The following is a 72,089-nucleotide window of genomic DNA, read 5'->3' as shown; positions in this document are numbered from 1 at the left end:
GGCAAAGACCCTTCTGCTTCTATTGCATGCAATACTTTGAGGAGAATTGGTATAAACTGTTCTTTGAATATCTAGTAGATTTCTGCACTGAAGCCATCTGGCCCTGGTCTTTTTTTTGGTTGGGAGACTTTTGATGACTGCTTCTATTTCCTTAGGTGTTATAGGTCTGTTTAAATTGCTTATCTGTTCTTGATTTAATTTTGGCAGGTGTTATCTATCCAGGAAATTGTCCATTTTCTTTAAATTTTTGAATTTTGTGGAGTACAGTTTTTCAAAGTATGACCTGATGATTTTCTGGATTTCCTCAGTGTCTGTTGTTATGTCCCCCTTTTCATTTCTGATTTTGTTAATTTGCATGTTCACATTCTGTCGTTTGATGAGTTTGGAGAAAGGTTTGTCTATCTTGTTGATTTTCTCAAAAAACCAACTCTTTGTTACATTGATTCTTTGTATTGTTTTCCTAGTTTCTGCTTTATTGATTTTAGCCCTCAATTTGATTATTTCCTGGTGTTTACTCCTCCTGGATGAGTTTGCTTCTTTGTGTTCTAGAGCTTTCAGATGTGCTGTTAGTTCTGTAGTGTAACTATCCTCCAGTTTCTTCATGTGGGCACTTACTGCTATGAACTTTCTTCTTAGCACTGCTTTCAAAGTCTCCCATAAGTTTGCGTGTGTTGTGTCTTCATTCTCATTGAATTCTGGGAAATCTTTAATTTCTTTTTGACACAGGCATAGTGTAATAGCGCATTATTCAATTTCCATGAGTTTGTAGGTTTCCTGCAGTTTGTGTTGTTGTTAAACTCTAACTTTGAAGCATGGTGGTCTGATAAGATACTTAGAGTTATTCAAACTTTTTTTGTACCTGTTGAAGTTTGCTATGTTACCAAATATGTGGTCTATTTTGAGATGGTTCCATGTGTCACTAAGAAGAAGGTATATTTTTCGTGTTTGGACGGAATGTTCTATAGATGTCTGTCAAACCCAATTGGGTCATAATCTCTATTAGTTCCTTTGCTTCATTGTTAAGTTTCTGTCTTGTAGTCTGTCCAGTGGTGACAGTGGGGTGTTGAAGTCTCCCACTATTAGTGTGTGAGGTTTTATGTGTGGTTTGAGTTTTAGTAATGTTTCTTTTACGAATGTGGATGCCTTTGTATTTGGGGTATAAGAATCGAGACTTCATCTTGGTGGATTTTTCCTGTGATGAATATGAAATGACCTCCTTCATCTCTTTTGATTGATTTCAGTTTAAAGTCTAGTTTGTTAGATATTAGGATTGCTACCCTGCTTGTTTCTTGGGGCCATTTCATTGGAAAATCTTTTTCCAACCCTTAACTCTGAGGTAATGCCTGTCTTGAGGCTGAGGTGTGTTTCTTGTAAGGATGGGTTCTGTCTTCTAATCCATTCTGTCAGCCTGTGCCTTTTTTGTGGGCGAATTAAGACCATTAACATTGAGGGATGTTAATGATCTTTGATTGCTGGTTTTCGTTTGTTTTGGAATTGTTCTTGCTGGAATTGTATGTGGATTTCCACCCCTTTCTCTTTTGGGTGTTGGTAAAGTGGGATTACCTATTTCCTATGTTTTTCTGGTTGTAGTTAATGTCTTTGGACTGGAGTTTTCCTTCCAGAACTTTCTGTAGGGCTGGGCTAGTGAATACATATTGTGTAAATCTGGTTTTGTTGTGGAATATCTTGTTTTCTCCATCTATAGTCATTGAAAGCTTTGCTGGGTATAGTAGTCTGGGCTGGCATCCATGGTGTCTTAGTGTTGAAAGAATATCTATCCAGGACCTTCTGGCTTTGAGAGTTTTCATGGAGAAGTCAGGTGTAATTCTTATAGGTTTGCCTTTATATGTTATTTGACGTTTTTCCTTAGCTACTCTAAGTATTCTTTATTTTGTATGCTTGGGGTCTTGATTATTATGTGGCGAGGGAACTTTTTTTGTGATCCACTCTATTTGGTGTTTTGTAAGCTTCTTGTACCTTCACTGGCTGTCTTTCTTTAGGTTGGAAAATTTTTCTTCTATGATATTGTTGAATATGTTTTCTGTCCCTTTGAGTTGGGTTTCTTCCCCTTCTTCTATATCTACTATTCTTAGGTTTGGTTTTTTCATGGTGTCCCCTATTTCCTAGATATTTTGTGTTAGGGATTTTTTGGACTTCAGATTTTCTTTGATTGATGTATCTATTTCTCCTAGTGTGTCTTCAACACCTGAGATTCTCTCTTCCATCTCTTATATTCTGTTGGTTATGCTTGCATCTGTAGTACCTGGCCATTTCCCCAGTTTTTTGATTTCCAGAATTCCTTCAGACTGTGGTTTTTTTTATTGTCTCCATGTCAGCTTTCAATCCTTGCATTGTTAGAATTGTTTCTTGTAATTTTTGCTTCGTGTTTTCCTCCATTTCTTCCATTTTTTTTGGAATTTTTGGTTTGTTTTTTCTTCTATTTCTTGCAGTTTTTTGTTTGTTTGTTTTTATTCCATCTCTTTAAGGGATTTTCTCACATCCTCTTTGAGGGCCTCTATCATTTTCATGAAGGTGTTTTTAAGGTCATTCCCTTCTGCTTTGTCTGCATTGGGCTGTTCAAGTCTTACTGGTGTAGAATCTCTAGACTCTGGTGGTGTCATATTTATTTTTCTGTTGCTGAGTCTGTTCTTATGTTGCCTTTTCCCCATCACTTCTTCCAGTGGGTGTAGAAAGAGTCTCTTCCTCTTCTGGTGGGTAGGCGACCAGGGATTCCTTTCGGTGGGTGCAAGCAAATCCAATACTCTCTGGCCTCTTCTCTCTGCCCTGTGACCTGGGTTTGGGTAGGAAGTGGCCTACCTCTCTCTGCAGGCTCCTGGTAGCTTGATCATCCTTCCTGGGGGGAGTCGACCTGGCTACATTACCCAAGCCAGGGAATCTGAGAGAGGGTGAGCAGGAGGAAATCTGGTCTAAAATGGGACCTGGTGCTCACCTCTGACCTCTGCTCTGAGTGTGGGCTGAAGTGGCCCAGCTCTCTCTGCAGGCTCCTGGTGGCTTGGTCATCCTTCTGTGGTGAGTTGACTTGGCTGCATTCCCCAAGCCAGGGGATCCGAGGACTTTGAGTGTTTAAAGAAAGAAATTAAAGAAGATACCTAAAAGCGGAAAGATCTCCCATGCTCTTAGATAGGTAGGATCAACAGAGTTAAAATGGCAATGTTGCCAAAAACAACCTATAGGTTCAATGCAATTCCCATCAAAATATCAGCACAATTCTTCACAGACCTTGAAAGAACACTAATCAAATTTATATGGCAAAACAAAAGACCCCTGATAGCCAAAACATTGCTGTAAAATAAAGGAATGTCCAGAAGCATCACCATCCCTGACTTCAAGCTCTATTATAGAGCTATAGTCCTGAAAATAGTTTGATATTGGCACAAAAATAGACAGATAGACCAATGGAATCAAATTGAAAACCCTGATATTAATCCACACACCATGAACACTTGACTTTTGACAAAGAAGCTAAAATTACACAATGGAAAAAAGAAAGCATCTTCAACAAATGGTGCTGGCATAACTGGATGCTGGCATGTGGAAGACTGCAGATAGATCCATATCTTCTGCCATGCACAAAACTTAAGTCCAAATGGATCAAAGACCTCAACATAAATCCAGCCACACTGAACCTCTTAGAAAAGAAAGTGGCAGGAATGAATTGGTACAGGAGACTGCTTTCTGAACATAACACCAGTAGCATAGACACTGGGATTGAAAATTAACAAATGGGACCTCTTGAAACTGAGAAGATTCTGTAAGGCAAAGGACACAGTCAACAAGACAAAATGGCAGCCCACTGAATTAGTCACTAATCCCACATATGACAGTGGGCTAATCTCCAAAATTTACAAAGAATTCAAGAAGCAAGTCTCCAAAACACCAAAGCATCCAATTAGAAAGTGCGGTACAGAACTAAATAGAGACTTCTCAGTAGAGGAGTCTAAAATGGCTGAGAGACACTTGAGAAAGTGCTCAATATCCTTAGCTATTAGGGAAATGCAAATCAAAACAGCTCTGAGATGCCATCTCACTCCTGTCAGAATGGCTAAAATAAAAGACACCAATGACAGTTTATGCTGGAGAGGTTGTGGAGAGAGGCGAGCACTTCTCTACTGCTGGTGGGAGTGCCAACTCATATAGGCACTTTGGAAATCAGTATGGAGATTCCTCAGGAAAATGGGAATCAGTCTACCACAAGATCCAGCAATTCCACTCTTAGGCATGTACCCAAAGATGAGCATTCATACTACAAGAATGTATGTTCCACCATGTTCATAGCAGCATTATTTGTAATAGCCAGAACCTGGAAGCAACCTAGATGCCCCACAACTGAAGAGTGGATACAGAAAATGTGGTACATTTACACAATACAGTTACTACTCAGTGGAAAAAACAATGGAACTTGAAATTTGCAGGCAAATGGATGTCACTAGAAGAAATCATCCTGAGTGAGGTAACTTAGTCACAAAAAGACAAACATGGTATGTACTAACTCATATATGGATTTTAGGCATGAAGCAGGTGAGTGTCAGCCTACAACCCCACAGCCAGAGAGTCTGGGAAACAGGGAGGACTCTAAGAGAGATATGCATGGTACCCCAGAGTAGGGGAATAGTACAGGATCTCCTGAGCGGACTGGGGAAAGGTAAAATTGGCGGGGAGGCGAGAGGGAGCTGGGGAAAAGTGAGGGGGAGAAGAGAAGAGGAGAGGAGAACATGGGGGAGCAGGAAGGTTGAGTTGGGGGAAGAACAGAGGAGAGAAGTATGAAAGATACCATAATAGAGGGAGTCATTATAGGCTTGAGGAGAGATCTGGCACTAGTGAGATTTCCAGAGATCTACAAGGATGACACTAACTGGTCATCTAAGCATAGTGGAGAGGCTACCTTAAAAGCCCTTCCCAGATAATGAGGTTGATGACTATCTTGCATGCTATCCTACAGCCTTCATCCTTTGAATGAGGGAGGAGTGATGAGTAAAGGTGTCAAGCCTAGGCTGGAGAAACCTACAGAAACAGCTACCTGAGCAAGCACGAGCTCTTGGACCCTAGAATGATGGCTGAGAGGCCAGCGGGGGACTTATCCTGACCCCCTGGACGTGGGTGTCAGTGAGGAGGACTAGACCTTCATTGGGGCCTAGGGTAGTAAATCAGTATTTATCCTTGGCATCTGAATGGACTTTGGGAGTCCATTCCACATGGAGGGATACTCTCTCATCCTAGATACATGGGGAGGGCCTAGGCCCTGCCCCTGATGACATGACAGACTTTGGAGATCCCCCATAAAGTGCCTCTCCCTCCCTATCAAGTGCAATGGGGATTGGGTGGGGGGGTTGGGGAGATGACTGGAAGGGGGGGAGGAGGGGAGGCAGAGGGAGCTGGGATTGATATGTAAAGCGAGCTTGTTTCTAATTTAAATAATAGAAAAAGAAGAAACCCACAGGATTGCTCACAGGCAGTATGGTGGGGGCATTTTCTCAGTTGAGAGTCCCTCTTTCCAAATGACTCTAGTTTTTGTGAAGTCTCCCTTAACATGTCCATTCCCAACAGCTAGTTTCCAATTACCCAGCTTTTACATGAAATCCAAGTTAAAAAACCACCAGGATTACAGAACATGTGGTATTTGTCTTTCTGAGTTTAGGTGGCCTCATTAAGTATAATTTGTACTTTAAAATTCCAACCATTTACCTCCAAAATTTACAGTTTCATTGTTCTTTACAGCTGTACAATATTCTATTGTGTGTAGACATCACACCTGTTGGGCTTGTTTGATTTATGATGTCATTTAACTCCAATGTTTCCTTGTTAGTGTTTTTCTAGATGGGCTGTCTATTGTTTAGAGTTAGGTTTTGAGGTCACCCACTATCACCGTGCTGTGGTTAATCTGTGGTTTTACACCCTGTAGTGTTTTTTTAAAGATGAGATTGGCTATATCTGTGTTTGGTGAGTAAATTCCAGCTGTGGTTGAAATCTGTTTACTCAGATATTGACATGCTTATGCGTGCGTGTTTCCCTGCTCCATTTTCTTGAAATGCCCTTTCCCACCTTTCCACTCTAATGTGGCATCTATTGTTGATCATCTGCTTCTTGGAGGCAAAATATGGATGCTGTTCCTAGACCAATCTGTTAGTTAGTCTCTCTCTCTCTCTCTCTCTCTCTCTCTCTCTCTCTCTCTCTCTCTCTCTCTCTCTGTGTGTGTGTGTGTGTGTGTGTGTGTGTGTGTATTTAATTGGGGAGCCAAGACCATTGTTATTCAGAGTTAATATTGAAAGTTATTTCCTGACTCTTGTCATTTTGCTGGTTTTGTGGTGTTTGCTTGGACTTTTTCAGCTACTGTCTTTGTACTGTTTATTTTTCTTTGCAACCTCTTCAGTGTGTCTACCCTTCTCTTCTGCACTGTCTTCCAGCCCTGACTCTCTGCTTTCCATATGATTCTCCCTGTTGGCGGGCTCCCCACTGGGGTTCTTACTTGTCTCATTGAGTTTTATTTCCAGCATCATTCCCTTTTGGGTTTCCTTCAGTAATTCTATCTTGTTAAAACCTGTTTTCACATTTTGGACAGATTTCCTTGTTTCATTCAGCTCTTTGTTTTTGTTTTCTTGGCATATTTTTATATCTTTGAGTTGCTCAAACACGGCTCTAATCATTCTTTTGAATTATTTGCCTGGAAGTTCTTCCAGGTCATTCTTAAACCAGGGGCCATTATTGCAGTTAGTAATTTGGGGTGGGACACGCTGTTGTGTCTTTCCCTGTTGCTTTTGTGTCTCAGCTGGGACTCAAATATCTGAAGTAATTGTTATTCAGGTCTTTTTGTTCACACAACCTTTCTTCACAATGCAGCATTGTAAGGAGGGGGCTGAGGCGGGAGGAAGTTGCCATGTTGTTTTCCTCTGTGGAACCGGTATAGAGAGTTGCCAGCTCTACTTGCTGGTCTTCTCTCTAGACTCCGCTACTGTCTGCACTAGCCAGGTACCAGCTTCCCTGCTTCTGCCTGCTGGTGTGCTTCTCCCCCGTTCACGGCCTATGCTGAGCCAGCGTAGGTCCACCGGAGGCTGAGGGCATGAGATCCTGGGGAAGCTGAGTATGGAGTCAGGGAATCGTAGGGACTGGAAAGAGCAAGGCTTACCTGGTAGTATAGGGAAGACATAACCCAGAGAACTAGGTGGCCTGTATGATGGGAAGGTCTAGGCCTAGCTTAGGGATGTAAGACCTGAGAGGACGTTACTTACAAAAGGTCTCTGAGCCCTTCTCCTTCTCTCACAGAAAAAGCGGATGGTGGTCCCTGCCACCCTCAAGGTTGTGAGTCTGAAGCCTACCAGAGAGTTTGCCTACCTGAGGTGTCTGGCTCGTCAGGTTGGTGGAAATACCAGGCAGCAACCTCCACTCTGGAAGAGACACGAAGAAAAAGGCAAAGATCCACTACCATAAGAAGAAGCCGCTCTTGAGGCTACGGAAACAGGCGGAAAGAATGTGGTAAGAAAATAAGCAAGTTCACAGAGGTCCTCAAGACTAATGGACTCCTGGTGAGAGCCCAATAAAACTGTTTGTGCTAAAAAAGAGAAAGACCTAAGAGGAACTGGAGCCAGAAGACTGTGCTGTGCAAGGGAGTGAGATTCTGGAGGAGGAGGGGTGAACTGAATAAGCCAGCAGCATGGGCAGCCAGTCCTTGAAGAACCAGGAGGACTGTGGGGTAAGGTGGCACAGGGAAGGGAGGTTCTAGCTGTCTCTGCAATGGGGTGGAGAAGAGAAGCCCAGAGAAGCACAACCCTTGAGGAACCAGTATCCGGTGGTCTAGGGTGGAACACGGAGGTATGGGGTGGTGTAGGGTGGTGTAGGTGCGGCAGGGTGGTATAGGGGAGTGTAGTGTGGTGTAGGTGCAGCAGGGTGGTGTAGGGTGGATGTAGGGTGGAACAGGGGCATGTAGGGTGGAGCAGAGTCATGTAGGGTGGCACAGGAATTCTAGGTACGGACAACCTAAGGGAATGACCAAAGCTTAACATTTCAAATCAAAGCTCAACTCTCCAGATGTCTTTCAATAGATTTCCCAACTTCTTCTGTTTCCTGGCTACAGTGTTGTGAGACAAACTGATATAAGAAATCCTCTCTTTTCAAGGAGCATCACATCCTCCATATCCTGCATACATTGCTTAGTGAACATACTGTCGGGAAGCAGTCTCAACTGTTTTGCTATTAAACAAGTCCCCGTCCAAGCTACTTTTACAATAGACTTCATCTGAGCTGTGACTCTGCAAATCTCTTTTGTTGAGAAGACAGACTTTTCATTTTCACTGCTTGGTGTCTACGACACAGTCCCCGGTGTGTGTGAATTTGGTAGAGCAGAGTGTTTTTGCACACAATGACTTTCCAAGTTCTGGTCTCCAGAAATGAGCACAAGTTCCCTTCCGGGCAAGGGGAGTGCCTCACTCTTTACTTCGGCAGAAAAGTAATCTGTCTGATTTTTGTCCATTAATCTGCCTTCACTCATGATCTTTGTTGTTTTGGGTTCTCTTCCCTTGGAGGTGTCGTAGAACTCATGCCTAGATTAAAAACTAGCAATAGGTCAGGGACTGTGTATTTTTATTATGACAATGAATGGAAAGTTTAGTAGAAGCAAGGCTTGGGTTCTTCTACATCGCAGCTGCTGGTGTGTGAATGTGAAGTGAGTGGTTGACTTTAAAATGTGGGTGACCTGTGAGGTTCAGCCAAGGCGTGGAGGTGCGACTATGCGCCTATCTTCCTAATAATGTTATGTGCCTATTATTTGCAATGATAGGTTTAAAACGTTACTGATAATCTCCGTGTTTCCTTGTCAATATGCACCTATCTTCCTAATAATGTTATGTGCCTTTATTTGCAATGATAGGTCTAAAACGTTACTGATAATCTCCGTGTTTCATTTGTCAATATGCACCTATCTTCCTAATAATGTTATGTGCCTATTATTTGCAATGATAGGTTTAAAACGTTACTGATAATCTCCGTGTTTCACTTGTCAAGGCACGAGAGCACACATAACTTCTGATGGTGTCAGTGGCACTGTCTGCCCTCAGAAGGTAACACACTGGAAGCCACATGTACAGATAATGTGAGAGTACATAATTTCATTTCCAATGACACTGAGATTGTTGTCACCTACGGAGTTTGCAAAACACAGAAAAAAACGAGTCAGAGAAGGTTGATAACTTCAAGGAAACAGTGTTTGGGGACATGGCAGGGTGGTTGCACATGGCAATTGTGACAGTAAGCACAAGACCCGAGTAAACTCAAGCCAGACCAGATGTCGCCATGTAGGGGGAAGGTGGGGATGAGGTCCCACCCTGAATGGAGCAGCTATTGGCATTTGATAGCTTCCAGAAGAGGAAGTCAGCTTTCTCTAATGATGTGACTCCTAGTAGCTCAACCTTGCTCTGGGGCAGGTCTCACTCCCAAGTGTAGTTGGGCAACACAGATCAGACTCGATGAGGGGGAAAAAAGAAGAAAAATCAAAGTTTAGAGGGTAGGGAGTGGAAGGTGGAGAGAGTGCATTTGGGATGAGTTGGTGGAGGCAGAGTGAACATGATCAAAATGTACTGTATGACATTTTCAAAGAATTAATAAAAATGTTATGTAGAAAAGAGAAACAAATAAGGAGTGAGCACCTGTGTTCTGAGGCTGCTCAGGGTTTTCAAGACTGTGACACTGGAGGCCAAGCAGAGAAGTATAAGAAGTGAGGGAGACAAAAAAATGGGAAAGTAAATAATGGATAATTTAGAAATCACAGAAAAATTCTTACAGTGCTTACGTTAATTTATGATGTGTTGGGACGCACTTACAGCTTTCCTGGGCTGCACATAGCCGGCAGGCTGTGGTTGGACTCCCCCATTTTAGACAATCCTCAGGCTCCAGCGAGTCCTTTGTGGATGCTCCACAAGGAGCTTCTGTTTGTGGGGTCATCTGAGAGTCTGCCCATCATGGTGGCACCTTCCGAGTAGATTGTTCAAACTGCCCCTTCCACAGGACAGCTGGAGCTGACAGAGTTTACATATAAAATAACCCCCAAAGCTCATGTGTTGAAATTTCGGTCTCCAGCCAGTGACACTGCAAAAAGGCAATTGGGTCAATGCACTAATCTACTATGGAGTTCCTAGCTGAGCGGGCTGTTGGGAGGTGGGGCCTAGTTGGAGAAAGTAGGTCACTGGAGATGTGGTTTTGAAGGGTTTCAGTTGTTCCTGTCTCTCTATCTCCTCTGCTCCATGTCGGGGCAGCTCACTCAGAAAGATAGGGTCGTCAGAGAGACGAACGGCCTGACTTCTCTCCTAGGTGGATCCCGGCTTCCCGTTTTTAGATTCGTGTGTTTAACTTGGAGTGCCTGGGAAGGACCAGAAGCGAGAAAGGGACCATTGGAGAGGACAGGGGTCTTAAAGGAGAGGCGAGAGTAGAATATGGGTGAAATGAGAGTAGAGGGGTGGCTGCTGGGTGTGGAGGATTCGGAGGGGTGGGAACGAGGAGAGAGTAGGGAGAAGATTAACCCAAAGCAAGGAAGGATATAGGAAAAGTCATATGGAGACTCACTATTTTGTTAAAGAAAATATATAACTAAATTTTATTGGATAACAGTAAGTACTGGAGTAAAACATATGAAGCATGATAGGTGAGTGGGCTATTCTAGGCAAGCAGGGATCCTGCTCATAGAGTGGTTTTATTATTCATTAAAGAGTATCCTGTCAGCCACAGTTGGACTATGAGTCTAATAGAACAAAAGTTTGTAGTATGACTCACTGATAGGCTCTTTGATATAGACTTTCTCAGATCCTTGAGAGAAATAAAAGAGGGAAGTGTTTCCCTTCCTCCTTCCCTCCTTTCCTTCTTTCTTTTGCTTTTTGTTTTTTAAAAAAGAGTTTGATGGAGATGCCTTACTCCCATTGATACTGCTATCGTCAGAAGCAACTGTAGATCTCAGTGACTGCTGAGGCAGCTCTTGGTCAGAGGCTCCTAAAACAATAAAAGCTGTTGGCGTTGCTCTTGGTTGACCATCAGAACTAGATAGTAAGACCCTACCGTTGAAGATACCACATGTGTTGGCTGCAAGACACAGAGAAATCCTCTGGAACTGAGTTGGAAGTGTCCTCCTTGCCAGCTGTCTTTCATAGTGCAGGAGAGTGTTATACAGGCCTCTGGGGGAAGAAAAGCGGTCAATGGTCTTACACAGCTGTGGACCCTGTGAGCTACGACACCTGCTATACAAGATGTGCAATCGGTAGTGTAATTGTTATGGGGGAACCAGTTGTCTTCTGGTTGTTTCTGAGGCTTGCTCCTCAGAGGGGAGTTCATGCCTGTTACTGTTGGCTGTGGAAGGCATAAGCCTAGGGTGGGACCTACCACCCTTGATCAGCTAGAAGACATGGTAGTATTGCTTATACCCACAGATTAGTACTACTCTCAGCCTTGGTCAGAAGAGCTTTTGTTCACAGTGGGCAGTGGTTAATGCAGAGACTCCCCTCTGAGGAGCAAGCCTCAGAAACAACCAGAAGACAACTCTTCTCAGGAAGCTCCTCACAGATACACAAGGGGGACCCTGTACCAGCCACGGACATCTCTTTAACCAATAAGGTTGAAACCAAGACCCACCATCACAGGGACTAAACAGTAACACCGGAATCCACAGGTACCAACTTCTCAGATCTGTGGGATCTTTAAGAGGACATCAGCTAACCATCAAACCACGGTGAACTCATCAAGGTTCACTCTAAGACATCACCCCAAACTAAAAACTCTTGCCAATGTCTTAGAATCACGCTTTAAGTTTTTTATACGAAGAATCATGAGTTTCCTGTGAGATATTACTGGATCTGTTTGTGGAGGATTAGGAGGTGTGGCCTTGCTGGAAGGGATGTGTGACTGGGAGTGAGTAGATCTTGGAAGTTTCAAAGGTCCACATGAGGGCCAACCTCACTGTTTTTCTACCTGAAGCTTGTCATCTCTTGTGAGTTCTTAGTGACTGCTCCAGCCAGCACCATCCTTGCCTGTCTGCTGTCACGCTCCTTATCATGACGGTCATGGGCTCATCCTCCGACACTGTGCAAACCCCCAACTAAATGCTTTATTTATAAGTCATCTCCGTTGCAGTGTCACCCCACAGTGACAGAACAGTATCTAGGACACACCCATGCTTTTCCACAAATGAGGAAAACCACACCGTATTTGTCTGAATGTCTTACTTTGTTTAACAGAATAATTTGCACTCCTATCTCTTTTCCTGCAAATGACTTGATTCTTTTTCTCTTTAGGGCTGAATAAAATCCCTTCGTGTATACGCACCACATTGTCTTTATCCATTTATCTTGTGATGGATGTTTAGGCTGGGTTCCCCTTCCTGGCTATAGTGATAGTGCAGCCACAAACGTGTACATTCAAGTGACCCTGTGGCGTATTGAAACATGTACATTCAAGTGACCCTGTGACGTATTGAAACATGTACATTCAAGTGACCCTGTGGCGTATTGAAACATGTACATTCAAGTGACCCTGTGGCGTATTGAAACATGTACATTCAAGTGACCCTGTGGCGTATTGAAACGTGTACATTCAAGTGACCCTGTGGCGTATTGAAACATGTACATTCAAGTGACCCTGTGGCGTATTGAAACGTGTACATTCAAGTGACCATGTGGCGTATTGAAACGTGTACATTCAAGTGACCCTGTGGCGTATTGAAACGTGTACATTCAAGTGACCCTGTGGCGTATTGAAACGTGTACATTCAAGTGACCCTGTGGCGTATTGAAATGTGTACATTCAAGTGACCATGTGGCGTATTGAAACGTGTACATTCAAGTGACCCTGTGGCGTATTGAAACGTGTACATTCAAGTGACCCTGTGGCGTATTGACTCAGATTCCTTTGCTGTATACTCAGGATTTGGTCATGCGGCCAGTCTCTTTCTTTTCCCCTCTCTCTTTTTCTTGTTTCCATGGTGGCTGCACAAGTTTACTTCCTAGCAGGAGTGTAGTGGATACGTGTTCCTCTTCCCTCACGTTCTAGACAGCACTTGTCGTTTGTTTGCTTGGTGACAGCCATTGTGATGGGCGATGGACTCTTAAAAGAGTTTTAATTTTCATTTCCCTGATAACTAATTATAATGAACTCCTTTCAAGTACGTGTCGGCCATTTGTATTTCCTCTTTTAAGAAATATCTACTCAGCTCTTCAGCTCATGTATTGATTAGGTGATTTAATTTCTGGTGTTTAATTTCTCCAGTTTTAAAATACATCCTAGATGTTAATCGCCTGTCTGAAGTACAGCTGGCTAAGATTCCTCCCATCTCTCTCAGCCACCCCTTCACTCTTGTGATGGTTTTCTTGCCTCTTCAGACTCTTTTTAATTTCATGTAATCCTGTTTATAATCAATTTTTGTTTTTTTTCTCCCCATGGTACTAAAGTCCCCTTCAGAATCTTGCTTCTGCCTGGATCCTGAGGTGTTTATGAACTAGCATTTATGAACTTTCAGATCTTGTGTTAAGGTCTTTGGTCTGCTTTGAACTGCTTTTTGTACAGGGACAGAGCAGCACATCTAATTTCTTCTTTCTACACATAGACATCCAGTTTCCTCACAACCTGTCAAGAAGTCTATCTTTTCTCCAAGGTAATTTCAACTTTTATTGAGACTCAGGTGGCTCAAGCCGTGTGGGTTTATTTTTGGATTCCCTATTGTCCCTTGGCCCATCTGTCCGTCTGTGCCAGCACTGTGCTAGTTTTGATCCTAGGGCTTGCAGTGTGATTTGAGGTCAAGTGTGGTGGTCCCGACAGCACTGCTCTTTCTGCTGGAGGTTCCCTTGGCTAATTTGAGTCTGTTATGCATCCATATGAGTTTTAGGGGTTTTATTTCTGGAATAAACCTAACAAAAGAGGTGGAACAATCTCTCCAGTTGATCCATCAAGATGCTGAAGAATGAGAGGGCAGATGACACTAGAAGATGGCGTGAATCCTCTTGCTCCTGGGTTGGCAGAATTAATATTGTGGAAAAAATGACCTCATTACTAAAAGTGATGAACAGATCCAACACAGTCCTCATTAAAACCCTTGTGACATTGTCTACAATCCTTTACCAGCCCTCACATAGATTTACCGTTTGCTCCAGCAAATTCACATCTAGGTATATATCTTGTAATCAGCCAGTTTCTCATCTCTGTGAAAAATGAGCTAAGGACACAACACGAGAGAGGAAGACTTTACATCGGCTTACTGCTAATGGCCTATGCGTGGTGAGGAGGAGGGTCACAGTGGACACAGAAGATGGAGCTGGTCAGGCCACGGGGCGTAGGAGGCAGAGGGAAACACTCGGTGATCAGGGATAGGACACCCTGGAAGACATACCCCCAGAAACTTACTTCCTGAAGCCACTTCCCAGCGTGGTACCACAGTGTGCACCAAGTTCATAACATATGGGACGTTTTTTTACATTCAGACCATGGCACACCTTCCCAAAACTGAAACCGGACTTTGGAGAGCTCTTCAGACATCCATGTTCTAAACAGGGTACAAAAGTCAAAAGGCATGAAGAACCCAGGTGCTCTCTGAGGAAAGAATGGATAAATAAGTGGTCTGCCCCCACCACAGAATACTGCTCAGTCTAGACAAGGCTGGAAAGCCTGATAAATGCCACTGCCTGGGTGAACCTGGGAACATTGTGCTCTGTGAAATTAGCTAGCCACAAAGGGCAAATACCATCTATTCCCAGTTATGATAGGTCCCTAGAGGAAAGCATTTCAGAGACAGAAAACAGGAGGGTGGTTGAGGGGGAAGGGGAACGAGACTGTTATTATTTAGAGTTTCAGCTATGACACTGAAGGTGTCCTGAGGACGGGCATGGTGACAGTTGTACACTGTGCGTGTTGTTAATACCACTCAACTATACACTTAAAGGTCGACAAAAATGTACATTTTGGATTACATCTTTTTCATAACACTTTTTTCCTAGTTCTGAAGAAAAACAAAACAAAAGAACAAAAATCTTTGGCCAGGCTCCATACTGAATGGCTTGCCTTGAGTGGGTAAAGCCCCAATCCCTGTAAGCATCTGCCTTGCCTTCCCTGTCTGAGCTGGCAAAGGCCCTGTGGTCCTCATAAAGGTGACATAGAGAGCAGAGGTGACGAAACCCTTGGGTTGGCCCACACGAGGAATGGAATGGCAGCTAGTGTTGGAAGAGAGGGTAGCCACATGGGCAGTCCCCTCATCTCACAGAGACTTCTCTGGTTGTTAGCACCGTGCAGGGCAGGTTGCTAAGGCACTGGACTTTGAGAGGAGGCATTGGTGGAGTAGATGGATGCCTCTTTATGAAAAATATTCTTGCATAGTGGAAGGGAGCAAGGAGGGGAAAGGATCACCTAGCAATCAGAGTCAGAGTAAACATTCTCGTAAGCTGACTTGAAGGAAGGAAGGTTTGAAAGCATCAGAGCCTTTGTGGTCCCCTGGAAAGACTTCAAAGAGGCACCTGACTGGCAGCAACGGGGGAGTCACTCCCAGACTTTTGTCTGCTGTAGTTGGCTGCCTGATCCCAGTCAGGAGAGCTGCTGATACCCCTGTGACTTGTGGAAGGAACAGGGGGCTCTGTGAGTCCTCTGGCAGGATGGGTAGGAGCTTCCAGAAGCCTCTTTTGGAGCATCCAGTGTGTGTTTGCCATTAGTGAGGGAGAATCTCAAGAGCTTTGCTCCAGAATTTGTAGAGCTTGAGCTAAAAGCAAAGACTTTCTGTGGAGGGTGGATATAGAGGCAGCCTTGCTTGTTGGGAGAATTTCTCAGTCAGCTGTTGGAACACAGACAAGAGAGCCATTGTGCATAGGGAGCTGGGCTCTGACCACTGGCAGCTTGTGCTCAGACGGCTTGGCCCATATGCAGGATCTGGGGCCAATGTCCCAAGGGGCCGCTGCCCAGGTGGCATAAATGGGGCCCCATTCACAAGCAGGAAGCACCGCCTGCCACTGCTCTGGAAGATATCTGGGGGCTGAAGAGGCTCTGATACCCACTAGAGTAGCACCCCCTGTGTCAGGATGCCCATGTTGGCCATTTGCACTCCTGATAGAGGAGGCTACCCCATGCCACTCACACTCAAATGCCCCATCCCTGAGGGGCTGTCAAGCCACTCCATACTCAGGCCCACCTTTCTGGAAGGAATCTGGAGCGGGGGAAGGCCAATGTGTTTTGGCCTGTGCCATCTTTAAGTAATGGACCCAATCTCCAATGGGCAAGTCTGGATGCCAAGCTTGGACACCAACTAAGCCTCAGGAATTTCTACCTGAGTGCTTCTGTCTTTAGGGAATTGACTGTCCCCCAAAGCCATCATGCCTGGAAATGGGCGGTAAGGAGGGAGCAGCTCCAGCCAGCCAGGCCCAGCTTGTCCGCAAGTCACCTCCAACCCCGAGAGCTGAGAACACCTACTTAAGCAGGCAGCCATGGACTAACAGCACCACCTGTGAGGTTGCTGGTGGCCCATATTGGCTACTTACGGAGGTACATGTATGCACAGAGGTGCCTGGGCACGTGATGCCAAAGGCTGGGTGATGGCTGGTGAAGACAGTGCACACATTTTCAGAACGTGAACTGGCTTAAGATTCCGAAGGCCCGAATTCATCCAGCCCTGAGGGTTCCAAGGAAGATGCCAATCCACTCTATTCTGCAGAGAGTCAGTAGCAGAGCTGGAACCAGAAAGGGGGGCGTGTGTTGGCGTCTGCTCTGGGCCACTTGAAAATTCAGCCGGGCGACCTTAGGACCCTATACCATCAGTGTTTACAGTGAGTGCTGTCAGGCTGAGCCTCACAGGACGAAGAGTAGATACCCATTTGGGAGGGGAGTCAGGACCGCAGGCTTTGCCCACAATCTGCAGCACTTTCCACTCACCCCAGGAGGTACCTGGTAAACAAGACTATTTAGAGTGTCACTAGAGAGCAGAAATGAGATGGACTTGGCCCCTGCTCCCAGGAAGACCATAGTCAAGGGAAGAAGGCAGCAGACAGAGATGGTCTGAGGCAGACCATCTCCAAGCCCTCGTCCTCCCAGGACCTCTGACCTGGATCTGGGGTTGGAGCCGGGGTGCCTCGTGCTGCACCCTCTCTGCTCCCCTGAGCTCTGTAGAAAACTGGCCGGCAAGTCAGAGAGAGAGAGAGAGAAAGCAGTGCCCCCAAGCTGTAAGACCTCCAGGCTTCCAGTGCTCTTACCAGTAGGGGAGGGGCTAGGACTGACTCTTTTGCAAGTGCTAATTTCAGTGCTTGCATTCATGTGGAACCTGGAAATTAATTAGCTTAGACATGAGCCTGGCCTGAGTGTACAGAAAGACGCCTCGTTAGCACTGATGCCCTTCAGCAGCAGGGAGGTTGGAACCGTGAAGGCACAAAGGCTGGGCTCTGGAAGGGCCCTCTCGCGTGTCCTCCCGCTCATGTTCACCTCCCTGAGAGAACTGGGGCCGTCTGCCATCAACTGTCACCCTGTGGGACAGATCTAGGGGCATACAGGGGAGCTTCCATGTTGGCTTGGAAGGGCTCTGGACTGTCCTTTGGCCAGGAGTCACAGAAGGATTATGTTACATGGCTCAGGAATGGGCATTTAAGTAGGAACTCGAAGGAGGGGTCAAAGTTTCCAGGGAAGGGCTAGAGGGGACAACATTCTGGACAAAAGAATAGCCTTTCCAAATGGTCCAAGGCAAGTAAGAAAAGAGCTTGGCTGGATGTCAGAAAGGCTGATGTCAGAATGCAGGGGAGAGAGGGAAGGTAGGAATAATTCAATAACAACCTTCAAGGCCTACTGCGCCAAGCGGTCATGGTTCTAAGAACTCCAGGACTGGGAGTGCCTGGACCCTACCCTGAGTGAAATGACTGACTCTAGATATTCCCTATGTGGAAGGAAGTGGCGATAGGGTGGGAGGCTGGGGGGGGATGGTGGGGGGTGCAGGAGGAGGGGAAGGAGAGGGAACTGGGATTGACATGTAAAACAAGCTATTAAAATTAAAATAATAAAAAAATTTAAAATGATAAAAAAAGCACTCCAGGACTGGAGGTACTGGGCAAGAAGAATAGGTTCGAGAGTCTTCCAGAAAGACCCTGTCTTCCATCCTCTCCAGGGGCAGGATTGCTCCCTCCCCTGCTGCTGCACATCTGGCTGGTTGCCACCGGCATTGTGGGTAATCGCTAGGTGGGCTGGGCGGTGCTTTCTCTTGTGCTGCTGAGCCTGGGACCTAGAGATAATCACAGCTTTTCACTCTCTCCCCCCTCCAAGACCCCAGACTCCCCCTTCATATGCAGAATGCTCAAGAGACAGTACAAAATGGTCCAAGGAAGGGATAGATGTTCGGTCGACCCTTCCCATAAGAACGACACTAATGTCAATAATAATAATGATGAGCCGTCCGGCTTGTACCGAGCCTTTGTTGTGCTCAGGCACAAAGACACACGTTTAATCTTCTGTCATAAAGGAATGGAGGCAGGAAGTGTGGGTTTGGAAAAAGCCAAGCTCACACAGCCTGGCAGCCTGAGGTCTGTATTACTCCATAGCTAGCCCATCAATGTCCATCTCACTCAACAAGAACTGTTGGGTCCAATGTGTGCTGCTGTGTCTCAAGGAAGACCCTGCAACCCGACTCTCCCATAACTCCACCCTTTTTGTTCAGAGTGTCTGTTGTTCCTGAAGGTGACCAATCCACACAGCTCTTTGAGTCCCAAATGCCCAGAAGCTCAAGGCTAGCAGCTGAAGCCAAACCCCAAGGGAGAGGGGAGGAGAGGAAGAGGTTAGGTTTCTGGATCCACCACCTTGCACTCAGGACACCCTGCTCCTGCTGCTCCACAGTTGTGCTGTCCAGATGGTCTCTGGTCCTCTCTGGGTCTTCCACTTACCAAAGATGGATGGGCCCACAAGATCTGAGGCTCCCTGAAAGGACTCACTCGGTGTCAGTGACTGGATAATTCTCTTTCTTATCCTCCTTCTGGAGCAAGGGAGTGACAGTGAGGGCCCTCCTAAAACACGAGACCAGTTTAGAGACAGATATCCCGCCTCAGGGTTTGATGGGAGTCTCTGATCTTGGATTTTAGGTTGTTTCCCAGCAGCATGGTCTCCTGGTCTGCAGGTACCACCTTATGTGGGTGACAGTGACCTTGTCTCTGATCTAGGTGATACCTCCTATGAAGCTCCCCCTAGGTGCTGTGCCTAATGTACCCAATGTCCACCATACTACAGTCCACTCTATACTCGTAGAGTTATGTTTGGATCCTTCTAGTAGCACAGCAAAGAAAGGACTTCGACCCTTGTTTTTCAGCCTGCGTGCAACCTTGGGGATGACAGCCGTAAGTCCCGAGTCCTCCTCAAGAGCCCAGGAACCCAAACAGCATCCTCTCTTGGCTCTTTGGCTTTTTCCTGCCCATCTTGCGTCTAAGTCCAAGGAACACAGACTTCTCTTTGGAGAGCTACATAGACTTTACATTTTTGCCTCCATGTAAACAGGAAAAGTCAAACTGGGACAGCCCCGCTGCTTGGCCAGTTGAGCTCATTATCGCCCACTTTCTGCACTGGCCAGCCACGCTGGGAGGTTGATCCACTGCTGGCATCGGGGTGGGAGGAGTTACGGAGCTGCTCGGTGGGTGGACTGATGGAGGGGTGGCTGGAGCTGCCTGGGGTTGCCAGGGCCTGGGGCTGGGTCCGTGATGCTTTACTGCTGGCTCCATGCGGGGGTGGTGATGGTCAGTGGCAGATCCGGGTGTATCGCTTTTGACCAAAGACTTCCTTAAAAAAATCAGAGGTGCAAGCACTCTCAGGGAGCACAGTTCAGGTCAGGGGAGTGTTTCCAGCTTGTAGGAGGGGCTTCAGGGACACACAGGGTTGATTCACCAATGTGTGGACACAGAGGCCAGGGGAGGACATCAGGTGTCCTGCTCTGTCACTGTCCACCCTAGTCCTTTGAGACAGGGTCCCTCTCTGAACTTTGAACTAGGCTGACTGCCAACAAGCCCCAGAAGCCCTGCTATCTCTGTCCTCCACCCCAGTGCAGGGAGTTATAGGCACAGGGCCATTTCTAGCTTTTTTTATGTGGGTGACTGGCGTCTGAACTCAAGTCCTCATGCTTGCACGGTGAGCATTTTGCTCACTGTGACATCTCTCCAGCCCAGCAGTACAACTTAACTGTGAGTACAAAATGACAAGCCCCAGCTGTAAGAAACAGGGGCTGGCAAGGGAGGTCAAGGGCCGGCCAAGCATGAGTATGTGGGCTGGTCAGAAAGGGTGGGGTCTGGCCAGTAAAGGAAAAGACGTGTGTCTGGTTGGGAGTACGGGTATAGGAGTCAGCCAAGGAGTGTGACCAGGGAAGATGGGGTTGGTAGAGGGGCTTGGGGATACGGTTGACTATTGCACAAGGGTTACTTTTTCATTGAAAACCACATTTAATTTTCATACAATATATTTTGATCATGGTTTCTCCTTCCCCCACTCCTCCCAGATCCTCCCCACCTCTGCATCTACCAAACTTCCTGCCTTCCTTTTCTCTCTCTCTCTTTAGAAAACAAACAGGCAAAATAAAAAGCAAACAAGCCAGTATTAAAAAAAGAAAAGTAATAAAGAGAAAGCGCAAGAAACACACACGAAACTCATAAAAACACAAACTCAGAAACCATGATTTACAACCTCTCTCCCTCTCTCCCCCTTCCGTCCCCGCCTCTCTCTCTCAAGACAAGGTCTAATTATGCCACTGTGAGTTATGGCTGTCCTGGAACTCACTATTCACACCAGGCTGGCCTCAAATTCAAGAGGTCCTTCTGCCTCTGCCTCCTGATGCTGGGATTGAAAATGTGGACACCCAGCTTAGGCCGTTACAGTCTTTCTGCCTTCTCTTCTGTATAGCTCTCTGAGACTTGTGGGGAGGCACTTGATGAAGATATTCATCTAGGATGGGCTGCTACAAAACCTCTCACTCTACACAGTGTCCATGTGTGGGTCTCTGTGTTCCCATTTATTGCAGAAGGAAGCTTCTGTGATCACGGCTGAGCAAGACATTGATCTATGAGTATAGCAGAATGTTTGTTAGGCGTAATCTCATTGCCATATTCCTTTAGGAGAATAGTAGTTTTCCCCTAGGTTCGTGACCTTTCTAGTCTTGCATTCTTGACTACCTGAAAGTCTTGGGCATGGGTTATATCTCATGGAGTGGACCTTATATCCAACCTGATAGTGGTTGGTTACTTCAAAACTTTTGTGCCACTATTGTATGTGTGTGTCTTTCAGGTAGGTCACTGTTATAGATCACAGGGTTTGTAGCTTGGCTAGTATTTATCTTTCTTCTCTGGTAGCATGTGAAGTACCTTCTAGATCCATGAACCCTAGTTAGTAGGGGTAAAGGTTCTAGTTACTCACCAGCTTGACTTCTCTTTGTTCAGTGAGATGTACAAGTGTTGTCTTCAGTAATAGGGTCATACCATCAATTTTAGAGAGCAACCAATAACCTTGGCAATAGGCTGAGTTTTTGAGTTTCTATGGGAACCCTTTAGCCAACAATTCAGCTAGATGCAATCCATTCCTGGGACTGGATGTTTCACTTGGTGGTGAAAGATGTCTAGTTGGAGCATTGTTTTACCCATTATTTAGTGACCCATTTAGATTTCTCATATTTATAAATATTTAAAGAAACTTCTACTGTAGTATGTTTCCATATGACCCCTCAAATTCCTTTTAGTATTCCTTCTTTATCCTCCTCTTTCATCCTTGTTCCCTTGTCATTTAATCTGTCCATTCTAGTCTCCCCGTTTCTCCATAACTATGTATTCTATCTGCCCTTCCTTGGCAGGTCCTTCCCTCCCCACCAGTTCCTTACTCTATACTTAATCTCTTGGTTATACGAATTGTAGCATGTCTGTCAAAGGCTTAAAAGCTAACATTCACATATAAGAGAATGCATACCACCTTTATCTCTTTTTTCTTTGAGTCTATGTTACCTCAGTTAGGATGATTTTTTTAGTTCCACCCATTTACCTGTGAATTTCATAATTTTGTTTTCTTAAGGCTAAATAATATTCCATTATGCACTACATTTTCATTATCTATTTATCTGTTGATGATCATCTAGGCTGTTTTCAATTTCTGGGTAGAGCTTCAATGAACATGGATAAGCAAGTATCTCTGTAGTGGGATTGTGGGGCCCTTTGGGTATATGCCCAAGAATTGTATAGCTGGATCTTGAGATAGATCTACTCTCAGATACCTGAGTAACTGCTACACTTATTTCCTTGGCAGTTGAACAAGTTTATACTCCCACCAGCATGAATGAGTATTCCTCTTACCCCACATCCTTGCCAGCATAAGTTGTCATTTGCTTTATTGATGTTGGCCATTCTTGTGGGTGTAAGATGAACTCTCAGAGTAGTTTTGATTTACATTTCCATGATGACTAAGGATGCTAAACATCTAAGTGTTTCTCAGACATTCGTGCTTCATCTTTTGAAAACTCTTGTTTAGACTATACTCCATTTTAATTGGGTTATTTGTTTTCTTGATGTCCAGGTGTTTTTTAAAGTTATTTCTTTATTTTAGGTATTAGCCCTCTATCAGATATGTAGTTGGTAATACATCTTCTCCCATTTTGTAGGCTGCCATTTTGTCTGAATGATGCTGTCCTTTGCCTTACAGTTGTTTTTCAGTTTCATGAGATCCCATTGGTTAATTGCTGATCTTAGTGCCTTCCAAAAGTCTTTTTCTGTGTCAATGAGGTCAAAGCTATTCTCCATGTTCTCTTCTAACACATTCAGGGTCTCTTGACTTATGTTGAGGTCCTTGATTCATTTGGAGTTGAGTTTTGCACAAAGGTTATTATGGCAGGTGCTATCTAGGGACAAGCTCAGGCCAGAATTCCCTAAGCTACATTTGTGTGTCACCTTAGGTTTCCCAGGGACATTGGAGCTTATACTACATGCCCCAAGTGCTGGGCCAACTCCACAGTTATTGTTTTCTCATTTGGAGTTTCATCTTGCTTTAGTCTCCTCCTTCCTTGTTCTCTTCCTTTCCCTCCCATTTGTAATGAGAATGCTTACTTGGCCATTGTGCTTTGGGAGTATACAACCTTATTTATGATTTTACAGGGGTTCACAGACAAGACTTTGTTTGGGGTCTAAGACGAGACTTTGGCCTTGGACTTTGGAACTGTGTTGAGATTCCTAAGATTTGGGAGTTCTGGGAGATGGAATGCATGCATTTTTTCATCATGAGTTGTCTATGAGTCTCTGAAGACCCAGGGCATAATGTTCTAGATTGAATATGGGATACCCTCCCCAGCTCACATGGTGATCTCTGGTCTCAGATGGGTACTTTGGGAGGTGGATGAGGTAGGTCCTCGCTGATGAAGGCAAGTCACTAAGGGGCATGCTTGTTAATTTTGTTCCTGCTCCTTGGTCCCCCTCTGTCTCTGTATGTTTTCTGCCCACTGTGAGCTAAGTAGCCTATACGTATCTACCTAGCGATTCATCCACCCATCTATCAGCTATCTATTGATTTGTCTAAGTATGTATGTATGAATCTCTCATCTACAGACTAAGCTACATTGCCAGTTCTCAAGTAGAAATGCAGCAAAAGCATAAGCAAACCAGAAAACAAACTGCAGCACAGAACTAATAAATATAATTAATACATCATGCTAACAGAAAGATGAAAAACACATGGTATCTTAGTTAGGGTTTCTATTGCTATGAAGAGACATCATGACCATGACAACTCTTATAAAGGAAAACATTTAATTGTGGTGGCTCACATACAGTTCAGAGGTTCAGCCCATTATCATCATGGTGGGGCAGACATGGTTCTGGAGAGGTAGCTGAGAGGTCTACATCTTGCAAGCAACAGGAAGTGGACTGAGATACTGGGCAGTATCTTGAGCGTATATGAGACCTCAAAGCCCACTTTGTCCAACAAGGTCACACCTTCTAACAGTGCCACTCTCTTTGGGGGCTATTTCAAACCACCACACATGTTTACTTAATCACAGAAAAGTGATTCTGTGACATTCAACATCAGTTTGTGATTTTAAAAAAATCCTTAAATTTGTTTTTTGGAATATACAGGGTGTACTTCAATTCAATAGAAACTAAACTTGCAGATCCCCAACCCATATTTTATCAAAGGGAAGAAGGCTGAAATCATTTGATCTAAGATCAGGACCAAGACAAGGGCATTTACTTTCACCACGTTTAGTCATATATCATTGGAAGTCTTAGTCACAACAATAAAACAAGAGAAAAATGTGGGGCATCCAAACAGGAAAGAGGAGTATAAATTACCCTTGCTTGAAGATAACATGATTGTATATCTAGAAAAGCCTATCATCCTCTGTACAAAATTATAAACCTGATAAATGAAATAAGATTACAGGATCCAAAATCAACACACAAGACTGGAACACAGCTCTGTGGTAGAATGTTTGCCTCTAATGTGCAAGGCTCTGGGTTTAATGCTTAGAACCAGGAAAAAAATCAGTGTGAAAAAGATATGTGCTTAAAAATACACAGGTAACAAAATTACCGAAAAAGGAGTTAAAAGTGATTTTATTGATAGCTATAAAAACAAACAAATAAGCAAGAAACCCAAGGAATTGATTCAACCAAGGAAGAGAATAATATCTACAATGAAAACTATTAAACACTCATGAAAAAAATTTAGGAATGCATTAAAATACAGAAAAACATTTCTTGCTCATGTTTTGGAAGAATTAATACTTTTCAAGTGTTCATTCATCCAAAGTCAGCTAGAGTCAACACAATTCCCGTCAAAACACTAATGGTATTCCTCACAGGAATAGGTGATCCTATTGTTTTTAAACTTCAAAAGACTTTGAAAGATAACCAAAGAAACCAAAGGAAAAAGAACAAAGCTGAGGTGTTATGAGAGCTAACTTCAAAACATTCCTTGAATGTAACATCCAGAATGGCTCTGTGCTGATGTACAGTCAAACGAGGCACCAGTGAAACGAGACAGAGTTCCCAGAAAGATGTCCATGCCTTCACAGCCTGCTGAGTTTTAACTTTTATGTAATAACAATAATAATAGCTACTATTATTACTGTTGTCGTGTATGAGCTATTATTATTATTGTTGTCATGTATGTTGATGTGTGCATGAGCACAGGTGTGTGCAGCCATGGAGCTCAGAGAATATGTTCAGGAGTTACTCTCTTCCTTCCACTATGGATTTCAAGGTTCGAACTCTGGTCATTAGGCTTGGTAGCCAGTGCCTTTCCCACTGAGCCATCTTGCCAGTCTCCACCTGACAGTCAACAGAGGCAGCGAGAACTGCTACCAGGACAGCACTATCAATAGATGGTGATGGAAAGCTAGATATCCATATGCAGAAGAAATCTCAAACATATATAAAAGATAAACTCAGGGCTGGGTGTGATGACCACATCTTTATTCCCAGCACTGGGAAGCTGAGGCCAGCAGATATCTGTGATTTTGGGTCCAGACTGGTCTACATATCACATACAAGATTAGCGTGAGCTATATAGTGAGATCACAGACTTAAATGCGACCTTGGCACTATGAAAGTACTAGAAGGAAAGATAGGAGAAATTCAACAAGACTTTGGTTCAAGACTTTTGGGATATGACCCCAAAGCACAGTAAACCAAAGAAGAGTGAAGACATAGCCTACATGGCAGCAATAAATGCCCACACATAACCATCTGACAAGGAATTCCTTTTTAGAACACAAGGACTTTAAACAACTGAGTAGCAAAAATCAAATAGTTTGATGAAAAAAATGGGCATATGACCCAGTAGACATTTCTTTGAAGAGAAACACAAAAGATCAAGTTTGTGATAAAATTCTCAGCATTTCTACCAATCAAGCAAAGCCAGAACCATCCTAAGCCAGAGAGAATTAAAACAAAATGTTTGTGAGGATATGGAGAAGGGGGACTACTGGTGACAGTGTACCTCAACAATAAAAACAATACAGAAGTCTCTCAAAATTAGAATTAGGACCACTACATGATCTAGGAAAATCCCACCAGTTGATATATTCTAAAGAACTAGAATCAGTTTATGGGTAGACATACATACATACATACATACATACATACATACATACATACGGGTAGACATATACATGTCCATGGAAGCACTATTCTTGATGCTCATGATAAGCAGTTATTCTAGGCCTCCATTTGTGAATGACTGACAGGAAAGTGGTGGTGTATATATACACAGTGGAATACTATTTGACTATAAAAATAATGGAATTCACTCATCAGTAGCAGCGAAGATGGAACAGGGACAGCATTAGTTAGATGGAGTAGATCAGGCACAGAAAGATCCATGAGCATGATCTCACAGGTAGCTGGGAGGTGACACCCTGATCTCAAAAGGAAGAGAGAGGGGCTGGAGAGATGGCTCAGCACTTAAAAGTGTTTACTGTTCTTCCAGGGGACCTGAGTTCAATTCCCAGCATCCATGTTGAGTGGCTCACGGTTGCTTGTAACCCAGTTCCGGGTCTGGCGCCCTCTTCTGACTCCTAAGGGCTCCAGGCACGCATGTGGTGTGCAGACATATACACAGGAAAACACTCACACACATGCATTTTTTAAAAAAAAGAAAATAAAGAATAGAATTATGATTTCCGAAGCTTGGGAAGAGTGTAGGAGTCAGAGTATGGACTTGGTCAGCAGGTAGACAGTGTATTTGTCTGTGGGGTGGGGTAGGGATGGAGGTGAGGATGGGGATAACATCTATTGTTCCATGGCACATAGCAAACCAATAGACAACAATGATATTTTTAGATAATACTTACATTTATTCTTTGATAATTCTATACATGATACAATGTATTTTGATCATATCCATCCCACCCCCCTCCTCCAAATACTCCCTAGGTCCACCAACACATCTCCTTCCCAACTTATCTTTCTTTTGAAAATAACCCACTGATTCCAATTAGTCCTTCCCACATGTGCATGGTTGAAGGTTATCATTGGGGTGTGAACAACTTACTAGTGGTCACACTTGCCCCCCCCCAAAGAAAAATGACTTGTTTCTTCCCCAGAAGCCATCAATTGCCAGCAACTCCTCAGCCAGAGGTGGGACCTCTGGAGCCCCTCCCCACTCCATGCTGGAATTTCGACTGGCTTCTTCTTGTGTGGGTCATGTGTAGGGAGCCACAGCTGCTGTGAGTTCGTTAATTCACTAGCCATGTTCTGTCCAGAAAGAGACAGAATTCCACAGCATCCCTCCCATCTTCTGACTCTTACATTCTTCCTGTCTCCTTTTCCATAACGCTTCCTGAGCCTTGGGGGCAGGAGAAGTTGGCGATAGACACCCCATTTATGGCTGAGCACTTACGGTTATTTATTCTCAGCACTTTGGTTGCTTACGACCCTCTTCATTAACCAGTGCCCACTGCAAAAGGAAGGCATTCTGACCAAGGTTAAGTATAAACCAATGTTGCATATTTATATATAAACATAACTGTTTAGAAGTTTGTGACAGGATCATTTAGCATAATAATAACATTGAGTTCCTCCAGAGGGTCAAAACCTCCTGAGCCATGGGTTATTGACATGGTTATGAATTCCTTCCTGTGGAGGCTCAAATACAATCATAAAGTGGTTGGTTATCCCCACAACACACATGCTACTATTGCACCAGTGGGCATGTCTTGCCTGGTGGGTCAGTAGTATAACACGCAGGATCTAGCATTGGGTAAAGTTACTAATACCTTTTCCCTCCAGCAGCCTACTGTCCAGCACTCTGAAAGCTAGCATTCATTGAAAGAGTTTCCTGGTCAGTTCAAGATTCATTTCTATGTCCTACAATCAAGGTGTGTGATATCTTCAGCAATAGGGTTTTATCATCTAGTTATAGTGGGCAACCAAAAGCAATGGCAGCAGCCTGTGTATTTGGGAAGCTACTAGGGTCTTCCTGACCAGTAACTTCTAGGGAGGCAAACCATGCCTCATGCTGACATTTTCATTTAATAACTCACATTTTCTGGAAGCATCCTCACCCACTCAGGTTCCCACAATGTCAACCCTGTTTGAAACTTTCTGCCTCCAACATTTCCCCTCTACTTCTTCTACTGTCTCCACTCCCTAAATGTATCTCACTCAATGGTCCAGCTTCCTGGCTGTCACATGTACCACCAATTAAACATGCGACGCAAAATGCTTGAAGCTGGGATACACATGGGTGAAAGACCGTGAGGTGTTTATCTTTCTGAGCCAGGGTCACCTCATTTAGCATAATTGTTTCTAGCTCCATCCATTTGCCTGCTCGTTTCGTGATTTTATTTTCCTTTACAACTGAATAATATTCCACTGTGTGTGTGTGCACCACGCTTTTCTCATCCATTCATCATCCGATGAATGTCCAGGCTGATTCCGTCCCTTCCTCATTCTGAATGGAGTGGCAGTGAACAAGGAGGCACGGGGATCTCTGCTCCGAAGTCCGCAGGGTACATGCCCAGGAGCGGCATAGCTGGGTCACAATAAGGCTGAGTGTCATTTTCCTCTGTGGGGCTGGTGACAAAAGCCATAGCTTCTGCCCCAGAGAGTTAGCTACTGTCTGGTGCCTGAAGTCACTTAGACGAGGTACAAGGTTCCCACAGTGTTGTGAACTGAGGCTGCCTGGGTCAGGAGCATGTAACAATTAAAAGAACCAGTAGGAACCATTGTGAATGGTCCTCAGACAAGGAAGTGGGAAATGCCTGGGGTGATCAGTGCCTCAGGAACCCTGCTCTGACTGTATCCCCCGTGTGTATTGAAGTGTCCTGTTGCACCCTCCTAATAAGTGCAATTATTATGTATTGTAGAGAGCTATCCTCTGAGCACGACAGCCGTCATCTATCTTTTTTGTGTTCTTGTATTTATTTAATTTAGAAAAAAATCTTATTTTACATATCAATCCCAGTTCCCTCTCCTTCCCATCCTCCCAAGCCCCCTACCGACCCCCTCATTCCCTGCCCATCCCACCCCCCATCCACTCCCCAGGGAGGGTGCGGGCTTCCATGGGGGAATAATCATCAAAGCCTGTCACATCATTTGGGGGAGGGCCTAGGCCCTCCTCCGTGTGGACTGAGAAAGTATCCCTCCATGGGGAATGGGCTCCCTAAGTCCATTTGTGCACTAGGGATAAATACTGGTTACACCTTCAGAGATCCCACAGACTTCCCAGGCCTCCTAGCTGGCACCCACATTCAGAGGGCTTGGTTTGGTCCAATGCTGGTTCCCCAGCTTTATGACTGGGGTCCATTGCTCTCACTTGGTCAGGTCAGCTGTTTCTGTGGGTTTCTCCCTTTGGTCTTGGCCCCTTTGCTCATGACTCCTCCCTCTCTACAACTGGATTCCAGGAGTATGGACAGTCGTCATCTTCAATGATGCAGCTGTGATTACTTGCAAGAGATCCTGAAGGTCAGGTCTTGTGACTGTTGATGTTCCTTCATCGAAGGGAGGAGTGGGGGTGGGGAATGGACACTCACCTGGGTCTTGGGAAGTGCTAGCATCCTCAGGTTGTGGAAGGTTATAGGAAAGGTTGGCTCCATCTGTGCAGCGGTGGGGAAGCTGTCGTCCATGCTGCGGTGAGACTTTCCAGAGGTTGAGGATGCTTCGGGGTCACTCCGGCTCTATAGGAGAGTCCAACGAGCTCGTGGGTTCCTCAGTCAGACTTTTGTGGAATCACACTTTGGTTTGAGAGCCCTGTATGGAGCAGTAGATGTTTGTTTCTGTCTTTCTAGGGAAAGAGTTCCTATAACGTGTCAAAAATAAAAGTGTAACTAAAGGTTAAAAATGAAAAAAAAATCAAAAGCCAAGGGTAAAAAAAAGTAAAGTTGATAAACACATTTGAGGTGTTTCCAATGAGCCTTTTTCACAGAGGGGTCAACAGAGGGACATGGAAGGGACCCTGAGGTCACCAAGGGAGGACGGGGGAGCCACAGTAGGACCTCAGGCCTCCCCAGGTCTCAGCTTGATGCTCTCTTCCTGTAGCTCACCAGCCCCTGCTCAGCTGTTTTTGTTTCTTGCAGCTGTTTTAAGAAAAAATGTTTATTACTGCTTTATTTACTATAACAAAGAATTGTAATCAACCCACTTGTCTATCAATACGATTCAGCTCAAAAGAAAAATCTAATTACAAAATTTGCAAGAAAATGGATGAGCGTAGAATGTATAATCTTAGGCGAGGTCGTACAATCTTAGAAAGAAAGAAAAAAGCACATGTTCTCTCTTCTATGCAGAATCTAGCCAATAATGTATGAATATATGTGAACACATGTACATGTGGGGTCGTTATAGCACGTAGAAAAGAGAACAAGGAAAGGCTAACTAATAGGGGATAAGCGCCAACTGAATGCAGGTGATGAACACGAGTTATGAATGAGGACATAAAGCTAATTGTTTTTCTAGTTCTGACTGTCATGGATTTTTCATTTTTGGTGTGGACAAGTGCATAAAAATATATTTAAAAATGAAAATGCAAAATCAATGTGAAGCTGCACCATGCAGATGCTCTCCTGCCTTCTGATCCTTCTGATCCTCCCCTACTGCTTCATCCCTTGAGGGAGGGTCGTAAGGCACCCACTAATGGGGGGGCACTCCAGGGACAGTCATGCATCCTGAAAGAGGCAGCCTTCTATTCGTCAGCTGTAGGGAGAGGACTTGTGGTATACTTTGATGGCCTTCATGGTGCTGGTGTGTCCAAAGCAAGGGAAACTTTCTACTATATTGGTCTAAAGTTTTGATTTGCTTTTCAAAAAAAATATATATTAGTGTTTTGCCTGCATGTGTGCATGCATATGCAATACCTGTGTAGAGTGTTCACAGAGGCCAGAAGAAAGCATAAGATCCCCTGGAACTGGAGTTGCAGATGTTTGTGAGAGCCTTGGTGGAGGTTGGGAACCAAACCTGGACCTGTACAAGAGCAGCCAATGCTCTTAATTGGAGAGCCATTGCTCCAGCTCCAATTTGTTTATTTATTACATTCCAATCTCATTTCCTCTCTGTCCTGTCCACACACTGTCCCCTCCTTCCCCCATCCCCCCTCCCATCTGCTCCTCAGAGAGGGTAAGGCCTCCCCTAGGATGTCAACTAAGTCTGTCCCTTCACCTTGTTGAGGCAGGACCAAGGCACACCACACCCCTATGTCTAGGCTAAGCAAGGGGCCTTTCCATGTAGAATGGACTCCTCAAAGTCAGTTTATGCATTAGTGTTAGATCTTGGTCCCACTGCCAGAGGCTTCATATCCTGCCCAAGCCACACCATTGTCACCTGTATTCAGGGTCCTAGTTCAGCCCATGCTGGTACCCCAGTTGACAGTGCGGAGTCAGTGATCTCTTACTAGCTCTGGGCAGCTGATTCTGTGGGTTTCCCCATCATGGTCTCGATTCCTTTCCAACCCCAATTTTGACAATGCAAGACAAACTCTAAATGAAGCTCACAAGAGAATCAAGGAACTTAGGAGACTCCCCCCACTCCTTTATCTATTTAGGATAAGGGGGAGGGGAGTCTTTAGTGGCAGAGCAGCCTGCAAACTGCCGGAGACTCCAGGGGTAGAGCTGCTTTGATCACCACCCATACTGGGGGGTGGGATGTTTGGTGATGTCACTGTTCCTGTCACTCACTTTCTTGTAACCCCAATAAACTCACTGGTTCACCAAGCCGGGCTTGGATGAAATTGTTTCTTTGGTATTTCATTGCCCTTTCTCTCTCTGGGGTGAATAGAAATAGACTCGACTGGAAAGGCGCGCAGCAACACCTCATGTAATTTAATGTTCTCAGCCATCACTGTCCCTGTGTGTGGATGAGGTACCCAGGAGGGGCTGACTGCCTGCTGCAGACTCAGCGAGGATGCATCTGAGCAGCCTGGAGCCTGCCACTTGCTAGCACGGCTTAATCTTCCCCTCTCTGCCCTCCTGCCTCTCGTCCTATGATGGGGAAGGCTGCGGAGGGCCTGAGAGATGCTAGGGGACCAGGAGAGGGAGAAAATGGAGTGGACAGGGTCCTGGTTACATGGATCGGCTTTCTGAGCCCGTGTCCACCTATGGCCGCTTCTCGTTAGTTGGCCAAGCAGCTAGATTCCCTGAGCCGAAGGGTCCCTGTAAGGGTCCACACAGGCAGGGCCAGCTGTGCCCCAAACTGAGGTCTCAGTAACTGGGTGCCTCTCTGAACCTGTCAAAGTCTTCCTGGAAACCAGAACAGAGTCAGACCACAGCGTCAGAGCCAAATGGACTATGAAAAACAGCTAGGGGGCCCCCTTGGTTTTCTTCTATCAGTACACAAGTGATCTGGGGGACAGGGCTGTCTCTGCTCTCTGGGAACACCTTGAAGTTTGCCTACAGTGGCCAAGAGCTGAGGCCAGAGAGCAATTCTCCATCTTTTCCTTATGAATTAAGACTAAACTTCAGTCCTTCCAGGTTCTCAGCCTAATGGTCCAGTCTATCTGGCAGGAATGAGGTTGCTGAATGTCAATGTGTCCCTTCTCCTCTGATGACTTGGTTCAGCTAAGGGCAGACAACTCCAAACCTAGTGAGGTTATGCACACATCCGAAGTGCCTGTGGCCTGGGTTCCAGTGTTCTGGTTTGAGTTGTCAGGGGACAGTGTGTGAAGGTCTGGACTTTAGTGGGCAGATGGCCTCATTCAGAGGCAGCAACACTGGTGGCCTGAACCTCATCACACTTGGGGTCATAGAAACGCACATTTTCTTTGGATCACTACAGGGCTTGGGGGGGGGAGGATTGCATGAGTGAACATTTGCAAGTCCAAAAGACCTTTTGATCTCAGGACAGGGCCAGTGGATGCATGAGGCCCAGGAGGACAGGCACCAGCTGTTGGGAAGCGTGAAGGTGCCACCAGGACCAGGTGCAGGCCGGACTACACAGCTGGCCTCCTATACTGGATGCTGTAATCACTCTCCCCTTTGTGAGGTGGTGTGCCTGGTTGCTGGCCCTGCCCCATTTCACAGCCCCCAGAGGAGGTACAGAGGTGTGTGTCACAGGAACCCTCCCTTATCACCCTCTTTGTCTTGTGCCTATGGGAATCTGGTGTAGGTTATCTGGGGGAGAGTCAGGAGCCCAGAGCCAGGGACTGCCAAAGGGGCTCTGTTGTTCCACTGGTGTGTGAGTGACCTGGGCTGTATTTTGCAGATCACAATGGTGAAAGGCTGTAATTGGCCTCTGGGCACCAGCAGGGTGATGATTCAGTGGGCCATGAGCATTCCAGGTTCACCCCCTGGAATGGTCCTCCCACTTTGCCTCTCCACCTCAGGGTCCTGCTAATGGCTCAGAGCTAAGACTTTGTCCTCAGCCAGCCTTGTAGTCAGAAGATAAGCCATATCCCATAGTGGGGAAACTGAGGCTGGAGAGAAGTGACCACCCAAGGCTGGATCAGAAGGAGCCCCACACAAGTCCCTCAGCATCTTCTGCAGGCATAGGAGTTGGAGGTCTAGCCTGCTGTCTTTAAATCAGGCTGTGGGTCTGAGAAGGGGTACTGACCTCGCTTAAGGAACATGAAGGCCCCTTCTAAACTTGGGGATACAGGGACGGAATGCTCTTCCTAGGGTTCTTGGCTTTGCTGTCCCCATCTTCCTGAGTACTCTGTAGGAATGAGTGAATGACCAAAATAGGAATGAGTGAATGACCAAAATGAAAATGATATGGGTGGGGGAAATAGCTTAGTTGGTAAAATGCTTGCTAGACCAGCATGGGAATCTGAGTTTCATCTAGACCATAAAACAGCCAGGCACAGTGGTTTGTGCCTGAAAGGCCAGTGCTGGGGAGGTAGAGACAGACAGATCCCGGGGCTTGCTGGCCGGCTAGCCTAGACAAACCAGTGAGCCCCAGGTCAATGAGAGATTGTCTCAAGCAACAGAGGACAGCATCCAAGGCTGACCTCAGGCTTCCCCTCTCCCTGGTGCCAGCGCACGAGAACAAAGCTAATTAGTTCAGCTTGCTTGAATCCATCCTGCAAGGGTACAGTCCTTGACCGCTCCCATCCACACGAGGGCAGGAAGATCCTCCCATGTCTTCAGGAACACTGTCAGAACATTCTACAGAATGGATGTGTCCGCATGGCTGGTGAGCCCTGTCAAGGTAGCCAGCATGGCCCAGGACCTGACCGTTCTGATCCATTCATTGTAATCGACCTGAACTGAAATTGCTGCCTGGGACCAGTGGCTCCCTCCTGGACAACACCAGTCAGATTATATTCAGAGGCCACCTGCCCGTCTGACCCCCGCTGTGTCTGCCCATCTCACAGTCCGCCTCGGTGGCCGCCTTTTTGGGGCTTCTTGACTCTACCATTGACCCCATGGGCCCTTCAAAAGAAGCCTTGTGGTGAAGTAGTTGCCTGTCATTTTTCATGGGGCCGGGTGGCCCTGCTGCTCCTCTGACTCACAGACATTGGCCCTTCCTGTTCTCTCCTCTGTCTTTTCATTACTCTTGTTCATTCACAGCCATCCTCCTGCCTCAGAACCTTGGCCTCTGGCTGCCTCCTCAGCTTTCCTCAGCCACACGGCTCACTCCTTCCCTTCAGCGTCATACTCACGTTCCTGCTGACATCGAGCAAGATGCTGTTCACTGCCCGCTCTCTGCCTCTCCACTCTCCTCCTAACAGATGTGTTTTCCCCCAAAGCGTTTCCTGCCACCTGGCACCGTACTGCATTTTAATTGATTGTTTATTTTCTGTCCCCCATCAGAATGTAACCAGAGAAACCCCAAGCACAGGGTTTTCCCTCTGGTTTTGTTTAGTGGGCTAGCACCTAGCACCCAGGAAGTGCTCGATAAATACTGGAAAGGAAGGCTTGTCTCATCCACCCTTTCTGTGGCCCTATGGGGAGGTACCCTTCCCCCAGGCTCCAGCAAATAGTTGAGGCTATGGGGAGCCTTAGACCCTGCTGTGTCTAGTTGGGGGAAACACACTAGATTCAGCATCGGGTGTCCCAGTGTGAGGCCACCAAAGTCTGTTTCCTCACCCTCAGGATGGGCTCAAATGCAGGGAGACCATCGAGATCTGTCTTCCCTACTTTTCCCCTTTGGAACTGATATCTGCTGTTACTGGGCCTTTGTGCAACATGGCAGGGTCTCCAAAGGCTCTGGGTTCAGAGAGGACCAGTCACAGCCTGGACTGGGGAGAGACTGGCCAGGCAGAACAGAACACGGCTACTCTGCCTGTGACAGATGATTGGGGTGTGGCCACAGACCTTCCTGCAGGGAGAATTTTCCTGGGCAGGTTTCCTCCCAATCCCAAAGATGCCCTGCCCACAGTGGTTCCCCACGATGCCCTAACAAGATCCTCCAGGCTCTAAAAAGAGGCAGAATAGCTCTCTCTCTCTCCGTGTGTGTGTGTGTGTGTGTAGCTATGTATCTCTCTGTGTGTCTAAGTGTATCTGTTCCCTCTGTGTATCTCCATGTATGTATGTGTGTGTATCAATGTCTCTTTGTATGTGTGTGTAGCCATGTGTCTATGTGTATCTGTTTTCTCTGTGTGTGTCTCCATGTGTGTATGTCCATCAATGTTTCTCTATCTCTCTCTGTGTAACAATGTCTTTCTTTGTGTGTGTAACAATGTGTTTCTCTCTCTGTCTCTCTGTCTCTCTCTCTCTCTGTATGTGTGTGTAGCCATGTGTCTCTCTATATGTGTTTGTGTATGTTTTCTGGGTGTGTCTCCTTTCTGTGGCTGTGTGTGTCTGTTGCCTTTGTATGTGTTTCCCTATGTATCAATCTGTGTGTGTGTGTGTGTGTATAGCTGTATGTCTGTTTTCTGCCTGTATGTCTCTCTTTCTCTGTGTCTATGTGTATCTGTTGCCTCTGTGTGTGTTTCCATGTGTATATGTGCAAATCTTTCTCTCTCTCTCTGTCTCTCTCTCTGTCTCTCTCTGTCTCTCTCTGTCTCTCTCTCTCTCTGTGTTTGTGTTTGTGTGTGTGAAGGCACAGTCTCTGAACTCAGAATGGGATTACACTCACAGATCCCACTCTGGGCCAGAACCTAGTGCACACCAGTGCTCAGTGCATGGTGTGTGACTTGCAGACTGTTAGGGTGAATATCCAGGAGGGCACTGTTAGGTCACAGCAGACACTGAAGGCCTGATGGTGCTGTCACTGTCTGCTACAGAGGCTGGGTGGTTCCGCTCTGGTACCTCTCTGTCCTTAGTCACCCTCTGGCCAGGTGGCCCTGCCTCTGGCAGCTTCTGCTTCTATCCCACTGGAAAGGCCCAGCCACGGCTTCCTACCCACCCAGTGTCTGCTCTTACTATCATTGTGCACTATGAACTAGCAAATAGAGTATCAACACAAAACACCACTCTCATCTCTTTATTCTAGAGCCAAATACGAGTGTCTATGGCCTCGGAACAGATTTGGGTTGCCCCAAATACAGTGTTCTAAACTGGTAACCATTTCAGGAGGTTTTTTATAGTAACAGAACAAAGAAAGTCATAAATCAAGGCATTTTAAAAATACATTGATGGGGGCATCAGGTAGGCGGGTTACAAAGCGGTGAGTCTCTGCTATCTGATGACATTATTAGCACTGGGTTTGGGGAAAGCTAGCAGTCTGTTAATACATCACAAAGGTTTAGTCTGATGGTTAAAAGGATGTCAGGGCAGACCCAGAGGTGGGCAAGAAAGGGACTAACAACATCCCAAGGTGATTCGACTCTGGACCTGTGACATTGTGACATTCCAACTCTCCACAACCCTGAAGTTCCGGCTGATGATCTGTCTACCTTGCCGACTCTTTAGCACCATGTGGTCCCTTTAATAGGAACGAATTTCGCCAGGAACGTGATGATCCCATATTTCTATCTTACAGGCACAGATTCGCTTTGTCTGCTTCCGGGTCCTTGGTGTCTGTGGTGATACCCAAGTCTTTTAGTGAACAAGGGAGTAGGTGTTGAGCAAAGGTACAGAAAACATGATGGTTCGGGCCAGCACGTGACCGGTGTTCGTGATCAGCCCCGCTCAGATGGCTTGTGGCTCTCTTAAGGGGCAACAGTAGCCTCAGTAGGTCCCAAGCATCCATGGCGGCTTCCTGTGGAAGTAGGAATTAAGGAAATACAGTCCTCCTGGTGCTGTCATGGAGGTGGTTGACCAGTGTGAGCCCCAGAGAATGGTGGCTCCCATGGTATGGTTGCTGCATAGCATGAGTCACCATTGCAAGAAGACATGACCAGATTCTGGAAAAGGGGAGGGGCACTAAGGGACCATGAGCCCGAGGTTCAGATATAAAGAGTGTGACTGTGAGTCCCATGATTTGGGTCAGAAGATGACCTTGCATTGCTGGTATGGGCTACCAGCACTTTCCTCTTTGTCCCACACTGGCGCCTAGGCAGAAAGATGCAGCCTTGTGTCTAGGGTCTAGGAAATGCCAGGACAGGGGCCATTAGCTTTCCTCCGCAAGTCAGTTTCCTCATTGGTAAAATGAGGATAATAGTGGCCTGTCTCATAGGTATTTGGGAGGACTCATTCAGGTGCTTTCTAACAGAAAAGTAATGGAGAGTTGCTGGCTCTTATCCATGATAGATGTAGATTAAGGCTGGACTGAAAAACAGGCTCCATTATTCTGCTGCCTCTAAGAACCACACATAATCACCAAAGATAGTGATTACTTTAGAGTGAAAAGAGAGGCAAAGACATCCCAGGCAAACGGAATCAGGAAACAAGCAGGGGTTGCAATCCTAATATCTGACAAAATAGACTTCAGATCAAAACTAACCAGGGGAGATAAAGACAGCCACTTCATACCTATTAAGGGAGCAGCCCAACCTTAAACATATGCACCAAATTCAAGTGCCACCAACTTCATAAAGCAAATATCACCACACATAAAACATCAGATTAACATCATAATAGGTGCCATTAATGCTCCACTTTCCCCAAGAGACAAATCCTCCAAACCAAAATATTAGCACACAGAGTGCACCAGCTGGGAGTCAGGTAGGTGATTCCCACTCTCCCTTCTGTCTGCTGTCACGATTCTTGTGGTCTCGTTCCCAGCCCAACAGCAGACCACGAGCAAGGGTCTTCCCACCTTATCCCCATCCCTGGGAGCACTACCAAACCTTGCACCGGATCCAGTGTTCTTCCCTGCCCCCACCATACCTTTGTGTCAGCCACAGATGCACAGAAACACTACCTGGGATCCCACTGGCCACACTGGGCTGGGACCCGGGTAGGCAATTCTCATTCTTATTCTCACCCGCAGTAGAATGGATCGGCCTCATCCTTGTAGCAGTCTGCTTGCCGGGCCTGTCCTGTCATCCTGCCTCTACTCCCAGGGAACTCTGATACTATGATAAACCTTGGAGTGGGCCCAGGATTCCTCCTTCTTGTGGACCCTCTCAGCCCTCCGACTACAGTCTATCCCCATTGTTAGCATTCAGGCATTATGTCTGCCTGCCCTTGGGGTCTTTAACTGCAGCCACTAAGAACAATCCTGTGCATATGCGCTAGTTAGAATTCAGGCACCTACACTGGCCAGCCCTAAGGGTACAGACAAGATATATTTTGAAGCCAAGTGCACGTGTGATGAGGGAGGTCAATGTAATATGGAAAACAATATATTTACTTATCAGAGAAAGAACTTACACACAAGCTGGAAGATCAGGAGCGTCGTAGGTTTCCAAAGAGAGAATACATTTACTTTCCCTTTCCTTAAATATCCCACCTGTGTCCATCCCCCTGTCCCCGCCCTTTTGGGCATGGACAGCATTGTGGGCTCACCCCTCGAAAAGATGAGTCCTTATAAAATATATATTGACGATTATGGGTCAATAATTAAGTCAGAGCTAAACAATGAGAAACAATAACAAATGGCCAACAGCTTATAATTAATATAGTGTCCTGTGTGTTATTTGGGGGTTAAGACAGCTCGGCAGGGCCCAGGCGGCTGACGGGAAAGACTACATGTTACACACACGTGTCATACCCCTTATGAAAAAGCGTGCCTCCCTCTCTCTTCCACTGCTCCCGTCTCCAGAGGCTGCTCTTCCCTCCACTTTCTATTCCCCTTCCCCAGTAAACCTCCCACATGAGTTCTGTTGTATGGTGTAACCTTTTCTTGCCACTGTTCTGTGTCACAAAACAAAAACAAAAAACCAACAGCAACATTGGTGCCATGAGACTTGGACCCCTCCTCACCCACAGCCTACCTGAAAGCAGGTTCACTTTTTACCTGACTGATCACTGGGCCCTCCACCCACCATGAGAAGAATTGGTGAGTTTCCACTCTCCCGTTTGGCATGAATGCTTCTCTGGATCTGTGGGAGTTGAGTACCCAGCATCCCCCTGGGACCCCCCAAGCCCAGTCTTCAAGGCTACAGTTGACTCTCTTTGCCAACACTCACCTACTACTCTCTCCTGTTTTATTTCTTGACTTTTGGCCCTGCCAAGTCCTGGTACCAGTCAGCCACCATCTCTCTTGGTCTCCCAGTCCTTGTCCCCTGTTCCTTGCACGATGACGCTTGGGGACAGCCCGTGCCTACTTAATTCGATCCTCCTTGAATTCCTGGGATGCTAGGGATTGCAGGCTATTGGGTCTTACCTGTCTGCCTCACTCATGAGAACTGTGTCTTTGTCTATACCTCCAAGCTCCCCACTGGGATGCCTCTTGGGAAACCTCAAACCTTTACACTCAGCACTAGACTTAAGGGCTTCTAAACTTTCATGCCTTTGCAGTGAAGTATTACCCAAATATCCCTTAGATAATCAATCAAAATGGCCATCTACTGGCACCCTGGGTCCCAGTATGATACTGGATTTTGTTTTTTTGGTTTTTACGAGACAGGGTTTCTCTGTATTGTTTTGGAGGCTGTTGGTCCAGCGTAGCCTCGAACTCACAGAGATCCGCCTGCCTCTGCCTCCCGAGTGCTGGGATTAAAGGCATGCGCCACCACCGTCCGGCTTGATGCTGGAGTTTTGCTCCTTTTGCCAGCAATCAAGCAGGTGGAAGAGAAAAACCTTATGGACAAGCCCTTTCCTACCTCAGCTCCAAGCCTCCCTCTGTTCTTCCTGTTCCCCCACTCAGCTCCTCCTAGCTATGAAGTCTGAGCTAAAGGAGCCACCCACTCCCCTGGATCCTGCTAATGACAGCCTCCACTCTATCGGCCTCAACACACAACTGCTCCTTCAGCTCATCCGGCCCCTTCTCTCCAGTAACAGGCTGTTCCCACCGTCCGACTCTGGCACCCACTTTCACCCCCCCCCCGACTCACTCCCACTCCACTATGGGTGTTCTTTTGCTGCAGCTTCGGGAGATGAAACATGAAACACGATCCAAACTCAACAAACACACACGGAGCTTATTGGGAAAGGGAGCAAAGAGAGGGGAGCAGAAATGGAAAGAAAAAGAGACCAGGCCAGAGGCGCTTGATTATGTAGGGAATGGGAATGGTTTAGAGTGAGGCTCAGCAGCTGGGGCCATTTAAACTGGAGTCATGGAGCTGCCTTTGGCCCAGCTCTGCGAGGCCTCAGTTCCACGTGGTTTCTGCATGTGGAGCCCTTATTTAGCGACCTAACGCATGCATGACACAGCCATACTGGTTTATGCATGCAGAATCCTTATGCAGCCAACTAACGCATGCATGACATAACACAGCCAGGCAACCTTTGACAACTGTCAGTGAGGAACAATCACCTGTCAAAGATGGATTTAGGGGCGAGGGAAGGTAGCCTGGTGAAGAGCAATCCCAGGGCGGGGAGAGAGCCCCAGGATTAGAGAGACCCCGTGACCAGGAAAGGTTCCCTAAGGAGAAGGCCCAGGCCCAGGAGAGGACAGGCATAGAGTGACAGGTGGGTCCTGAGGAGAAACCACTGGGGCAGAAGAAGGAGAGGAGTCGGGAGCAGGAACAGGGCCAGGTTGCCCAGGACCCAGGGAGTGGGAGAAGTCAGGATATCAGCAATGGAACCACCTTTATCTCTCTATCCAGCCCAACTGGGCCACTCTTCTCCCTTTGCAAGAGGCTGAGGGAGTGAATGGACTGGTTAAACTACGTGCCCCCTTTTCATTAAGTGAGCTCTCTCAAATGGAAAAAACAAATAAACAAACAAAAAAAAACCCTGGGGTCTTATATGTCTAACTCTACCTCTTTCATGAAAGAATTTCAGTATATAACTTAATTGTATAGCCCCACTAGCTAACACACACACACACACACACACACACACACACACACACACACACACACGATTCTAGCTAACAATGCAGGTGAGTTTGGGAGCAGGCTAGAGCACATGCAGATGAAATCCACCAAAGCAACAACCCCCTTCCATAGGGATTCTCGATGGGACTGGAATACCTTCAGGGGGCATTCTAGTTAGAGATCAGTTTATAACCTGCATCTTGGCAGTTCTCCATAAGGCTGTGCTCAAACCAGTTAACTATGAAAAACTCCATGAAATCATCCAGAACAAACAGGAAAACTCATCTCAGGTCCTAGGATGCCTCACAAAGGCCTTCTTACAGCATATCATTCTAGACCCTGAAAGCCCAGAGGGCAGACAACTCCTTATGACCTATTTCTTTTCCCAGAGCTTCCCCGACATTAGGGCAAAGCTTAAGCATTTGGAGAGAGGACCCCTAACCTCACAGGCAGAAGTCTTAGCACTGGTCTTTAAGGTGTACCATGGGAGAGGTGAGAAAGATTATAAACAGAAATATCAAATGCTAGCCAAGGCCATTCAACCAACCCAAGTGACTGCCTGGGCTCCCCTGCCTCCTAGGGCTTGACGACCACTGGGTCCCTGCTTCAGATGTGGTCAGGGTGGGGGGTCACTGGACCTGGGCCTGCCCTAATTCCTGCAGGCTACCTGGGCCATGCTCAAGGTGCCACCAAGAGGGACTTTAGGCTGTTGACTGTCCCCATGCCCCTCAGATGCAGACCATCCTCCAGCCAAGATTTTAGGCCTGGCCATGAATGACTGACGGGGCCGGGGCTCCCTTGGTCCAGCCACTGTTAGTCTGATGGGAACTCGGGATAGTTATTGCAGTATCAGGGTGATCAATTTCTTTCCTCCTGGACACTGGGACCACTTACTCCGTACTGATGGAGTTTTGGGGACCCACCTCTCCTCATTTCCCTATCGTTGGGGAACGGGCACAGTCTTATCTGCCTCGCTAGACTCCACCACTCAATTGCATTTTCAGGGGTGTTTCCCTCACCCATTCCTTCCTAGTCGCACCAACTTGTCCTGTCCCTTAACCGGGAAGAAATCTTTTAGCCAAAGGGGAGACTATTTCTTTTGTTCCCCCAATTCTCCTGGCTCACCAGCAGCCTCTCTTCTTCTCCTACTAGTCACCCAACCTGCTGGTTTTCCAACATATCCCTTCCTCTGCCAGCCTCCCAGGTAGACCCTCAAGTCTGGGATTCCAAAACCCCTCTTCTGCAAAACACCGTTTCCCCATCATTACCGAGTTACAGGGTCCTACCCAGTACATCACCCAAGCCCAGTACCCACTCTCACTCCAGAGCCTCAGCGGTCTTAAACCTATCATCTCTGACCTCCAAGGAAAAAAACACTACTTCACCCCACAACTTCTCCCTTTAACACCCAACACTTGCAGTTACAAAGCCCAGTGGGATCTACCAGCTTGAGACCTCCAGCTCATTAATCCTGCAGTGTTCCTGGTCTACCCTGTGGTATCTAATCCCCACGTACTTCTCTCCACTATCCCCTCAGGGACCTCTCATTTCTCAGCCCTGGATCTCAAGGATGTCTTTCTCTCAATCCCTTTCAGCACCCAGTCACAGAACACTTTTTTTGCTTTCGCCTGGATTGACCCTGACACCTGCCTCTCTATCCAGCTCACCTGGACCGTCCTACCCCAGGGCTTCTTGGACAGCCCCCATCTATTTGGCCAGGCCTTAGCTTCTGTCCCACATTCTTTGCCTCTCCCCAAGTCTAAACTCACAGAGTATGTAGATGACCTTCTCCTCTGCAGTCCATCCCTACAAATTAGCCACACTAACACCTCTGCTCTCCTAAATTTCTTGTCTAGCTGGGGTCATAGAGTCTCACCTTCTAAGGTCCAACTGTCCACTCCTCAGGTCACCTGCTTGGGAATAACCATTACCCCAATGCATAAAGTCATTACTTTAGATAGAAAACACTTAATGCAGTCTCTTTCAGTCCCCTCTTCTAAAGAAGAAACTTTATTGTTCCTAGGAATAGCTGGCTTCTTATATTCCTGGACCCCCTCTTTTTCCTTCTTGCTCACCCCTTACATTGTTTTTGTTTTTCTTTTTTCCAGACAGGGTTTCTCTGTATTGTTTTGGAGGCTGTCCTGGAACTCGCTCTGTAGACCAGGCTGGTCTCGAATTCACGCCTGCCTCTGCCTCCCAAATGCTGGGATTAAAGGCGTGCACCACCAACGCCAGGTGCTCATAAGGCAGTCCTTGGCCTCTCACATGAATCACCTCTCATTCCCATTACTAAGCCCTTCTAAAAGCTCCAGCAGGCCCTCCTCCAGGCCCCAGCACTACATCTCACAGACCCAACCCACCCCTTCTCTCTCTATGCAGCAAAAAAGAGGGACGTGCCCTTGGGGTTCTAGGCCACCAGATGGGACCTTCCTTAACCCTAACCCTAACCCTAACCTTTCAAAAATTAGACCTTACCACCCAGGGACGGACACCCTGCACATGTGCTTTAGCGGCTGCTGAGCTTCTCATTCGTGAATCAAAAAAAAAAAAAAACACTAAATTTTGGGTCGCCCATCACTATCTTCTCCTCTCACAACCTGTCCCATCCCTTAACTAATAAAGACAAACTCTGCCTCGTTCCTGGGTTCTTTCTCCCCAGGTAGTGCTGGTAGAAGATGCCACACTTACTTTTCAATCTTGCCCATTCTTCAATGTCTCAAACCTTTCCTGACCCAACACCAACCCTTCTCCACCTCACTCTTGCTGAAACCCTAGAGGAACTACTGCCCCATCCCTCATACATGCAGGAGGCTGCATTGCCTCGGGCCAGCCATACCTGTTATACAGATGGCAGCTCCTTTATACACGAGGGGGTCTGAAAGCAGGCTCTGCCATTGTATCAGACACGGAGGCGATCGAGGCAAAGGCCTTGCTTGTCCACACCACAGGCTGAATTAATAGCTCTCACCAGTGCCTGCCAGTTAGCCCAAGGGCAATCCTTAAATGTTTACACAGACTCCAAATATGCTTTTCATGTTGTCATGTCCCACTCTGTCCTCTGGAAGGAACACAGAATTCTTACAGCAAAAGGGGGGGGGTGGTCCATAACCAACTCAGGTCAAATTATGGTCATCTAAAAGCCACCCATCTCCTCACAACCATAGGGATTGTCCACTGCTGGTCCCACCAGACTGACAACTCCACCATCTCTAGGGGAAACAGTCGAGCTAAAGAGGCAGCTAGAGGCGCAGCCTTCCAAGGCCCAGATTTAGCTAACCCACTGCAGGGAATCCTTTTCTATAACCCACAGCCCCTGACACTCGACACATTCTGTCCTGTCTACATCAGCTCTTTCATCCTCATAGCCAAGCTCTGTCTCACTTTGTCAAGGCCCGTCTGAAGCCTGCCCCTGAGGACTTGCATTTCCTAAGGACTATTACTGCCTTTTGTAAAATCTGCCAAATGTCAGATCCCAACTCTAGATTATCACAGCCCTCCTTTTCCTCCTGGGGACTGACTGGAAACTTGACTTCACCCACATGCCTACAGTCAGGTAAGTTAGGTACCTCCTGGTCTAAGTGGACACATTCCCAGACTAGGTGGAGGCATTTCCAACCACTAACAAAGGGGTTCAGATGGTCTGTGACCTCCTCCACTGAGAGATCATTCCTGGATTTGGAATCCCCACCTCCCTCCAGTCAGACAATGGTCCTGAATTCACCTTCCAGGTTTCCCAAAATCTATCTAAAGTCCTCAGCATTCCTTGGCATTTCCATATTCCATATCATTCCCAGTCCTCAGGAAAGAAAGAATGAGCTAATCACTCCTTACAAAACACCCTTGTCCAAATGTCATAGGAACTTCACCTTGATTGGGTGAAGCTCCTGCCTCTGGCTCTTCTCAGGCTCCGGTCTCTCCCCAAACAACCCATAACCATCTCACCATTTGAACTCATGGTTCTAACCCCCATTCTCAGTCAAACCCTCATCCTTCCCTGACCACCTACTCACTTCCTTACTCTACATCTCCGCTCCAGCCTACGAAACTTCCATGACCCCTCCCTGCCCCAACCATGCTCTAACCCTGTCCATCTCCAATCAACAATGGGAGCAGGTTCTTCTCTCTCCTCCAGACCAACATCCCTCACCCTTCACCCCTAAATGGCAGGGCTCCTTCAAGGTAAAAACCCCCATAGCTGCTAAGCTTGAGGGCCCCACTGGATTCATTCATCCCACCTCAAGCCCTATACTCCCCCACCTCAAGACAACCTTCCTTCATACACATCAACTCCAACAGGACCCTGCTCCCTTAAGCCTCAGAGGGCACCGAGATCAACTGCCTTGTGCCCAATACCGGAAGAACAAGGCTCCACCCCACAGCGGTGCTCAGCTCTACTGGGCTGAGAACCCCATGGAAGCAGGCACTTTCCTTCCTGACCGCTTCCCTCACTCCCCTGTCTATACCAATCACACCCTGCCTCGCCCATTTCCTCACCATGTGCCTCCAATCAAACACCGAATCAGCTGCTGCTACAGGACTGATGACTGTTAGCCACGGAGTCGCAGATGCAAGGCTACCAAACACCCCCAACAGCACCCAAGAGGTGTCCATGCCCCCTCCAGACCCCCCAAAAAGGAGACTCATGGAACAGATATCAATGTAACTCTTTACTATCCCTTTATTTAAAAGGCACTCACTCTGCAGTGACTGTCCTCGGTAACCAACCACCTGTGACAGAAAGAGGGCATCAGGTTGATGCTGTGGTGACAGGAAGGGGCCGGGTGCTTTAAGGTTTGTTTGTGTAAAGACAGGAAAACTTAAGTGGTGATAAGGAGAAAGTGGCCTGAGATGTATAAAAGAGTGAATCATGACCCAGATTTCCCTCTCCCTGTGATACTGCTGTACCCAGACTCCAAAGGTCCATAGTCTTAACCGTAGGCGACGGAATTCTGACAAGCTAATAATCTGGCAGAATACTGCCACTATGTGAGTATACTACCCTTTCTGCAATGTGGATTTCAGTACAGATTACAGACACTGGGAAATGTTAAATGTGTCTATAACTTATATCTTTTTGGAAACTCAAAAACATCTTGTGAGCTTCAGGGAGTCAACTCGGATCCATCCCACACAGGTCCACCAGCACCGGATGATCCCACAGAGCCTGGACAATGAAGTGAAACAGCCAGCTACCTCAGGACTTGACCAGCACCTGAGTCTTTCTCAGGTCTCCGCAAAACGTGACACCCCAAGGTCAACAGGAAGCAGTCTCAAAAACACAACACCCTCATGCCTGCCTCCTCTGCCACCCTTCCTATTTTTTTTTTACCTTGGCAGGATTCAGGCATTACACTGACCCGTCTTTATGGTCTTCAACCACAGCACCTAAGAATACTGTGTGCATGCACCCGTCAGTACTCAGGCATTACACTGGCCAGCCCTAAGGGTCCTGACAGAATATGTTATCAAGCCATGCATGCAAGTGTCATACCCCCTAATAAAAAGCAGGCCCCTTCTGGGCCTCCCTTCCTCTTCTTCAGCTCCCGTCTCCAGAGGCTGCTCTCCCTTCCACTTTCCATTCCCCTCCCCCAAAACCTCCCTCATGAGTTCTGTTGTGTGGTGTAGCCTTTATTTCTCATGGCTGGACCACACCACTAAAACAAAACCAACACCACCCATTCCTTCATGTCAGTCCCTGATTCCTAGAAACACCCACTACGAGACCGCCAGTGGCCACACCTGGCAGGGACTCAGGTCGGTGAATTATGCTATTATTCCTAGCTTTTATTATGATCTTTCCATTCTCACTCTTAGCCCCCAAACAATCTTCTGCTTACAGGTCCCCCTCCTCCTACTTCAGTTTCATCCACTGGAGAATCCAACTCTTGGTTTATATCAGATTCCTCTAACAATTTCACCCTTGTCATGTAAGGTAATTCTTACTATAACCTACTAGCAGGATCTCCTCCTTCCAGCATATCCCCACCCCATGGACCCCATACTTACATGCCAACAGGGTCCTGTTATCTCTTTCCTGAAGTCCCTCTCAGACTACTTTTCTCCTAGCCCACCTCTATCCATCTCTGCTATCTACTTACCTACTCAAGCACTCAGTAGCAGGCAACCCTCAGCCTCCACACTTGCCTAAGATCTAGAGAGAGCAGCAGAAACCAAGACACAGAACACCCATCTAGCTAAGACCGAGATCTACACCACGAATCACCTTACCTAAACCAACCACAGTTGCCTAGACGCCAGTGAAAAAAACACGAGCGTTAACAACCACTAGGACCCAGTAACCTTACTACAGTAGAACATGAGAAACACTATATAGCTGAAGTATAAGACAAGGCCTTCAAAACGGCTGTTATGTGATGCTGCAACGATAAACGGCACACTCATTGAAAGTATAAGTTAGTATTTGTTGTAGAAAGTACTCACAAGAGAAAAACAAGCAACCCAGATGAGCCGAGTATTTTTCCACCACTGACCTGGAAGCCGAAGAGAGGGCGAGAGGTTCTGCTGCTCAGTCTTTTATTCCTTCCTCCGTACACGCCCCTAGCCATGCCCAAAAGTGGGCCTGGCTAGTGACGTAGTTCACTGCCTACATCCATATATGTCTTTAGTCATGCTTAAAGTGGGTGTGGTTAATGGTGTGGTAAACTGCCCTTTTACTACCTCATCTGTATGTGCCTCTAATATGCCACATGGTTAATGGTGGAGTACTAAATTTCACCCTACAATTCCCCTTTTAGTCTAAAAAGGATATTTAAACTTAAAACAAAAGTAACTTGTGTCAATGAACAAAATGTATCAAACATCTATCCCATCTAAACCTAAGCTTATCTGAAAGAAACACCCAAGTCTGAACACCTCCTTCCAGTCCCAACTCTAAAATAATTGAAAACTAACACTAACAGGTGTAAACTATCCTATAATATTAATAGTAGGGAGAGGGAGCATGGAATTCTCAAAACTAACTCCTGCTGAGATGGGACGATGACAATCTCATAGGGACCTGTAAGAAGAAAAATGTTAGTGTAACAAAATCTTCAGTAGATTAGACAATTTCTGTTTGGCAGGAGATGCTTGATTGTAGTTCCTGACTGGAGTTCTAGTGTTGATTGAAGCTCTTGTCTGAAGCTCTGGCCAGATTGTAGAAGGTGTGCTATATCAGTTCCTTGGTCTGGAGTTGTGTCCAGTGATGTTGTTCCAAACCGGTTTCAGAATGGTGCTTGTCAGGTGGAGTCGATGATATGGGGCAGTTCAGGTGCATCTAGTCGAATCAGGTGGAGTCAAGGAAGTGGATCCTCATTCTCTTTATGAAGCAGTTGAAGATTGCTGTCAGGAAATCCCTTGTTCTCTGGAAAACTCAAACATTAATGTTAACAAATAAATTTTTTAAAAACTTTTTATGTATGCATGCTGGAAAAGGTGACAATAGGGAAGATGGTAAACATGAAGGAGATTAGACTTGTCAGAAAAAGAAATCCACAGATAATAGTCCCTAATTTTATTTTCTTCTGTTTTATATCAATGGCTCTTTGATTCACCCATTACACTGAAATTCAGGCATTATACAGAAATTCTGAATTTTATTTAAATAATACACTTGAATTTAGAGTAGGAGAGCCAATCCAACTCTAGAGCCAGCTTCAGTTAAATGAATGGGGACTAAAGCATATTAAGGAACAGAAAGAAATGGGTATTATAAAAAACAATACAGAGAGATTTAGACTTTGATACCACACAGTGAGTTATTGTTTGTTTGATGGTCCTCTGGGTAGCTATTAATTCTTCTTCAGGAATACATATGTCCAGTATTCTTTGCTGAGTTTACCTGTGAAGACAAAAAACAAAACACTTCTCTTTCCTTTTATGAGGTCACTTTACCCATGGTGGAATATGAGTTTGTAGATGAACTGTTATCTTTCCTCCTCCTGAGGTTTCTTCTGTTCTGATTGAATCTTAATTAATTTTGATGGAACCCAAAGCTTTTCTTCTCTCTGCATTAAAATTACTGAGGGGTATTCTCTAGATGGTAAAATAACCAGAATACAGTCCAGTTTTGGATTCACACAGTCCACATGTGCCTCTAATATTCTCTGCTCTACCCATTCTAATTCCTTTTCAGCATCAGCTGATAGTACTCGTGGGCTGTTTAGGTCTTTATCTCCTTATAAAGCCATTTTCGGGTGTTTTAAATCATGCCCTTCTACACCGATAATTGTCTGTAATTGAGAGATTTCTCCTAATTGTTTTTGAAGATCATTAAGAGTCTGGTAACGATCTCTTCTGATTTGTACTTTCTGCAGTCTGATTTTCTGAGAGTCTATTTTATAACCTAGATAATTAATCTCCTCTTAGTATTTTTTCTGGGGCAATTTGTAATCCCCAGCGAGGCAAAGTTTCCTTTACTGCTTCAAATACCTTTTCCAAAATATCCTTATTTGAATCAGACAGTACTATGTCATCCATATAATGATATATTAATGAATGTGGAAATTGGTTATGAACTATTTCTAGAGGTTTATGCACAAAATATTGACACAAAGTTGGGCTATTTAACATACCTTGAGTTAGCACCTTCCACTGGAATCTTTGTGCCAGTCAGGAATTATTATAGGTAGGTACTGTGAAATTTTCTCTGTCATTTTGTTGTAAAGGTATAGTGAAGAAGAATCTTTTAAATCCATAACTATAATTGGCTAATCCTTAGGTATTAGAGAAGGTAGTGGCAACCCAGGTTGTAGAGACCCCATAGGCTGAAATGCCTTGTTGATAGCTCTAAGATCAGGAACCATTCTCCCTTTCCCAGACTTCTTCTTGATAACAAAAACAGGTGAATTCCATGCACCAGTTGATTCCTCAATATGTCCAGCATTTAACTGTTCCTGAACTAACTTCTCCAAAGCCTCTAACTTTTCAGATGTCATAGGCCATTGACCCACCCAGACAGGTTCACCTGTTAGCTATTTTAAGGGTAGAGCTTTTGGTTGCTCTGTAGGTTTGGCACTAGCATCCTGTTTCTGTAAAGCCTGTATGTTTGGCATCTGTTTTCTGTACTGCCTTACTATATTCTTTCTACCACCAAGAGCTTGTCTATAATTCCTATCTGATACAGGAGGAATGTTAATCTGCGTATTCCATTGCTGTAATAGATCACGACCCCAGAGATTTATAGCAATATCTGCAACATATGGCTTCAACCTTCCTCTCTGTCCTTATGGCCCAATAAAGTCAATCCATCTAATGCTCTGTTTAACTTGAGATAGGGTTCCAATCCCTAAGAATTGAATGTTTACTTATTTTAAAGGCAAAATCGAGGGGACAAGACTTCTGATTTATGATGGTGATGTCAGTTCAATTGTCTAAAATGCCATTAATCACTGTATTATTTACTTTAATTGGTAACTTGGGTCTATGATATTGTATAGAAGATTGCCAAAATATACGTTTTGTATTTCCTCCTGATATAATTGATTCATCCTCTGTAGTTAATGTATTATCCAGCGCCATATTATTTACAATGGAAAGTGGATCTTCTCATTGTCCTGGGAGAGGCTGTCCTCCACTATCACTGGGAATGACCGGACTACCCTGAGTTTTGGGGCCTTTGTGAGGCCCCTGGACCAGTTTCCCGGCTGTAAAGGTCTACCTTGTCTGTCTGTAGTCGACCAGCATTCCTTGGTCCAATGTTTGCCCTTTCCACACCTCCTACAGAGACCAGAAGGCCTTCTGTCTGAAGCATTCCTGGTAGAAGCATTATTTCTAGGAATGCTTCATCTACAGTTCCTACTCAGATGTCCAATTTTACTACAGTGAAAGCACGTGGCATCTTTATTTCTGTTGAAAATTTTGGAGATTGCCTCCCCTACCCAGGCCTCTATATCATCATGGGTAGGGTTTTTGGCATCCTGGTGACTCCTCAAACCTGTAGAAATCGCTTCACCTACCCAAGCTCCCTTATGACTTTAACATTCAAGGTTAGCTGTATATAGGACCCGTTTCTCCAATGGCGCTGATCTTATTTTTAATGGCCAAAGTACCTGCTTACATTGTGGATTTGCATTCTCATATGCCAAAGATTCTATAAGGAGTTACCAAATTCTGGATTTGTTACTTGTATTTCTATCGCTCTGGACAATCTTTCTAAAAATGCAGTGAACTTTTCCTTTGGACCCTGTACTACTTTGGTATAGGGTTGTATTATCTCTCCTGTTTCACAAACCTTATCCAAAGCATTCAAAGAAGCTGTATGGCATAAAGACAACATGTACTGTCATATGCGGACTGAACCTGTGGGTCAGCATAAGCACCCTTCCCAAAGCGCTTCATAACTGTTCTTTAATCCCTGAATCTCTAGGGCTTTCACCTCTCGCCTCCATAAAGTTCTCCATTGAATTTGACATGAATCTTTGAGCACTGCCAAGGCTACTTGGGCCCAGTCTCTTGGGTTACTCTATTTGAAGTGGCCCATGAAGTTAGGAGCTCTCTGACATAGGGAGAATGAAGACCATATGAAACAATGGCCTCCTTGATTCCCTTTAGGTCCTTCATCTATATAGGTTCCCATTGATAAGCAACGAAACCATTTAGGTGCTTTTTTGTTGCTGTTTTTTTTGGGTACAGATATTGGGAAAACTATAGGTGAGGGCATAACAACCTTAGAAAGATCTTTCTGGCATTTGAGAGGTGTAGGGAAACCTCTGTCCTGACCTGTTGCCTGTATGTCTGATTCTGAAGTATCAGATTGGATGTCTTCTGAGACCTGCAATCTATTTATCATTGTTGTTCTGAGCTCTTGAAGTTCTTGGGTTAAATAATTTTCCAAGGACATCATGGAATCGTTCATTATCTTGCATTCATCACTTATACATGATTCCAAATATTTAATATTCTCATCCTTGGAAAGTATCTCAATAGCATGTAAACTGCCTTCCAGAAATAACATTCTATCAGCTAGTTTTTCATTGGCTCAGACATGGAACAAATCTTTTCTGTAAGCATTTCAAACTTATATTCCAGTCTTTGTAGTTTGCTATTGAAATCATCAAACACGAACAGTTTTGGTGGTTAAATGTTTCAACATTATGTTCCACTTTTTCTATACTGTCTGTTGAACGATAGATATAGAACACATGTTTCCTGAAAGTAATTCAATTTTATGTTCCGTCTCTTTAAATCTGTTTGTCAGATATACATTATCATTTTTAATATCCTGAATATATATATTTTATATATATTTTTATTTTTAAGTTTAAATTTAAATTAGAAACAAGGTTACTTCACATATCAATTCCAGGTCCTGGTACCTTTCCCTTCCCTCCTCCCACACCCTCATACCAAACCCTCCAATATTGCCTCATTTCCCCAGGGAGGGTGAGGCCCTCCATGGGGAGTGTCTATAGTCTGTCATTTCATCCAGGGTAGGGCTTAGAGCCTCCCCTGGGAGTCCAGGGTGAGAGTGCATCTCTCATTGTTAGATGGGTCCCCAAAGTCCATTTGTATACCTGGGATAAATAGATTACCTAGGCCTCCTCACTGACACCCACGTTCAGGGTGTCTTGACAGTCTGGGACTCAAGAGCTAACCCTTGTCAGGTCAGCTGTTTCTGGGGGTTAAACCAGGCCAGTCTTAACCCCTTTGCTCATCAGTCCTCCCGCTCTGTCACTAGATTCCTGGAGTTCAGCTAAGTGTTCAGCTGTGGGAGTCGGCCTCTGCTTCCATCAGCCATTTACTGAAGGTTCTATTTCCCAGACTCTCTGGTCATGGCATTATATATAGGCTGGCACTCCTCAGATCTATGTCTAAAATCCATATATGAGAGAGTACATGTCATGTTTCTCTTTTGGTGACTGGGTTACCCTACTCAGGATGGTTTCTTCTAGTGCCATCCATTTGCCTGCAAATTTCAGGATTCCATTTTTTTTTCTTCTGAATAGTACTCCATTGTGTAAATGTACCACATTTTCTCTATCCACTCTTCGGTTGAGGGGCATCTAGGTTTCTTCCAAGTTCTGGCTATTACAAATAATGCTACTGTGAACATATGGAACAGATGTCTTTGTTGTATGAATGTGAATCTTTTGGATATATGCCTAAGAGTGGAGTTGCTGGGTCTTGTGGTAGGTTTATTCCCATTTTCCTGAGGAATCTCCATACTGATTTCCAAAGTGGCTGTACGAGTTGGCACTCCCACCAGCAGTGGAGGATTATTCCCCTCTCTCCACATCCTCTCCGCATAAATTGTCGTGGGTGTTTTTGATTTTAGCCATTCTGAGATTGTATCTCAGAGTTGTTTTGATTTGCATTTCCCGGATGGCTAAGGATGTTGAGCACTTTCTCAAGTGCCTCTCAGCCATTTTAGACTCCTCTGTTGAGAATTCTCTAGTTAGTTCTGTAGCCACTTTTTAATTGGATCCTTTGGTATTTTGGAGACCTACTTCTTGAGTTCTTTGTAAATTTTGGACATCAGCCCTCTATCAGATGTGGGGTTAGTGAATATCTTTTCCCATTCTGTGGGGTGCCTTTTTGTCTTGCTGACTGTGTCCTTTGCCTTACAGAAGCTTCTCAGTTTCAGGAGGTCCCATTTATTAATAGTTGATCTCAGGGTCTGTGCTACTGGTGTTATGTTCAGGAAGCTCTCTCCTGTACCAATTTGTTCAAGGGTACCACCTACTTTCTCTTCTAAGAGGTTCAGTTTGGCTGGATTTATGCTGAGGTCTTTTGATCCATTTGGACTTAAGTATTGTTCATGTTGATACACATGGATCTATCCGCATTCTTCTACATGCCAACATCCAGTTATGCCAGCACCATTTGTTAAAGATGCTTTCTTTTTTCCATTGTATATTTTTAGCTTTTTTGTTACAGATCAGATGTTCATACATGTATGAGTTAATATCAAGGTGTTCAATTCGATTCCATTGGTCTACCTGTCTATTTTTTGTGCCAATACCAAACTGGTTTCAGGACTACAGCTCTATAATAGAGCTTAAGGTCAGGGATAGTCATGCCTCCAGATGTTGCTTTGTTGAGTAAGGTTGTTTTGCCTATCCTAGGTCTTTTCTTTTTCCATACAAAATTATTGTTCTTTCAAGGTCTGTGAAGAATTGTGCTGGTATTAATGGGGATTGCATTAAATTTGTAGATTGCTTTTGGCATGATTGCCATTTTTACTATATTGATCCTACCTATCCAAGAGCATGGGAGATCTTTCCATTTTTTCTGAGGGCTTCTTTAATTTCTTTCTTTAAAGACTAAAAGTTCTTGCAATACCGGTCTTTCACTTGTTTGGCTAGCATTACCCAAAGGTATTTTATGTTGTTTGTGGCATTTGTAAAGAGCAATGTTTCTCTGATTTCTTTCTCAGGCCTTTTATCATCTGTATATAGTAGGGCTACTGATTTTCTTGAGTTGATCTTGTAGCCTGCCACTTTGCTGAAGGTGTTAATCAGTTGTAGTAGTTCTCTGGAAGAGTTCTTTGGTTCATTTATGTAAACTATCATATCATCTTCAAATAGTGAAAGTTTGACCTCTTCCTTTCCAATTTGTATCCCCTTGATCTCCTTTTGTTGTCGTATGACTCTAGATAGAACTTCAAGTACAATGTTGAAAATGTATGGAGAGAGTGGACAGCCTTGTCTTGTTCCTGATTTTAGAGGAATTGCATTGAGTTTCTGTCCATTTAGTTTGATGCTGGCTGTTGGCTTGCTGTATATAGCTTTTATTATGTTTAGGTATGTTCCTGTTATCCCAGATCTCACCAAGACCTTTATCATGAAGTGGTGTTGGATTTTGTCAAAGGCTTTTTCTGCATCTAGTGAGATGATCATGTGATTTTTGTTTTTCAGCTTGTTTATATGGTGGATTACATTGATGGATTTTCATATGTTGAACCATCCCTGCATCCCTGGGATGACGCCTACTTGATCGTGGTGAGTGATTGTTTTGATGTGTTCTTGGATCTTATTTTTGCATCGATGTTCATGAGGGATATTGGTCTGAAGTTCTCTTTCTTAATTGTGTCTTTGTATGGCTTGGGGATCAAGATTATTGAAGCCTTGTAGAAAGAGTTTGGCAAAGACCCTTCTGCTTCTATTGCATGGAATACTTTGAGAATAATTGGTATAAGCTGTTCTTTGAATTTCTGGTAGAATTCTGCACTGAGGCCATCTGGACCTGGGCTTTTTTTGGTTGGGAGACTTTTGATGACTGCTTCTATTTCCATAGGGGTTATAGGTCTATTTAAATTGCTTATCTGTTCTTGAATTAATTTTGGCAAGTGATAGTTATCCAGAAAATTTTCCATTTCCTTTAAATTTTCAAATTTCGTGGAGTACAGGTTTTCAAATTATGACCTGATGAATCTCTGAATTTCCTCAGAGTCTGTTGTTATGTCCCCATTTTCCTTTCTGATTTTGTTAATTTGCATGTTCACAGTCTCGACTGTTTGGTAAGTTTGTACAAAGGTTTGTCTATCTTATTGATTTTCTCAAAGAACCAACTCTTTGTTGCATCGATTCTTTGTATTGTTTTCCTAGTTTCTACTTTATTGATGTCACCCCTCAGTTTGATTATTTCCTGGCATCTACTCCTCCTGGGGGAGTTTGCTTCTTTGTGTTCTAGAGCTTTCAGACGTGCTGTTAGTTCTCTTGTATAACTATTCTCCAGTTTCTTCATGTGGGCACTTAGTGCTATGAACTTCCCTCATAGCACTGCTTTCAAAGTGTCTCATAGATTTGGGTATGTTGTGTCTTCATTCTCATTGAATTCTGGGAAGTCTTTAATTTCTTTTTTATTTCTTCTTTGATCCAGGAATTGTGCAATTGTGTATTATTCAATTTCCATGAGTTTGTAGGGTTTCTGCAATTTGTGTTGTTGTTGAATTCAAATTTTAACGCATGGTGGTTTGATAAGATGCATGGATTTATTCCATTTTTTGTACCTGCTGAGGTTTGATATGTTGTCAGGTATGTGGTAGATTTTTGAGAAGGTTCCATGTGGTGGTGAGAAGAAGGTAAATTCTTTTTTATGTGGATGGAATGTTCTACAGATGTCTGTTAATTCCAGTTGGGTCATAACTTCTATTAGACCCTTTGCTTCTTTGTTAAGTTTCTGTCTGGTATTCCTGTCTAGTGGTAAGAGTGGGGTGTTGAAGTCTCCCACTATAAGTGTGTGTGGCTTTATATGTGATTTAAGTTTTAGTAATGTTTCTTTTACGAATGTGGATGCCTTTGTATTTGGGGCATAGATGTTCAGAATTAAAACTTCATCTTGGTGGAGTTCACCTGTGATAAGTATGTAATGACGTCCTTCATCTCTTTTGACTGATTTTAGTTTAAAATCTAATTTGTTAGATATTAGGATTGCTACCCCCGCTCGTTTCTTGGGTCCATTTGATTGTAAAATCTTCTCCCCACCTTTAACTCTGAGGTAATGTCTGTCTTTGAGGGTGAGGTGTGTTTCTTGTATGCAACAGAAGGATGTGTTCTGTCTTCATATCCATTCTGTTAGCTTGTGTCTTTTTATGGGTGAGTTAAGGCCATTAATATTGATTGCTCATTCTTCTTTGATTTGGAATGGTTGTTGTTCTTGTTGGAATTATGTGTGGAATTCCACCCCTTTTTTCTTTTGGCTGTTAGTAAAGTGTGATTATCTAATGCCTATGTTTTTCTGGTTTTAGTTAACTTCCTTGGGTTGGAGTTTTCCTTCCAGAACTTTTTGTAGGGCTGGGTTAGTGGATATGTATTGCTTGAACCTAGTTTTGTCATGGAATATCTTGTTTTCTCCATATATAGTTATTTAGAGCTTTGCTGGGTATAGTAGTCTGGGCTGGCATCAATGGTCTCTTAACATTGGTAGAATATCTATCCAGAACTTTCTGGCTTTCAGAATTTCCATGGCGACATCAGGTGTAATTCTGATAATTTTGCCTTTATATGTTACTTGGCCTTTTTCCTTAGCTGCTCTTAATATTCTTTCTTTATCCTGTATATTTGGGGTCCTGATTATTATGTGGCGAGGGAACTTTTTTTTGTGGTCCACTCTATTTGGTGTTCTGTAAGCTTCTTGTACCTTCATTGGCATGTTTTTCTTTAGGTTGGGAAAGTTTTCTTCTATGATTTTGTTGAATATGTTTTCTGCCCCTTTGAGTTGGTTTTCTTCACTTTCTTCTATACCTATTATTCTTAGGTTTGGTCTTTTCATGGTGTCCATATTTCCTGGATGTTTTTTGTTAGGGATTTGTTGGACTTAAGACTTTCTTTGGTTGATGAATCAATTTCTCTTAGTATATCTTCAACACCTGTATTCTGCTGGTTATGCTTGTATCTGTAGGACCTGACAATTTACCCAGCGTTTCTATTTCCAGCCTTCCTTCAGATTGTGTTTTTTTATTGTCTTTATTTCAGTTTTCAACCCTTACACTGTTTGAATTTTTCTTGCAATTTTTGCTTTGTCTTTTCATCCATTTTTTGCATTTTATGAATTTTTTGGTTTGCTTTTTCTTCCATTTCTTGCATTTTTTGGTTTGCTTTTTTCCATGTCTTACATTTTTTGGTTTGTTTTTTCTTCCTTTTCTTTGAGTGATTTTCCTATATCCTCTTTTAGAGCCTCTATCATTTTCATGAAGTTGTTTTTAAGGTCATTCTCTTCTGCTTCATTTGCATTGGAATGTTGGAGTCTTGCTGGTGTGGAGTCTCTAGAATCTGGTGGTGTCATATTTGATTTTCTGTTGCTGAGTGTGTTTTTGCTTTATCTCTTTCATATCTCTTCTTCTAGTGGGTGCAGAAAGAGCTCCTTACTGGTCTGGTGATTACGGGACCAGAGTTCCCTTTTGGTGGGTGCAAGCAAGTCCAATACTCTGGCAGTTCTTCTATTCCTGTTCCTAGTCCTGTTCCCTTGGGTGGAGAATCAGTCCAGGAATTTGGGGTGCATAGTCTCCCTCTGGTCCCCTGGTCCCATTGGTGGGGGATCTGGGGTGCCTGGCTCCCGCTGGGATGGGAAGCAGTGTGGCATTCCCCAGGCAATCCTCAAGCACTGGAGTCAATATCCTGAATAGTTTTTACCAAACCTTCATTACTATCCTGCAAGGAATTTTCCATTTTCTGAATTCTTTGTATGACGATTTCATAACCATCCTGTGATGACTGTATGATCTGTGTAAGTTTGTCATTTTTTACCCTATTCTCAAACCATTTCTTAAGTAAAATTATATGGAGTATGAAACTTATAATCACCATCGTGTGTAGAAAGTACCTTCTAGGTAGGTCCTCAATCCTTTCTAATATCCCATCCATACAAAAAACAAGGAAATTCTTAACATCCTGCATTGCAATGTTAGTTGACATTGTATAAAGCAGTTAAGTTTGCTACCAGTGGAGTTTTATTCAGGCAAAATTCAGCAGGCTGCCAGTGAAAGAGCACGTGGCCTCAAGAAAAATCTCAGAAGACCACTTAACCTTACAAGCAGGTAGAAGGTGCTGGTTCCCGGTGGCGGGAATCATGCCTTGCTGAGCTAAGTGGTGGGGAACTTAATGAAAGGAGAATCATGCGTGCCTGGGGCCGGCGGTGGTCAGGCAGAGGAACAGCTGCTTTCAGGGCTCCTAGATCTGGGTTCCAGAACTTCTGACACCAAAATGATGCTGCAATGATAAATGGCACACTTATTGAAAGTATAAGTTAGTATTTATTGTAGAAATTACTCACAAGAGAAAAACAAGCAACCCAGATGAGCCGAGTATTTTTCCACCGCCGACCTGGAAGCCGAAAAGAGGGCGAGAGGTTCTGCTGCTCAGTCTTTTATTCCTTCCTCCATACACGCCCCTAGCTATGCCAAAAGTGGGCCTGGCTAGTGATGTAGTTCACTGCCTATGTCAGTATAAAGTCATGCCTAAAGTGGGTGTGGTTAGTGGTGTGGTAAACTGCCCTTTTATTACCTCATCTGTATGCGCCTCTAATATGCCACATGGTTAATGGCGGAGTACTAAATTTCACCCTACAGTTATGAATATGATCAAGTGCCTTAGAGAGGACATGAATAAGCCCCTCAATGAAGTCTGCAAAAACACAAAGAAACAGTAGAATAAAACAATGAAAAAAATTTACAACATGAAAGAATTTAACAAAGAATCACCAAAAATCACAAAATAAGACAAACTGGATATTAAAATTTTAAGAAGTCAAACAGAAACCTCACAGGTAATCCCCACAAAGAGCACAAGATATGAGAGAGAATCCACCCTCTGCCCTCTGCTTGAAGTGAATGTGGGCTCTTCTTAGGGCCCCAACTCCCTACATCCCCATCCTTGGATCTTCTTGAGCCTGCCCATGGCCTAGAGTGTCTCAGACCCACATGCACACATCGTGAGACCCATCGGAGTAGCAGACCTGCTTGAACCCACCACAAGAGAACCTTAGACCGGTACCCACCAGGAGAGGAAGAGACCGCACCTGCACCCACTGGAAGAAGGCATGGGAAGACGACAATATACAAATATGTTCAACAACAGAAAAACCAATATGATGCCACCAGAGTCTAGGGACTCTACACCAGCATGACCTGAACATCCCAACGCAGATGAAGCAAAGAGAATCACCTTAAAACAATTTCATGAAAATGATAGAAGCCCTCAAAGAGGATATGAGAAAATCCCTTAAAGAAATGGAAGAAAAAACAAATAAAAATGCAAGAAATAAACAAATCTCTTAAAGAAAGCAGAGAAAGCCAAGGAAAAACAATCAAACAAATGAAGCAAACGATTTAAACAATTCAAGACCTGAAAATTGAAATAGAGACAATAAAGAAAACCCAAACTGTGGGAATTCTAGAAATAAAAAAGCTGGGTAAATGATCAGTAATTACAGATATAAGCATAACCAACAGAATATAAGAGATGGAAGAGAGAATCTCAGTTGTTGAACATTCACTGGAGGAAATACAGACATCGATAAAAGAAAATCTGAAGTCCAACAAATCTCTGACACAAAATATACAGGAAATATGGGACACTGTGAAAAGGCCAAACCTAAAAATAATAGGTATAGAAGAAGGTGAAGAAATCCAACTCAAGGGTACAGAAAACATATTCAGTCAACATCAAAATATATGGAGAGAAACTCAATGCAATTTCTCTAAAATCAGGAGCAAGACGAGGCTGTCCACTCTATTCGTATCTCTTCAATATTGTACTTGAAGTTCTAGCTAGAGAAATAAGACAACAAAAGGAGTTCAAGGGGATACAAACCAGAAAGGAAGAAGGCAAACATTCACTATTTGCAGATGACATGATAGTTTACATAAGTCACCTGAAAAACTCTACTGGGGAACTCCTACAGTTGATAAACACCAGCAGCAAAGTGGCAGGATATATGATTAACTCAAAAAAATCAGTAGCCCTACTATATACAGATGGTAAATTGGATGAGAAAGAAATCAGAGAAGCATCACGTTTTACAATAGCCACAAACAACACAAAGTATCTTGGGGTAACACTAACCAAACAAGTGAAAGACCTGTATAACAAGAACTTTGAATTTTTAAAGAAAGGAATTAAAGAAGATACCAGAAAATGCAAAGATCTTCCATGCTCTTGGATACATAGGATCAACATAGGAAAAATGGCAATTGTACCAAAAGCAATCTACAGATTCAATGCAAGCTCTATTATAGAGCTATAGTCCTGAAAACCACTTGATTTTGACACAAAAATAGACAGGTAGACCAATGGAATCAATTGAAACACACACCTATGAACTCAAGATTTTTGACAAAGAAGCTAAAATTATACAATGGAAAACAGAAAGCATCTTCAACAAAAGATGCTGGTATAACTGGATGCTGACATGTAGAAGATTGCAGATAGATCTATCTTTATATCTATGCACAAAACTTAAGTCCAATTGGATCAAAGACCTCAACATAAATCCAGCCACACTGAACCTCTTAGAAGAGAAAGTGGGATGTACCCTTGAACGAATTGGTACAGGAGACTGCTTCCTGAGCATAACACCAGTACCACAGACACTGATATCAACAATTAATAAATGGGATTTCCTGAAACGGAGAAGCTTCTGTAAGGCAAAGGACAGAGTCAACAATAAAAATGGCAGCCCACAGAATGGAAAAAGATATTCACCAACCCTACATCTGAGTGAGGACTGATCTCCAAAATTTACAAGAACTCAAGAAACTAGTCTCCAAAACACCAAATAATCCAATTAAAAAGTGGGGTTGCAGACCTAAATAGAAAGTTCTCAATAGAGAAATGACTAAAAATAAAATGACTAAAAAACACTTAAGAAAGTTCTCAAAATCCTTAGCCATCAGAGAAATGCAAATAAAAACAACTCTGAGATACCATCTTACTCTTGTCAGAATGGCTAAAATAAAAAACACCAATGACAGTTTATGTTGTAGAGGATATGGAGAAAGGGGAGCACTCCTTCACTGCTGGTGGGAGCACAAACTCGTACAGCCACTTTGGAAATCAGTATGGAAATTTCTCAGGAAAATGGGAATCGTTCTACCACAAGGTTCAGCAATTCCACTCTTAGGCATATACCTACCTATAAGATGCTCATTCATACAACAAGGACATCTGTTCAACCATGTTCATAGCAGCATTATTTGTAATAGCCAGAATCTGGAAGCAATCTAGATGCCCCTCAACTGAAGAATGGATGGAGAAGATGTGTCACATTTACACAATGGAGTGCTAGTTGGTGGAAAAACCAATGAAATGTTGAAATTTGCAGGCAAATGGATGGCACTAGAAGGAGCCATCCTGAGTGAAGTAACCCAGTCACTAAAAGACAAAAGACTCACTCATATATGGATAGACATAGAGCAAAGGATTATCAGCCCACAATCCACACCACCAGAGAAACTAGGAAACAAGGCAAACCCTAAGAGAGACATGCATGGCACTCTAGAGGGGAAAGGGACAAGATCTGCTGAGCAAATTGTGAGCATGGGGAGCAAATTGGGAGTTAGGAGAAAGAGGGGAGAAAAGGAGAGGAGAGGAGGACATGAACGAGCAAGAAGGTTGAGTTGGGGGAAGAATAGAAGAGAGCAAGATAAGAGATACCATAATAGATGGAGTCATTATAGGTTTAAAGAGAAATCTGGCACTTGGGAAATGTCCAGAGATCTACAAGGATGACACCAACTAATAATCTAAGCAATAGTCGAGAGGTTATCGTAAATGACCTTCTGTGATAATGAGATTGATGACTATCTTATATGCCATCCTAGAACCTTCATCCTGTAGCTGATGGAAGGAGAAGCAGAAACCCACAGCTAAACATTGAACTGAAATACTGGAATCCAGTTGCAGAGAGAGAGGAGTGATGAGCAAAGGTGTTAAGACAGGGGGGAGAAATCCACAGAAACAGCTGACCTGAACTCGGCAGAGCTCATGGACCTCAGACTGAGAGTTGGGAAACCAGCATAGGACTGATCCAGACCCCCTAATCATGGGTGTCAGTGAGTAGGCCTCAGCAATCTGTGGGGCATCTGTTAGTGGATCAGTATTTATCCCTAGTACAGGAATGTACTTTGGGAGCTCATTCCACATAGAGGCATACTCTCTCAGCCTAGACAGACACACAGGGGAGGGCCTTGGCTCTGACCCAAATGATATGACAGACTTTGAAGATCCCTCATGGAAGGCTTCACCCTCCCTGGTGAGCAGATTGGGGATGGGATAGGGGGTTAATGGGGAGCAGGGAAGGAGTGGAGGCAGAGAGAACTGGGATTGACATGTAAAACCAGCTTGTTTCTAATATAAATAATAAAGAAGGTAACTACACCCAAGAAAACACACGTAATATATATTTAATTTTTTTTACTTATTCATAATTTTGGGGTCCCTTGTATACCTAATCTATCCAGGACTTTTATCATAAAGGAATGTTGGATTTTGCCAAAGGCATTTTCTATATCTAATCAGATGATCATGTGAATTTTGTCTTCCAGTCTGTTCATGTAGTGAATTACATTCATTGATTGGCATATGTTGAGCCATCCTTGCATCTCTGTGAGTTCAAGGCTACCCAGGGCTACACAATAGTGAATCAGCCAAAAAGAGTAACAGAGCTCACACCTTTAATCCCAGCTCTAGGGAGGAATGAAATGAAGAAGCAAAGGATCTCATGAGAGATTTAGTTTCCAGACAGGGAAGTCCTCTGAGGATTTGTGGAGAGCATTGTCTCTGAGGATTCATGGAGACAGGGTTGCCATTTCAGCTTGGTAGAGGTAAGAACTACTGGCTTGGCTGCTTTGCTTTTCTGATCTTCAGCTTTAACCCCAACATCTGTCTCTGTGTTTTTATTATTCATGTTCAAGAGGAACAGGCAGATCTGGCTGGGAAGGGGAAATGGGAGTAATTTTGTGAGTAGACTGCAGGTGGGTGGGTAGGGATGGGACCATTAATGATCAAGTTGGGAGGGCAGAGGGAGAAAGTACTGAAAGGGACTACTGGAAAGGAAGGGCTAATATCTAAAACATACAAAGAGCCAAACACAATCTGGACATTGAAAAAACAAACAAACAAACAACCCAATTTAAAAATGAGGTACAGAGAGTTTGCAGAGGATGAAAACCAAATCACTGAGAGACACTTAAAGAAATGTTCATCCTTAATCATCAGAAAAATGCAAATCAAACTGATTTGAGATTTCATTTTACACCAGTAAAAATGGCCAAGATTAATTTTAAAAAATGACAGCTTATGCTGGCAAGGATGTGGAGTAATGGAACCACTCATTCAGTGATGATGAGAGTACAAACTTGCACTGCCGGTATGGAAATCAATGTGACAATTACTCAGGAAGCTGGGAATAGATATACCTCTAGATCCAGCTATATCACTCTTGGGTGTGTACCTAAAGGATGCTATATCCTACTACAGAAACATTTGCCCATCTGTGTTCATTGCTGCTATACACATAATACTCAGAAATTGGAGACAACCTAGATGCCCATCAATAGATAAATGGATAATGAAAATGTGATACATTTATACAATAGAACATTAGTCAGCAGTTAAAAAGAAATAAAATTATGAAATTCACAGGTAAATGGATGGAGCTAGAAAAAAATCCTGAGTAGGGTAACCTAGACCCCCAAAACAAAGATGATATGTATTATTTTATATGTGGATGCTATCTTTTAAGCCTTTGGTAAAAACCCATATAATCACAGAGATTAGGTGTAGATTAAGGGAATGAGGGTGGGGAGAAGGAACTCCTAACATAGGGAAGACAGAAGATATAGATATGGAGAAACTGAAGGAGACTGTAAGAAGAGTATTAAATGGAGTGATGGAGTAGAGAGAGGGTGAGGGGAGAATATCGGGAGGTATAGTTAACACTTAGGGCCTCTTGATGGGTCATATGGAAACCTACTGTGGTAGAATCTTCTTAAAATATATACATATATGAAAGAAACCTAAATAAAATTCCCAAATAACAGAGCAAACAGCCCCAACTAGATCTCTATCAATATCAAGTGAAAACTCCAGTGGTAGGAATGGGTTGCATCTTGATGAACTACTGGATAGAGGAGCCCCACAGGAACCCCTCCGACAACTATGACTATTTACAAGGCTTGTTGCGGGATATTTGATGGCACTGTGAAACCCTGAGATAGTATTAATAAAAATCAACCTTGGATCAGGATGCAGAGCCAGCAGCTAGTTGATAGGAATTAGCCATAGAGAACGTGGAGGAGACAGGAATTTGGATAGAGAGACGCACAGCAAACTGTAGAGAAGGACTTAGAGATTTCTGGTAATTTTGGTTTGGGACAATGGAGAGATGCTGTCTTCCCAGGTCTCTGGAAGAAAAGAAAGGCCATCTGGTTGCTTCACGACTTCTCTAGCAGGTTTTCATGCCAACCATCTGACTCCTGAGTCTTTATTGGTAAATAGAACAACTTAGAAAAAAACAAACTTTGGTGTCCTCTGTGTTACCTGAGATCACGTGGTAGCTTCTAAAGCCACCACTACTCCCTGCTGCACAGCCACTCCCCATGGTGATGCTGCAGGACACCCACTCACACATGACAGCACCCACCTGGGCTTCGCTGCTGCTGCACACTGTACCTGGAGTGCCTCACAGCCCACTAATACAGCCATTGCAGCAGATTTGGTAAGAAACCTGGGAAGTCCAAAGAAAAATCTTTCCCATGTTAAGAATGGGAACTATCAGAGGGCTGGAGAGATTGTCCAGTGGTTAAGGGCAGTGGCTGCTCTTCCAGAAATCCTGGGTTCAATTCCCAGCAACCACATGGTGGCTCACAATCATCTTTAATGAGATGTGGTACCCTCTTCTTATCTGCTAGCATAAATGCAGGCAGCACACTGTATATATAATAAATAAATAAATCTTTAAACAAAACAGAAGAATGGGAAATGTCACAATGCAGTGAGTTAGGACTTGGTATAGTAACACAATGGATGGCTTAAAAATACAAAAAATAAATGAAGGGATAACTGACTTAGTTGGGATTGGCATAATGTTGATTATAATTACTATCAGTTTGGTAATTCATATCTTATCTTTAGAAAAGTTTAGTAACTGTGCCAAATATGAAAATTTGACTAATAGGATAAAAGCCTTATAAAACACTTAGCACTGATAAGATACAAGTCTTAGAAAGGCCTGCTAATGAAAACAAGAAAAATACTCAGATGTAGAGAATTTAGACAAGAACCTACCATACTACTGCATGATGAAACTGAAGAGAAATTGCCCGAGGTTATTGGAAAACTAACCTCAGTTTATCCAGTTACTATACAAGAATGATCAGCAAATGATAGGCACCCATGAGGTTATGTAGAAATTAAATAAAGTCCTATAGAAATATTAGACTTGAGGAGATTTAAAGAAGTGGTTGTTTCATGCGGTATGCATTCACCCTCTGTGAAGCAGGTGTTCAATTCATGCACAACACATAACAGGATTATGCCTCAAGACTAGAACGATTTAGCTGCAGCAATATTGGAAGCCGGTCCTCAGTTACAATGGTGAACATGGTAGAGATACGAAGCTAGGGTCATAGAACAACAGAATAGGGTTAAAGGAATTAATATTTCCCAAGATCAGCTTCTAGGTGAAGTCCAATATGCTGAGTTGCAAAGACAGTGTAAATTGGATGATTATACCTTGGCCTATGTTGTTTAGCAACTTTAAATGCATAAGGCAAAAGGGTGATCAAGACTATAAAGGCAAGAATAGCACCAATAGATGAATGCATTAGAAATACAGGTGATACTGACTCTCATGCTTATGATACTACTTTGAAAGGAGAAGTGATTTCTAAAAATTTTAAGGAAAATCAAAATGCCAGATGTTTTAATGGTAGTAAGCAAGGCCGTCTGAAAAGGGATTGTAGGCAAGGTGTTCCTACAATGTTTTTCCTAGAGATAATCCAAATAGAATGTCCCAGTTTTCTGGAGTACACAGAAAGTGTGGCAAAGGCTGGCATTGGATTAATGAATGCAGATCAACAAGGGACAGACAAGGTAAACTTTTGCCATTGGGAAACATCTTAGGGGGCTTCCCATAGGCCCCAATATCAAATTTGGTTCATTCCCTGTCAGCATTGGAAAAACTCATCCACCAATTAAAAGACTAATGCTTGCTATTAAAAACCACATTGCTCTGGATGTGATCAAGGACACAACAGCTTCAGTAGACAAGTCACAAATTGCAGAAACACAAGACAAGTATTTTGGCAAAATTCTATAAATAATGAAAGACTAAAGCTAAAAATGAATAAATGGAATTGTAATTGAAGGATTACTGGGCGCAGGTGTAGATGTAACCATGATTTCTCCAAAATCTTGGCACCAAGATTGGTCTTTTCAGGAGTTCAATATTCAACTTTTAGGGATTGTAACTTTATCTCAGGTAAAACAAAGAACAATGTGGGTCAAGTGTATAGGGCCAGAAAGACAGGTAGGAAAATTAAAGCCATGTGTGCCCGACATAGAAATGAATTTATGGGGACGTGATTTGTTATAGCAATGGAAAACACAGATTAACATTGTTCCAATCTCAGAAACAAACCACAGAATTAAGACTGCTTCTGAGAGAAATATTAGGTATTATCAAGAATAGTCAGACTGGTCAGATTGTACATAAGACAGATGTTGGTCTTTCAAAGGTATAAACAGCTCTACCTTTAAAATGGTTAACTGACAAACCTGTATGGGTGGAACAATGCCTTTGACATCCAGAAAATCGACAGGCATGAGAACAGTTGTTACAGGAGCAGCTAAATGTACAATGTACTGAAGAAACTACCAGTCCTTTGAATTGCCCTATATTTGTCACTAAAAAGAAATCTGGTAAGTTAGTGAATTGTAACAGGTCTGAGTACCATTAATAAGGTGATCCAGCCAATGGGCTCTTTACAACCTGGAATTATGTTGTCTTCCTTTATAACCTAAGGGATAGTATAATATAATATAATATAATATAATATAATGTAATGATTGATCTAAAGACTGTTTTTTAACTATACCTTTACAAGAATGGGATAAAGAAACATTTGTCTTCAGAGTACCCACTTATAATTCTCAACCTGTTAGAAGATACCAGTGGAGTGTTTTGTCACAAGGAATTTTTAAATTTAACTTAGAAACAAACTTGTTTCACATGTCAGTCCCAGCTCTTTCTCCCTCCCCTCCTACCCTGTTCCCTCCGATTCCCCCAGTCCCCCAACCAATCCTTACTTCCCTCCCCAGGGAGGGTGAGGCCCTCTATGGGGGATTTCCAAAGTCTATAATTTCATCCAGGGAAGGACCTAGACCCTCCTCCATGTGTCTAGGATGAGAGAGCATCCCTCCAGGAAGAATGGGCTCCCAAAAAGTCCATTCCTATGGCAGGGATAAATACTGATCTACTACCTGAGGCCCTATAGATTGCCAAGGCCTCCTCACTGACACCCAAATTTAGGGGGTCTGGATAAGTCCCATTCTGGCCTCTCAGCCATCAGTCTGGGGTCCATGAACTCCCCCTTGTTCAGGTCAGCTGTTTCTGTGGGTTTAACCAGGTTTGTCTTGACCCCTTTGCACATCAATCCTCCTTCTCTGTAACTGGATTCCAGGAGTTCAGTTCAGTGTTTAGCTGTTGGTGTCTGCCTCTTGCTTCCATCAGCCCTTGGATGAAGGCTCTAGGATGGCATATAAGGTAGCCCTCAATCTCATTATGGAGGAAGGGCTTTTAAGGTAGCCTTTCCACTATGACTTAGTTTGCCAGTTAGTGTTATCCATGTAGATCTCTGGAAATCACACTAGCACCAGATCTATCCTCAAACCTATAATGACTCCCTCTATAATGGTATCACTCATCCTGTTCTCCTTTGTTCTTCCCCCAACTCAACCTGCTGCCCCATGTCCTCCTCTCCCTTCTTTTTCTCCCCCTCTTTTTTCCAGCTCCCTCTTCCTCCCCCATGCTCCCAGTCTGCTCGGGAGATCCTGTCTCATTCCCCTTCTCTGGGGGTACCATGCACATCTCTCTTAGGGTCCTCCCTGTTTCCCAGACTCTCTGGCAGTGGGATTATAGGCTAGCACTCTACTGATCCATGTCTGAAATCCATAGATGAGTGAGTCCATACCACATTTGTCTTTTTTTGTGAATGGGTTACCTCACTCAGGATGGTTTCTTCTAATGCCATCCATTTGCCTGCAAATGTCAAGATTCCATTGTTTTTTCCACTGAATAGTAATCTATTGTATTAATGTACTACATTTTCTCTACCCACTCTTCAGTTGAGGTGCATCTAGGTTGCTTCCAGGTTCTGGCTATAACAAATAATGCTAGTACGAACATAATGGAACAGACCTCCTTGTTGTATGAATGCGCATCTTTTGGGTATATGCCTAAGAGAGGAATTGCTGGATCTTGTGGTAGACTGATTCCCATTTTCCTGAGGAGTCTTCATACTGCTTTCCAAAGTGGCTGTACGAGTTTTCACTCCCACCAGCAGTGGAGGAGTGTTCTCTTTTCTCCACATTCTTTCCACTATAAACTGTCATTGGTGTTTTTGATTTTAGCCTACTGATAGGAGTAAGATGGTATTTCAGAGTTGTTTTTATTTGCATTTCCCTGATGGTTAAGGATGTTGAGCACTTTCTTAAGTATCTCTCAGCCATTTTAGACTCCTCTATTGAGAACTTTCTATTTAGTTCTGTACCCCATGTTTTAATTGGATTCGTTGGTGTTTTGGAGACTTGCTTCTTGAGTTCTTTGTAAATTTTGGAGATCAGCCCTCTGTCAGATGCAGGGTTGGTGAATATCTTTTCCCATTCTGTGGACTGCCATTTTGTCTTATTGACTATGTCCTTTGCCTTACAGAAGCTTCTCAGTTTCAGGAGGTTCCATTTAATAATAGTTGATCTCACTGTCTGTGCTACTGGAGTTATGTTCAGGAAGCAGTCTCCTGTACCAATTTGTTTAAGGATACCTCCCACTTTCTCTTCTAAGAAGTTCAGTGTGGCTGAATTTATGTTGAGGTCTTTGATCCATTTGGACTTAAGTTTTGTGCATCATGGTAGACATTGATCTATCTGCAATCTTCTACATTCCTGTATCCAGTTAGGCCAGCATCATTTGTTGAAGATGCTTTCTGTTTTCCATTGAATAATTTTTGCTTCTTTGTTAAAAATCAGGTGTTCGTGGGTGTGTAGGTTAATATCAGGGTTTTCAATTCAATTTCATTGGTCTATTTTTGTGCCAATACCAAGCTGTTTTCAGGACTATAGCACTATAATAGAGCTTGAAGTTAGGGATGGTGATGCCTTTGTAGGTTGCTTTGTTGAACAGGGTTGTTTTGGCTATCCTGGCTCTTTTGTTTTTCCATATAAAGTTGAGAATTGTTCTTTCAAAGTCTGTGAAGAATTGTGCTGGGATTTTGGTGGGGATTGCATTGAATCTGTAGATTGCTTTTGGCAAGACTGCCATTTTTATTATGTTGTTCTTACCTATCCAAGAGCATGGGAGATCTTTCCATTTTCTGTTATTTTCTTTAATTTTTTTCTTTAAAGTTTCAAAGTTCTTGCTATACAGGTCTTTCACTTGTTTGGTTAGTGTTACCCCAAGATATTTTATGTTGTTTGTGGCAATTGTAAAGGGTGATGATTCTCTGATTTCTTTCTCATCCCTTAGCAGCAGATTGTTAACATGCAAATTAACAAAATCAGAAATGAAAATGGGGACACAACATTGGACCCTGAGGAAATCCAGAGAATCATCAGGTCATACTTTGAAAATGTGTACTCCACAAAATTCTAAAATTTAAAGGAAATGAACAATTCCCTGCATAGATATCACCTACCAAAATTAAATCAAGAACAGAGAAGCAATTTAAATAGACCCATAACCCCTAATGAAATAGAAGCAGTCATCAAAATTATCCCAACTAAAAAAAACTCAGGGCCAGATGGCCTCAGTGCAGAATTCTACCAGAAATTCAAACAACACCTAATACCAATTCTCCTTCAAGTATTCCACACAATGGATGCAGAAGGGACCTTGTCAAACTCTTTTTATGAGGCTTCAATAACCTTGGTACCCAAGTCATACAAAGATACAACTAAGAAAGAGAACTACAGACCAATATCCCTCATGAACATCGATGCAACAATACTCAATAAAATGCTGGCAAATGGAATCCAATGCCACATTAGAAATATCATCCACCATGATCAAGTAGGCTTCATTCCAGGGATGCAGAGAAGGTTCAACATATGAAAATCCATCAATGTATTCCACCATATAAACAAGATGAGAAACAAAAATCACATGATCATTTCACTAGATGCTGAAGAGATAAGGGATAACAGGAACATACCTAAACATAATATACCCCTCTCTCCATACTTTTTCAATTTTGTACCTGAAGCTCTAATTAGAGTAATAAGACTACAAAAGGAGATCAAGAGGATACAAATTGGAAAAGAAGAAGTCAAACTTTTACTATTTGCAGATGATATGATACGTAAGTGACCCAAAAAACTCTACCAGGCAACTCCTACAGCTGATCAACACCTTCAGCAAAGTGGCAGGATATAAGATCAACTCAAAATAATCAGTAGGCCAAAGGAATGTTAAATAATTCATAAACAGTTTCCTAAATCTATAATTTACCATTATATAGATGATGAATTACTAGCTGATTCAGATGCAGATACCTTAGGAAAAATGTTTGATGAAGTAAAGAGAATTTTCCTTGTTGGGGATTACAAATTGCTCCTGAAAAAATGCAATGAGGAGATTCTATTAATTACCTAGGATAAAAGACAGGCTTCTAGAAAATTCAACCACAGAAAGTACAAATCAGAAGAGATCAATTACAAATGCTTAACGGTTTTCAACAATTTCTGAGAGATATTAACTGGCTAAGGCCTACAATTGGATTAACTACTCAAGGACTAAGCAATTTATCTCAAACCTTACAAGATGATAAAGACTTAAATTGTCCCAGAAAATTATCATCTGAAGCTGAGTGAGAATTGGCTCTTGTTGAAAAGAAATTGCAGGCTGTACATATGGATCACTTGGATTCAGAAACTGATTGTATCCTAGTCATACTTACTCTCCTACAGCAATTCTTAAGCAGAGAGAAGATAATATCTTAGGATGGATACTTTTACAAATAGAGTAAAGAATTAAAGACAAATGTAGAAAAAGTTTCTGAAGTGAATCTGAAAAGGAAATTCAGACTTTATCAATTAGCAGGAGTCGACTCAGCAGAAATTGGGGTACCTTTTACTAATGTTGAAATTGCCTCATTGTGAGTAGAAAATGAACAATGGCAAAGTGCTTGCACTAATTTTAGGAGAGATATTAGCATAAATATTCCAAAACAAGACTCCATTTATAAAAAGAACTAATTAGATTCTCCCTCATAAAATAAAAGGAACACCAACTTCTAGAGCCCCAACATTCTATACTGA

General features: G+C 43.9%; 1 long non-coding RNA gene across 1 annotated transcript; it reads right to left on the bottom strand.

The window, feature by feature from the left end:
- Positions 1–36,279: 36,279 nt before the first annotated feature.
- Positions 36,280–47,631, bottom strand: LOC110340565. The gene is made up of 2 exons (XR_002382356.2): positions 47,560–47,631; positions 36,280–37,010 (listed from the first exon to the last, which is right to left on the bottom strand). It is a non-coding gene; the product is annotated as an uncharacterized LOC110340565 (long non-coding RNA).
- Positions 47,632–72,089: the final 24,458 nt, after the last annotated feature.

The sequence above is a fragment of the Mesocricetus auratus genome, unplaced genomic scaffold, assembly GCF_017639785.1.
Source record: "Mesocricetus auratus isolate SY011 unplaced genomic scaffold, BCM_Maur_2.0 Super-Scaffold_15014, whole genome shotgun sequence".
NCBI lineage: Eukaryota > Metazoa > Chordata > Mammalia > Rodentia > Cricetidae > Mesocricetus > Mesocricetus auratus.
The sequence above is the reverse complement of the archived record's forward strand: the minus strand, read 5'-3'. Positions and strand labels throughout refer to the sequence as shown.